Genomic DNA, 70042 nt, shown 5'->3' with positions numbered 1-70042 from the left:
CAGGAAGTGGAGTCGCAGAGATGCATTTTGAATAAACTGCCATTGTTTTGTATGTGTGTGTGTGTGTTTCGAAACAACTAATTAGTTTCTATATAAAAATCAGAATAACTTTGTTTTTTGGGCACACCGGGCCAAGATTCAAAATGTACCCTAGAAAAACTACCAGAGTTCATTAAACGTCAGTGTCTATGGAGGCACTGATGATGGAGGTCACAATGACCAAGATGTGCAGCAAAAGTGTAATAGAGTAGACATACGTATCCTTCGTTCTCCCTCCCGCCAGCTACCTCTCTAGACATCAGACACTGCTGTCATTAACATCATCTTCGTCATCATAAAGAGCAGCCACTCGAGGAAGAAAATGATGAGAGCCGAAAATAGGTCCTTTAATAAGCTTCTTTTGTATGTGTGTGCGCGCGACTTAATTAAGTGCGGTTGACAGAGAGTCGACGGCAAGAGGAGAAACACCCGAAAATAGTGTCAAGCAAACAACAAGAGAATGAGAAAGGGCTAAAGAAAACTACGATTAATTGGTGATTGTGTTTGGATGCATTAACGAGAAGAGGCACCACCTGTTCTTCTAGTCCTTCGGCAATCCAGAGGGGTGTTATTAGAGTGTTACGTAATGTCATGGATAAATCGAATTAAGCCGTCACTCTGTAAAATAAAATATTTGTTTGAATTAGCAAAAATATGAATATGTTTGCGGAAACATGTTCTTAGGCGTGTGGGATTCCAATTCACTGCACTTGGACCCCGACACAAGATACAGAGCCTTATTAGGTGGAAAATGTTGTGTACCCACATTATTTTAGGTAACGCTTCGAAACTAAACTTAAGGATGAATGACATTAAAGGTAGGATATACCCTCAATCGACATTTTTGGCATAACAGTTCTTAGATATTTCGTAGCACTTAATATCCCCATTTAAATTTCCAAAGTAAGTTTCACTTATGGTAGAGTTTATAAACAGTTCGCCTCAGCCTCCTGACTTGATTTAAGTATTTGAAGCTTTTGGACAACAAAAATTGTTGTTATGCTTATTTTACAGTTATAGCATCTGGCTTAATGGGCATTGCATACGAGATACATGTTTGCATATAACGGGTTCGTTTTCCAGCGAATTGCAGTCGTAAATAAGGATTATTGGGAAACAGAATATTACGCCGGACATTACAGTAAAGAAAAATCCTTGAAAGCCATCCACAGCATAAGAACGCTGATAACGGCACCTGAAATTAAATGTGTCTGAGGATTAAACAATGAATAAATTTGGAAGAACTGCTCGAAAAAAATTTCTTTTGTTGTTAATCTCTAATAGGTCTGACATAGAAAGATTTTAATGAACAACAGATGATTCAAATGCTACTTCATGTTTTCGTATTGCTCCCAAAAAATTACCAACATAATTCTACAAATCTAATTCAAAAGCTCTTTGAACAAATCTTAATAACGATCAAGGAAGGTGATGGACAAGAGTAATTCCACTGCAGTAACATACCCACCTATGTTTATTTTTTTTAAATTTCGGGTGAGCTTTAATTTCGGAAACTTTTCTTTTGGCACACTTAAAGTTGGAATAACGAACTGGTGGTGCCTTGCCATCGTCCCGTCATTCCACATCTCTCGCTGGGCCTTTGATAAGGGTGGTCGGTTTGCAACTCTTTATGACATTTTAATTAGCTACTACCGCCACCACAGACGCCAAGTTTTATGAATGTTTGAAATGAAAGAAAAAAAAAACAACAACTGAACAGAGCCATGCAAAAAAGTACAATTTGTTCAACTAATACGCTCTGTTGATTTCCGTTTAGCAAGGACAAATTGTGTACTCAACAAATCCCGGCAACAGCAACAACAACAACTAATTTATTCGTTATGTTTTTCTTTTCTATTTTGAGCGCGGAGTTTGTTACGGTTACGCATACATTAGCATAGAAGTGTAGTTGTTATTTTTGTTGTGTTTTTAATTACCACTTTGTGAGAGCATATAAGCGCACTGTGAGCTCATTTTCATTGGAAAAATTTGGAGGGAAAATAGCGAACGCGATTTCAAGCTCCGGCTGGAATACAAAACCTTTTTTATACATCCCATGTGTGTCAGATAAAGATTTGGACTCTTATATTTGCCACATTCCTCCCATTAAAACTAGATTGAAAACCAAAAGAAAATAGAATTTCATATTAAATTTTCAGAATTACTAGAGTTCCAACAATACAATTGTAATAGTAGGCAAAAAAAAAAAAACTGAAACGAAAATGCTTCGAGCTACAATGATTCATGTTTCGCATAACGGGAAACTGGGGTAACTGAAAAATGTGGTGCCCAAAATAAGTGCGTTGGGAGCTAGCATAGAGGGCAAGAAATCAACTACACTATTTAAACTGAAAACGAGTAGAAAAGGCACTAAGTTCGGCCGGAGTAAACTGCAGAAGCCCTCCACCACCAGCAAATGTAAACATTGGAAAATATTTCGGAATCAACTGGTCCAAGTTGTTATGCAAATCATTTTTCGATTGCTAAAAGTTCTCTTACACAATTTCCAGAAAACCACCTGATATGAGGAGGGGTTGTTTTATAAAATAAAGAAGAATGAAGTGATACTTATAAGAATGCCCAATATCGGTAGAGGTCTTAAAAATACCAGAACCGTATTTGAACAATTCCTTAAATAGCAAATTATAGCCAATCCCGTTGGAAAACATGGCAAAAACATACAAAATACCTGAGACTGGAGGTAGAGCACCGATATAAAGGCGATTCACTGAGATGTGACTGATCTCGATTTGTTTTTAGCGTGGTTATTAATGGCTGTGGTTATTAGGGAGCAATAATGAAATATATTCCTTCATTAGAACGCTTCTCGTGAATGTGCTGCAATTGTACAATTGTTGTTGATATATTATACTGCCGAAAAACTGCAGGCTCTTAGATCGCAGAAGCTACTGGTCGGCAGCGAAATAAAAATTATTATGAAATTTAATAAAATAGAATTTCTTAACAATATTTTTAGAATTTCAGAGCTATGGTCACAAATGTTAGCCCAAGAATGTCCTGAATGACTCTATGTCTGTTAATTGTAATTTTTGACTAACTGAAATTTTTAAATTCCTCGCGCTAAAATCTCCAAGCGCATATGAAAATTAGTGGCGCCCATAAATAGGCAATATTTAAATTTAGGTTTTGAAAACGAATCGTTCGTACAAACAAAACAAGTTACCTTCATGGGATATGATTACCATACCAAGCCCTAGTTAAAGATATCGGCAACAAATAAGGATATCTCTCGGTTTGTCATTAATTTGTTGGCTTTTGCTGCCAGTGCTTCTGCCGCTGTGCAACAAACAACAGTTTTAAGCGTGACACATTATAATTATGCTCTCTTCTTTGCTGGCTTCCATATATAACTCGCAAGTGAAAGCTTGAAATGTCATAGCTATTTTATACGGCAACAATTCATCATTATGTCGTCCTATGTGAGTCAAGCTGTTTTCCTTGTTTGTCTGAGCTACTTCACTATTCTGCTCACTTCGCACGGCAAATACCTCGAAGGAAGGATATTGTGTTACTTATGTGTATACGGAGGACATACTTTTGTCGAGGAATGGCTGTGTGTGTGTGTGTGTGTGTTTGAAAAAATATGAAGAACAACACAACTGTTTACCGAGTCCTCAAGAGTAACTTCTTAATATTTGCTGCTTAACTTTTGAGGATAATAAATGTGATTCTTGCTCGCAACTGTATAAAGACACGAAGTGCAAATTTATTCCATTTTCAAATCCAATAAATACATGTACTGTGCATTTAAACTCGACTGCTTCATGTTCCCCCTGATCCGCAGCACTGGACCCTTCATTCGTATTCGAATTGCAGCTGCACTTGAAACATTCACCATTTATCTCTCTCGCAAAAGTGTAAACACTTCACACAGCAATTTCGAAGCTGGCTGCCAAATTCGAGAAAAACAAAATAAAAAGCAGTGCCAATTGTAGAACGCAAAACACATCCGAATGGATGTGTGTACATATAACATACAAACAAAAGGCCGTACTAAAATTTCAATTATGCTATTCAAGTGGACATTTCTATAAATTTGCAATTTTTCCCCCGAAGCGAATTTTGACATGGTTCTTTTTAGTATTCAGTTATTTTGTGATTTTATTATGAATTCACAACTTCTCGAAACCATTTTTGTATCAAAGACGATCATTACAATTAGGATAAGCCGAACAACTTTATTTGAATACCACAAAACCTCTTTATGATTCTTTCGAATATTCCAAATGGCGCCCAACGGACAATCTATGGACTCTTCTATAAAATATGTGAAAATGTCCTAGGGTGGTGTTGCTGCAGCGAACTCATATTTCTATATTTCTCTTTGGTCCTTCCTTTTGAAAACGATCGTCAATGAAGCTTTAAATTCAGGTTGGAAATTTAAAAAATCGACCTCCCCTTGAATTGTGGAATGCCAGACTAATAGCAGATGTATTTGTTTTAGCTTTAGACTGTTCACACCTTTAGTTTGTCTTATCCTGGTCTTCACTCGAATACATTGAAGCGGGTGTATGTTTGGTCGTGTGTCGGGTGTTCGCCTGTAGTTCCACACGTACTCTATTACCCACATCACGCGTGTGTGCTTAAACATATTGAAAAGTTAACATAGCATAAAGCTTTTCATCAAATCCACCAACACACCAACACACTCGCACACATAGCCCCTTGCTGCAACACTCACTTTTGCATGACTAAGGAAGTTCGTCTCAGGGAATGATGGGAACGGCGTATCGGGGAAGCGGCAGTGGCAGTGGCAGTAGTTCGTTGTCGGTTGTCGCACACAGCTAAACACAACACAGGTGTGACATTACGAGTGCATGCCAGAGCAACAACTTTTCCTTTAATATAGAACTAGTTTTATTTCATTCTGCAGCTGCTATCCTGTAAGTGAGTGAGTGCGTTCTCGTGTGCGTGCGTGTGTGTGTTCGTTGCTGATAGAATGAATGAAGGGAAAATGCAAAGAACTTTATTAAATAAATTTGTCATATGCAAATTGAATAGTACGACAATTACACACACATGCACACAATGTCGTCACATGCAACGGCAACCTCCATCAAGCACAAAGCAAGCAAGTGGGAGAGACAAAAAAACACACAAACTTTTCTATAATAAAATCTAATTTGGCAAATAGAAAAATTTCGCTTAGAAGTGACGCTGCAGCATTCATTCGACCCTTGGCACCGGCGTAACATAAAAAAGCAAATGATCCGAGCTGACTGCCAGAGGACCGGCAGATGTGAAATAACATTTGCAAGTACCTATTTATTATTATTATGTTTCGGCAGGTCTCCCCGCATCTCTATTTATGTTGGCTGTATGTGAGTGAGTGTGTGTGTGTGTGAGAGAGAGAGAGCGAGAGAGGGAGGTTGTGTTCTTACTGTTGCTGTTGCCTATAATCCATGTTATTTAAAGTTCGTCCCTCGTTATTTGCCCTATTTGGCCGTATTTGCCAGCCATCATGGAGGTGACACTTGAATGTTTGGTATTCTTTGTCCGCCGCCTTGAAAAAGTCACGTCGTTGGCGTTGGCACACGGAAAAAGTTTGCAGACATACGTGTCACCTGAAAAGGGGAAGGTACTGCTGGAATGAAATGTAGTGCAGAGTGCAATCTTAGCTCATATTTGGCATGAATATCAAATTGAATGGAGTTATAGCTCCTCCACGACTGAATTGGTAAATGAAGATTCGATCACAAATGAGAGTAGTTTTTGGTGGATATGTGTGGCTGTGATTCCTCAGAAATGGTATATACAGAAATTCGCACTGTCTATACAAGGACATCATACCGTCAAACAACTGAAAACTTTTTTTAGTGAATTACTTTCTATTATTGTCCTCTGGTTTTTTACCAATTATAGGGTTAAGGGCATAAGTAACTACTCACAGAGCAGCCTACCTAGCACCATGTTGTTGTCAACGCAAAAATATTAGGCCCTTAAATTATTGCTGGGACAGTGAGACAACATGAGATGAGAAGCATGGTACCCATTTGTTATTCACAATTAACTTTAATGCGAATTTCGTTGTTATTTAAAAATAGAATGCATTTAAGTTTTTCCGACCCTATCTAGAACTTCCTCCGACGCCTGCCCTTTGTCACCCAAGCCCACTTCATTAGCGTAATTTAAAACAAGTCATAAATTCCAATTGTCTTCCTTGCGGCTTGTGCAGATAGAGGGGGAATTCATTTTTTCGTAAAATTGTTCCTCTCCGCCAGGATGCGGAAAGTTTTAGCAAAACCAGTTGGAAACACCTTAGTGGTTTGGGAAGGCGAGGAGAGGAAGCGAGCCATGCGAATATGTTAATGATGAGAAAGTTGGCCCTTTTTATTAATGCTTGTGCGATATATGAGTGTGTGTGTGTGTGTGTGTGTAGATGTGCGTGTGTGGTTGTCTTTAAAAGAAACTTCCGCATTTTAATTGACATCGTCACACACGCACACACACATATATATATGGAATGAAAACTCAACATAGGAACACTGGTGGCATTTGTCAGTTAATTAGAGAAAAGTTAGAACTTTTCCCATGATTATACTTCCTAAAGCATTGAAGGAGAGAGAGAAATTGGCCTTCTATTAATTTCGTGAATAAAAAATTAAATAAACAATAATTTATATCTATATTCATGTATTCAACAAAAACATACTGCCTCCAAATCCCTCAACCGGCCAGAAATAATTAAGTTTTCAAATAATCCAATTTCGATAAGGAATGGTCTCATTGAATAATGGGTCAAGTCGTGCCACGTACCTTCGAATGGTGAACTCCCAAGCGAAGTGAAAACAATCTTCTTATGACCAGCCAATGGGGCCATAGAAATTTGTGATATTTGCCATTACCTTTCTCAAAGCGCGTGTAAAATTTCAAACTGTCACAAACTTAAATTTTGTAAAAAAATTGCTCCACAAAAAAGTTTTAGTTTTGACATCTGACAAAGGAGACGAGTCACATTCTCGCATTCCCAAAATTATAAATGGGCACAAATCAGGGTAAATGTTCGACATGAGAGCAGTGCATGACCACATTTGTTTTGTAACGACCCTTCCCCCACTTGCTGACCCTTTGCCACTTCTTAAACATTTTCCAGTTGTATTTTTTTTTTCAATTTCTCCACCATGTGAAAACTGTTTTTTAGATTCCAAGTGGAAAAAAGTGTCATTGGCGACCACTTGACGCGATTCGTGAGCTATAAATACACAAAACACACGCACACACACTCATGCTGAGTAATATCTCATTGGTGTACTTCCACACTCGGTTGCAACTTTACGATTTATCGACATTGTTTTGCTTGCACTTTTGTGAGTGCGCTCTTTCCGGACATTTTTTCATTGGTGTTTAAGGATAAATTGGAAAAGTTAAACTTCACCAATTGGCTTCTAAAATTTTATTTTGTGTTTTGTTAATGATTTATTAAAAATTGATGCAAAATTTTGACTGCAATAAAATTCTAAGAAGCAGACGGATTTATTCCCCTTCGATCATTTGGTCGTTCGCTAAAGACGATGTGTGCAATTGGGGGGTACTATGAAAAATAGATGCTAGTGTAAAGAAAAAAAAAAAAACCAGGATAAATGGTATACTATAGCATGACAACTAGACTGACGATTTTTGGAGAAAGTAGACCCCTCTTCTCTTCAGTGGATTCTACTTTCCACAACCTATCCCAGAACAGGATAAAAATCTTTTCAGACCTTAACACATCTCTCATCCTTTAGGATAGAACGCAATGTTGCCCTCCTTGTGATTGGCGTACAAACATCAGATGATAACCTGACTCCTGGTGTAACATACTCCTGTCAGTCAAACGCGCACACACACACAATCGCACTTGAAAACGTGTAAAGGATTTTACACAACACAAACAACGAAATCAGCGCAATAATCATAAGCATTATGTTACAGTCGTGCATTCTCTGCGGGGTTGGAGCACTCCCCCCAAACACCTTATTATGAACAAATGAATCGCATGGCAAGCAGTTGAATGGTGTCAATGGCATGCCAGGTAGAGCTCTCTGTCAGTGATTTTGAGTGCTCGCGAGCCAGGCGTTTAAGTGGGTAAACTAACACAAGTTTTTATACACCTTATGCTCAGCAAGCTGTCAGATTATTGCAAAAGAATTTCATTTTCATTTTGATGAGAATGCACTCTAGTCCAACAATTGCTCGCTACTTGCTTAGCGATAAGTTCACGTTAAGATAAAGATATCAAAGAAGTACTCAATTGGACCAAATTCCGATAGAAGAGAAAGTAACATTTTTTGGATATGCGGCCCAACCGTTAAAATAAACATTTGGCAAACGTTCATTTTCGTACATCTATGGTAATTAAAAAAAAAACTCACCAGCGTGGTCGCATCTCAAAATTCCGGCTAAACAGACGGTGTAAAATGCTTGATACTAGTTTGAGTACTTCTCGTACCCTTTTAGCGCAGATTTCTTAGAAATACCGGTCTTAGTAATACTGATACCTGATTCTTCTCTTCTTCGGCACAGTTAACTAGTTTGGATTCCATCTACACCTGTCTTCCCCAACCTTAAAAAATTAATTATATTGTTTCTAATCGCAACCATTGATAAAGAGCCATATATCTTCAAATAGTTGCCTTAGCCGTAGAAAAATTCAAGATTTAATGTGGAGTAAACCCATTGGAGGTTAACAGTAGACTGCACACACGCACACCCTTTTCATGTGCAGCAGAAAATTTATTATCGCCCAACAGAAACGGTTGTATTAACATTTAATTGATTGAACCTCTGCTTATGTTTATTTGAATTGAAATAAGTCAAAGAGGGCAGGAAAATGATTTAATGAACGAATGATTGTTTTGAGAAAGAACTCAACAATGAAAGAATATTCTGGACACAAAAAGGATGGAGAAGCTAATGCCTTACAAAGTCACCTTTTAAAAGTATTCCATATTCCTCTCTTTTCGTCTTGTCCACAATTTAGTATATTCAAGCAAGTAAGGGTTTGTATCGAAAGTGCACTTCTTCGTTTTCCAGAACTACAAGAATGTAACCAATTTTACTACTATAACCGATATTTCCTTTATGATGTCGAAACAAATGGCAAAACTACTAGATTCTTGCAGGTTCTGAAATACTCTCGGCACTGTAGTGCGTATGAATACTGACAATACGAATACGCGATCAAAAGGTTTAACTATGATTATCAGACCTCCAAGAAGAGGAGGTCCTATCTGCTTGGAAGACACAAGATTTGGAAATGAATACATTTTCGTGTTTGGAAGATATTTTTATCATCTCTAAATGGGCTTTTTCGCATGGACGACCTTTTGAATTGTTGTTTTGTTTTGAATGTAGTACGGTTTGGTAGACTAGTGCGTATAAGTACTGACAATGCCTACGCACATATTAACGATTGTATATTTGCAATTACTTAAGGGAGAATTCTGTTCCTTTTCTTTGCGAAGGTTAATTGAGTCCTTTCGGAGACCATGGATGAAATTGAAGCTCGCCTCAGTGGCCGACGACAAGTTTTCCAAACTTTTGTTTTTTATCCCCTCTTTTTTTAACTGGGAATTTGTCTGTGGATACAAATCAAAATTGAATTTTCTGCAACGTCGCTCCCGTCACGACTTTGTTTTGCGTTTCGCCTTGCAGTTGTTGTTAGTCGTCTCAACGTGACGTTGTTGCTGTTCATGTGTGGAGCCGCAGTGGCATACTCTTCCTATTGTTTAGGACGTTAGGTACGGAAATTGAATTATTATCAAAGCGCCAACTTGCTTTCCTCCCACAATTCCGTCAGCATGTCGGGACATCTGTCCACCTATTCTCTTTTTCGTTTTCTGTTTGCCTTTATACAAAAACCTTACAAGCGGGCAGCACTCGGCTTTCTCGTGCGTGTGTGTGTCTGGCCAAAGAAAACAAAAGAGGATGTAATCCAAAAAAAAGAAGGAACAAAACAAAATGAAAAAGAATGGCCAGGAAATTACTCAGTGATGGTCACTTTCAGAAGATTGGAAAAGCAACAACTGTGGCCGCAGTATCAGCCAACAGTAACGCATAATTGAATTGCCAAGAAAGCAGATAAAAGCCAAGCCCTGTACCTTATGCTCCAATGATCCGGGAAGTTAATAATATTTGGTCTTCGTTTTTGATATTTGGTCTTAAGACTTGAAATATGGAAAATGTGTTCCATGATAGCCCCGCTCTGCCTTTAACATCTTGCATTGGTATTGTGATTGGAAGATATTTTAAATATGACATTCGGTGAAATGGCTGTGGATAGTGGAAACTGCAAGAGGAAATGTGTCGTACTTGTGGGTAGGAAATATATCAGAGATTTCTATTGCATATTTTAGGCCGGGATATAAAGGGCACCACTTAAAGTGCTTTCAATGTAGATTTGCTCTGAAATTGAAAAAATCATAGCATATGCAGTTGTTTGTGTGAGTGTGTTCGAAACAACAATGCAGTGGGCAGAGTATATTTGAGACACACCCGACTCTTGGTCGTAGTAATTAAAAACTTAATGGGGTTTGATTGACTTGACCCTACAAATGAAGCAATACAACAAAAATCTTAGCGCTTATATATTTTCCAGCCCCATCCACGAGAAGTATTTCCTTAACAAATGCAAATTACCAAATTGTGTTTGCCGGCAATTTCTGGACTGGGCAGGGAAAAGGGAGAATAATGAGTGCATTTTGGAAACCTCCTTGATTCAATGCCAGAAAACGAAATGTAGCTTCGACATCCGACGTTTGAAATTGCTCGCCCACCGTGCTGTCGGTCAAACAATGGCAGGAGATTTATGCGTTTGGAGGACCATTGAGGGACAATGTACTCCCGCGCTCACACATTAAGCCAGTAAATGCAGCTAGAAGGTACTCGAGCGTGTGAGCTTTTAGGTGAACTGTTTTGGCCAATAAGGGAAGAGAGAGACAATCCTGCAAGTGCTTCCATATTGTCGGCTGCAATTTGGTGATGTTTTCATTTGGAGCACATGGCATAATTTCGACCAAGTGAGGGAATAGGCAACAATAACAAACGCATAACAGTGCGTGCAGCTAACAAGAGGAACAGACAATAGACGATTGCTAAATTAATACTTCGACTAAGTGCCATAAGCTAGCATTATGCCGTCGCCATCATGTCCCAGCAAATATTTGAAATTTTTTTATTTCGCCTCAAATAGGGAAAATCAAAGAAGATATTTTAAGAATGTACCGAAACAACTCTTTTTGTTTACGCCGACTCGGCACTGCCGTTCAGTAAAATAATTGCAAGGCTATTCCCAAGCCAGACACTCTTGTTTTAGCTCAATATGTGGGAGAACGTGTTTAAAATATGATGAGTTACGAATGAACAATTAATGCGGTATAGGTAATTTTACTTTCATTACTCTGAAGTAGATCCGGGGGTTCCTTTAGCTTTTTCATATCGTTTGTAGCCCGGCGAAATGAGCATTTTCAGCTCAGAAAGTCTCAACGTAAAATTTTATGTCGATTTAACGTTGTCCGACTTTCTGTCCGTTCGTCCATCCATCCATCTCTCCATCTATTGTAATGACGCTATATTTAAAAAAATAGCGTTTTAAAGAAGTGCTGGTCCACTTTTCGGTGTAGCCCCCTATAAAATTTTGACTGGCATTTGCTCTTTAACATGGTATTCGCTCAATGAAAGAATAATCTCTACGTCATGGTGGCGAGCATTTAAAGTTTGGTCCGGTCGAAAAAAGTTCGCCAAACTCACTTGTTTATTTTTAACCATTTGTTATTTTTAACCAATAATAAAATTAGCGCTTTATGTTTTGAGGGAGTTGTTTTAAATAACTCCCACGGAGAAAGTGAAGTGGAAGGGTTGTTGTAAATATTGTAATTTCACAAAAAAGAAAAAAAAAACCAACAACCGACTATTTTGAAATCTAAAAATAACTGTGATATCAAAAAAAAAATTATGCCTGTTTGGTTTTATCAACGAAAAATTGTTTGCTGGGATACAACACGTGGAAGAGTGTCCAAAACATATTTCCGACTGAAATCAAAGAAGGTTGTGTTATGGAAAACACCATTCCAACAATTGATGAGAGTCGTGCAAACAAATGGTTTTCTTGTTTATCGTTAATTGACTAATCATAAATCTGCAATAAGTGAATGTACATTTAATGAGGGGAGAGTTCATTTTCAGTTTATAGTACAACCTTTATACCAGAGAGAAAGAGCAACGAGAGGATTTCATGAACAATAACTACAACATTTGAATTGAACGTAGCTATCGAAACTCTTCTGTCCAATTCGGAATTCAAGCAGGAATTTTTTGTTACATTTTAATTTAGCTTTTAAATTTGTGTGTGTTTTCTTTCCTTTTTAAGTATTTGAACATCCTTAACGTCCAACGAACGCTCCACTACAACAAAATGCAAGATAAGACAAAAGAATACAAGAAAAAAAGCAAACTATGAATGAGCAACTGAAAATACCACCACTAAGACCTTTATCTCATTAAATAACAAAGCGAAAATCCTAAAGGAAGCTCCTGAAAAAAGTCCCCTCCATTGTGCAGGAACTCTTCATAACAACTATTACGCAAAACAAAAGGATGAATGTGGAATTATGAAGGCCACAACTTTATATTAAAAGATAACGTACGCGAACGAGGACCAAACGCTGCTGAAATAACTTGTGTCTATTCAATAGGCAAGCAGCTTTCAAGTACAGTGCAACAGAAGCAACCCTAACTGGAAATCAAACTATTCAAATTGATAAAAAAACAAGTAAGCAAAGGCTACAGTCGAGCGGGGCCGACCGTTGAATACCCTACAACACTATAATAAACCATAGAGTTTATATAGGCGAGATACTCGAAAGAATTCCACAAGATATTGTGACAAATAATAAAAGAAAACCATCAGGTTTCGTTCTCTAATTTTCGAATAATAGCAACTTAAACTAATTTGCTCATTTCCAATTTATTGGTAGATGTTGCACGTAAATGGTCTTCCTAGATCTGGAACCAATATTTCCCAAAGACCTATAATCTCTCAGAAGTGGAAAAAAATTAACATTTATTATTGGTTTTTGACTGAAACGCATCTATATGAGATACAGACACTTGACTATATTCTTCAACGAAATCAGCGTTAACGAAATAGTCAGAAGTGCGTCTTTCCTGTATTTGTGAATTCTCCAAAAAGTCACTGGAATGGACATTTTCGTATTTTGTCTACAAAAGTTGGCAAACTACTTCACACATTGAATATTTTTGGATGGCCATCCAAAACTGCTTGGCTTTTGTAATGTCCGGTAACCCCCATTCAAATGTGCGTGAGGATCGGGCGATAATTACGACCTGCAGACAATTTTGCAGTTTTTTGGTCCATTTCAACCCCTAAATATATGGCGATCATCTCCAAAAAGAGTAGGCTTCTATTCTGACCCTCATCTTATCTCCATGCAAAATTTCGTAAGGATCGGGCCATAAATGCCATCTGTATATGATATCCTAACTACTTAGTTTTGTTAGCTGTAGAAATATTACCAAATGTTTAATTCAAAATGAAAATATGCCAAAAATATGACAAAATTGAAAAATTATGAGAAAATTTTACAAAATAAATATTTTCATCTTTAGAGAGATATTTTTATGCGATTTTTTAGACGTTTTTTCTTTCCTGCCAAGAGGCCATTCTGAATTAATGAGAACTGTCGAAATCAGTTCAGCCGTTCTCGACATATAAGAGATTTTTCAAGCATATCTTCTTTGATAAACATATATATCGCACATATTTTGCTATATATTCGATTTGTTGGATGTTAATATCAATGTAAAGATCAGAAGTAACCTTGTCATGGCTTTGTGATTTCGCCGGGATTTAATATATTCGCGGTTTAATAAAATTTTTTGAATTATTTCAACACAAAAGATATGGTCTATTTTACCCGCTAAATATTATCCTATGACCACCCAAATTGGTAGGCTTCTTCCCCGCCCTAAACTCTAGCTACATGCGAAATTCCGCGTCGATTGGTCTATAATTGCGACCAGTATAGCTACTGCAAAATCCGAAATTTTTTCAGTATTTGGTCCATTTCAACCCCTAAACATTTGACGATCATCTCCAAAAGAAATAGGGTTCTATTCTGGCCCCAGTCCCACCTCCATTCTAAATTTCGTGAAGATCGGGCCATAATTGCGACCTGTAGAGTGATTACAAATTAACATGGACAGACGGACAGACGGACGGACGGACATACATAGCTAGATCGACTCAGCTCGGCGAGCTAGGAAGATCCATATATACTTTCCTATGTGGGAAACCAATATTTCGAGGTGTTACATAATTTTTGGGCCAATCAAACTTATAATACCCCCAACACATAGTGTTGTAGGGTATAAAAATACTTCGTTCAATTCTAACGTTTGCTCCTCCAGTGCGAATGATGAAATTACAAAGTACCAGATCTCCAGGCGGGGTATTTGAGCCGACAACGTCAACACTTGGCTTGTTAAGGGGAGTTTGTGGGTAACCCCACCCCTCAACATCATGGCAAAATCAGCCACAAACATAAGCCTTTAGAAATAATAAATCCTGACTTTCACATCAGGCTTTTTAAATGTCGAATCCAGCTGGGATTAATTTAATCCCAATCCACTGTATGACTTGGAGTTCAACACAAAATGAGTTGTTTTAGTTGACATTTTAGCTAAACAGTTGTGCGAAAACAAAAAACAAGAAAAGGGAAACAGAAAACTAAAGTAGAACTATTTCAGTACTCAACTGGTACTTTCGCTTTTAGAAGAAAAAATTAAATGTAGTGATGCGGAAGGGAGGGTGTATGGCTGTGTGTGTGTGTGCGTATTGGATACTTGTTTGTTTCATTGCAACTGGGACAGAGTGGCTGATCCTCATAGTTACATACGTAGCTGTGGCGCGTTTGTTGTTCATACGACTGGTGTCACTTTTGTTCTTAGCTCATTACAGCTTGTAAACCTACGAAAATGAACACTCACTCACTCGCTTGCGAGGGAATGGCATCTTCAGGAGTAACAGAAAAAGGACGAACAACAAAGAAAAACAAAATAATAATAATAAAATTTACTTAGCACTTCGAAATGATTATTACAACAAAAACTAACACTTTAATGGAGGAAAACAATGACGAAAGACGGGATGATGTCATAGAGAATCAAAAGGTGCTAGACCTTTTTCTGTCTAGTCTTCCCTTTGAGTCTCGATTTTGTCTAGTCACTGATAAAAATTATCTTCAATTGTCGGATCTAGCTGTTTGTTTTGCAAGATAGCGGTTGAGAGCCTATGCGAATAAAAATCTGTGGCGGTACAAATCGTATTTTTAATACAGATAGATGTGGCTTCTATCCACTGCCATGCCATACGCTCAGCACTTTAGGTAGATCAAGTATTTACTATTGAAACCACATCCCATTTTGGTTATTTTGTGGAACAACCACATAATTGTGATTGTGTCCTTAAGCCAATTAATCACCTTTCTAAGTTCGGTCATTCGGTCGTATCATACAACATGTGAGTGAATGTGAGAACACATAGATCGATACGTTTGTATATATTGGCTCGGTGTCATTGAACATTAAAAACAAAGCCATTTGTAACCCCACTTTGAAGGACGTTCACAGATGGTACCACTCACCACTTCGCTTCCAAGTGGTTACAGGTTTCAATGGTGGTACCACCAGCGTGTCAGAAAACGATAGATATGAATTACCATTGATAGACGTGTGGATGTCTGCAAGCATGGGAAAGTAGTCGATGCGACTGCCGCCATCTAGGTTCAAGTGAATACAGAATATCCTTAAACGAAATACACGAAAACCCTTTTTACTCGTCAGAAGAGAAAAAAAACAAAAACAATAGAAAATTTGGATGCATCAGAAACGACTCTAATAAATGTTCAAACTAAATTGAAAGCAATGTATGTATATACATATCCTATGTAAGGATATGGGTGAGATGGATACAGGGTGAGATGGAAAAACTGCAACCAACTTCAGCCACTCGTCCAACAGCTGTTAAAATTATTACAGTGACAGCTCATTATATTGTTTACAAGCATACAGAATCATTTTGGTGAGAATTTTCCAGAAAAAAGTTATTCGTGATGGAATTCAAGCGTGATAGTGTGATCTCTTCATATTTGGCTGGAAAACCACAAGCGGCTATCGTTAGAGCACTCCAGCATTTAAATGTGAATAAATCTTTTCTGTCTCGTACCATCGCTCCTTACCGTGGTACCGATAGCGTAGCCCGACGTCAAAGAAATGGACGGAAGAAAACAGCAACATCAGCAGAAATGGTTCGAAAAGTAAATAAGCGACATGATCGAAACCCGCGTCGCAGTGGCCGAAAAATGGGTCGTGAGCTGAACATATCGCAATATTCCATCCGGCAAATATTGCAAAAAGAGCTCGGGGTAAAGCCATTGAAATTCCAAAAAGTGGAAGAACTGCAACGGAAAGAAAATAGACTCAAATGAGCTTAAGAGTTGCTTCGCTTGGCCGAAAGTGGGTCAGCTGCAAATGTGCACCTTCGGTGGGCCACCAGAACTCAAGCGCCGGCCATGGTGATGATGGGGGCCGCCATAACAGCCGATGGTCGCTCTCCGCTCGTATTTATCGACCGTGGCATCAGAATAACTGCCGAATATTATTGCCAAAATATTCTGGAGGATGTATTAAAACCTTGGGCACGCAAAGATATTGGCCGCAAATCTTGGACATTCCAACGGGACTCAGCACGCACTTCCCTAGAATGGTTACAAAATGAGGTTCCTCGCTTCATTTCCAGCGCACAATGGCCACCAAAATCTCCGGATAACAATCCGTTGGACTATTGTGGCTGGAGCATTTTGGAAAGCAAGGTTGGCACTAAAAAATACCAAAGTGTCGATCACCTCGAGCAAGCGCTTCGCCGGGAATGGGCCAAAATACCGCAGAGCAACATTCGGGCAGCGTGTGATTTGCAGAAATCGTGGTATAGCTTTTCACTCACTTAATTGTTTCTAGTAAAAGTTGGTGGGTTATCTTTGATTTTTGTCCACTTAACGGGATGTTTGAGTTTATAGCACGATCCCGACTCTCTCTCTTTCTCGCTACATATGCTGTTTTCCCGCGAATGAAACGATTTAAAATTTTAAAGCTCTCATCGTGATACATTCAATGTCGCCCATCCAATTTAGTTAAACGTATTGACAAACTATTTCAAATTCACGCCAGGTTAACTTCGATTTGCCGTGACTTGTTCTGGTTTGCCACCTAAGACACAGACAGAGGGCGGCCGCTCGAATGTGTGAGTGTGTGTGGCGTGAAACACTCATGCACCCATCTCCAGGTGAGGGCGGAATTGCCAGCATTCTTCAAACAAAAAATGAAAGCAAAGCCACGCCAAGCGAAACCAAACGAAACGAAAAGGTTGAATAGAAAATTCGTGTTTCTTTCTGTTGGCATAACAATATTAGCGACAGCATTCAATTGAGTTGTGTTGTCATACACAATTGGAAACGCACAATGGCGAACTGCAGACGAACATATGCCACTTGCAACGTCATGTTGCAATGGACCGGATGTGAAGACAACACACAGACACACACTACACCATTTCATATGCAATTTGTAGGATTCGTATTGAAAATTCCATTATATTCATTTCGATATCCTATTTGAGCTGGCATAGCGCTTTTAAATGTCAATGTCAGTTTCCGACAGTTTCTTTTCATCTTGGTTTCGATTTATATGCGTTCATTTGCTCATAAACATGCTGAGAGGCATAGGGTATCCTTAAAGACGATCTCGTCCGACATTGATTTTAAATTCGAATCTCAAACGTCGAATTACAAAAAAAAAAAACAGTTCAAAACATTAGTAATTTTAATGGCGACGGCAAAAAATGTCCCAAAATACCGCCACACGTCGGTCGGTTCAGATTCGATACAAGCTACATGCCTCTCAAGCGAGCAGGGTGCCAATTTCATAACCCTATACTTAGCCCATGTCAGTTACTTTCCATTTTTGTTTGGCCTGACTTGCGAATAACCGCAAGGATGCTTATCGCTGCTGATTTCCCGTTGTTTCTCACAGTGGAGAGTGCTTTACAAAAAGTTGAGATGTAATTAGCAAAGATAAAGCTAAAAATAACTATTTACTAGGTAGGTATTTGTATTAGAATCGGATAACGAAAGGATGAGAGAAAGAGGGAGAGCGCGCTGAAAAATCATGGGACAGACAAAAGCAAATGGTTGGATTTTATTGATGGCAAGGGCTGGTCACATTCCTAAATAATATGTATATCGATAAACAAGAACGGACAGCGATTAACAGAACATACCATAAGGACTGAAATGAGCGGCTGAGCTAGAACTATAAACCAAATAAAGAGCAAGTAAAAGAGAGACTGACAGACCGACTGAACTATGGAAACGAAATATTTCATTGAAAGAATCTAAAGTAAGAAAATATGACCTTAAAATTGAACTTACTCGCCTGTAAGGTCTAGGAAACATGTGTCTTGTTAATAATAGAAAAGTAAGCAAAAAATGGACTGATGAAGCATCAAATCCATTGGCAACAACGAAATTGTAATAAAGGTAACCTCGCACAGTTAATTGTTCAAATCTTTTCGAAATCACTTCGTTTAAATTTGAAAATATTGGAGCAAGTTTTCTGTGTATAAGGCTATTTCCAAAAAAAAAACTACACAATCTTATTCGAAATTAGGGCGCATTAAATAAGTGTACCATGCCCTCAACACTCTGAATAGCCAACCCTACCAAATGTGAATCTCTGAAAAAAGAGAGAAAACAAAGGATAATTACGACACAGTTTCTTTGTAATTTCACTGGTTGGCCGTTTTGTTAGCGGGACATAAAATACAGTGATAAACGTTAAAATAGTTGCACACATTTACACTCACATCTGCTTGCAACGTCACGAAATGCAGAGAACGATACAAATGAAAAGACACAGACTTCGCCGAAACAACAAAGAAAAAAAAATAGGAAATAGGAAACATAAAGTGGAACAAGTTGGTAATCCTATTGCCACTGTCCCACTTTTTAAGTCCGAGTATTTACTCAGCCACTTAATTGGTTAATTACAGCAACGACATCGACAAGAACCTTAGAAAAGAAATAAAACCCTTCATTCTGAAGTAAATGTGGAGCGTTGAAAAATTAACTTCTTTTGCTGGAAGCAGAGGAAGAAGATAATCACAAGATACCATCTTTCAAATCCAACGATTTTCCAATTTCATAGAAAAAGAAAAGAGCCAAACTTATGGGTACAGCAAAAGGACCAGCAGGGAAAACACAAAAGAGAAGCGGGGAACGTTCGTACCCATCATAAATATGACAATCGAATTTAAATTTAAACCGATATCAACTGATCTGCAATCGGATGGTACATATGTATTGGAGCTTTATTTTAATCTGAACCGATTTTGACAGACTCTTACTCTTAATTCAGTTGTGTGGAATCGTCGAAAGCTATAACCTAAACTGAATCGTTGATAACAATAATAAGCTACAGTGTGTTGTTTGTCGGGTTTAAAAAGCTGTATTGGCGCGACGAATAAAAGAAACACTCCGGCAACGGCAACAATTAAATCGAATGAAGTGCGGGGAGAATGAAGCAAGATGAGGGGATGGAATGCATAAAAAGTAAAACCCATGTACCCCTTTTTCTCGCTTTTCCATCAGTGGTCGCCAACATCAATCCAACGGTTATTAGAAAACCAAAGATACATTTTGAATCAGTAGTCATCCGGAAATGTACCTACAAATAGTCCAGAACTCAAGTAAGGAATCATGTCTTCGTTTTAGAACATCTTTTAAATGGTTGTATTTTTTTTTAGAAAAATGCATTACATCTCTTGGAACGCCAAACAGATACATGTCGCCCCGAAATGCTAACGATGGCAAAGAATTCAAAATTATATTTTCCCGTATGTATGTAGGTATGTGTTTTTGTGCAGTTTTCTCTTAAGTATTTTCGCATGTAAGGAAAAGGAGGGCAAGGATGTTTCCAGCAACTTTTCTCTCCGATTTTATATTTGACATTTGAATAAATTTTCAGCTCATTTAACAACGAATAGTAAAAGCGTTGATAGCGCCATCGTAGTACAATCCAAACTACAATCGTTGCCGTTGCCATTGCCATTTCCTAGACAACTGTACGTCCCTCCGCCCCTGCGCCAGTAGACATCGTCACCATTTCCTTCTGTTCAAAATATCTGTGTATGTAATTTCAGTGGCTTGCAGGCGAAAGCGAGTCTTGGTGCAAGAGCTGGGATAGAGGCACAGCACTTAAAAAGCAACTCTTAGATATTTAGCAATCATTTGCGCCAGCATATAGTGGGTTTGATTGCGGGTCTTGTTGCATGCGAACCAGCCAGCCAGTCAGCAAGCACCCACCCCCAAATGTGGAACCTTAAGAAGAGTAATGTTTCCAAATCTGATTTTTTTTCACCCCACTTTGGGTGGGTTCGTTTCGTTTTTTGGTGCTTCCAAAACATGCAATGATGTTTAATGCCCGTCGTAATGGGGAAATCCTCAGCTCCTCTTCCTCGTGGCAAAGCATGCCGATGCCTCCAGTAGATGCACTGCTGGTAGTGGTTGTTGAGTTTCTTGCTGTTCTCAGCTCTAAACGTTATAAATGTTAATGATGTTGTCAGTTTAATGAGCTCATCTGGGTCTGCTCCGGTGCCAACGCTGATGTCGTTGTTGCAAACAACAGCGGTGGCTGTGATTTCCGACATAAGTGAACTTTTAAATGCAGATAAATTGAGTTTTTCTCCTGCACAGCTTCAACGCGATTATTTTCCTTTCATGAATTCTAAAGTAAAAAAAAAAAAACATTTTTCCATGACGAGTTGGACAGGACTAATGTCTTCCTTGAATCTGTGTGCTGGTGTGATTTACATTCGAATGATGGAGTACCGAAAAGGAAGCTGAGGCAAAACGTAATCAATGACGACGCTTGAAGAAATACTCAGAACACAGCGTGACAAGATACGCGGTGTGACCCGTTGATATCCCATTATAAGGAGATCGATATATATGTACATATATATCGTAGTATCGTACATTCTCCCATTTTTCGGCAACACCAAGTCTGTTGTCCTTATCATTCAATGACGCACAAACTGTCACGCGCCATCTACAATTATAATTTTTGAAGAGCTAAATCCTAAAATAACTCTTTATTTATTTGTTTATTTACTTATTTGTTTCTGATACTTGAGTTTGATTTGTTTCGCTCCATGGAATGACAGAAACAGCTGCAAAAACTAGAAACAAAAGTACAAAACGAAACGAAATCAAAGCATAACGAATCGAAAACAAAACAGAGGAGCCTTATCATGATTTATGAGGTCACTCATCGTGATTTATGAGGTCACTTTTATTGATAAAGGCCGGGCGGTTGAACCTACAACTAGCTTTATGACCCACACAATTTTGGAGGCTCTCATGATCTTTTTCGTTGGTCTGGTTGTTTGTTACGATTCAAAATGGCTTAATTCTTAAAATATTTATAACTCCAAGTAGTTATCTACCTACTTAGTTTTGTTAATAAAATATTCCCATTTTGCAGTGCGAAAAGAATACAAACAATTCTTAAATGAAGAGAACATAAGTGTTTTTTATGACCTTCCCCAGTGCACTCTCACCGAAAACCCTTTAGCTAACTTTCATGACCAGGGACGTACACTGAAATATCCACGAGATATTTAAGGGGCAATGCTTTATGGCATATCAAAAGAAAAAAAACTGCAAATGTCTTTTCTATACAGAGATGGGCATAATGCACTGCATTTTTAGTGCACTAATAATTTCACTATCACTGTTCATTTAGTGGTAGTGCAGTTTTTAATTCCACTACCCCTAAGGGGTTAGTGGTAGTGAAAAATAAATTGCACTACCACTAACCCTTTAGTGATATTTAAAAAAAAATCGCACTACCACTAAATTTTAGTGGTAGTGAAATTTCAATAGCACTACCACTAAATTTAGTGGTATTTAAAGTGCACTAAAAATTTAGTGCAATATGCCCAACCCTGTTTCTATATTGGTCTATACTTTGTGAGAAATTTCTCCCAATAGGTGTTGGCATACTCTCAGTAACTTGGCTGTCAAAAGCGCTCTTTCCAGTTGCACTCTTTTACTGGACTTTCGGGTTATCGAAAACAGTTACATAAAAAGTACTACAAACCAAACCTGGTATTCGCACAAGGATATTCTTATAGAGAAGAAAAGAGCGTTGCCACATCAATGATGCAGTCTGTGGTTGTGTTCAATGGATCATTCGAGAATACAAAAGCACAGCAGACTTAGCAAGACAATGCACATAGCCCTTAGCTAATCCCCCATCCTACAAATGTCCAGACAATATTTTAGAAAAAATCCTACACAGAGAAGAATATTCTTAACCCTCACATTTCCCAACTATAAACTCCAATTCAGTATACTAAATTGGAATATAATGGTATTTTAGTCAACAAGAGGCTCTAACGCATCCACTAGTCGAACGACCTACTCTCTACAGATATAAACACTCATGGACTGGTGACAACATGGGCCATTAACTTCCTGAACATAGAAGTAGCTTGGGTAACTTTGACTTGGAACCGTCCCGGAAGAACTGGGTTACAGACAACATTTAGGTTGGTACGTCTACGTGGCCAAGTCAAATTATTATCAGATCGAGTCAAGTGCATAGACGAAGCAGTCAACATCGAGCTCAGAACTCAACTGTTAAAATGAAGTGATCTCCGTTCAGCCTTTGAATGTGCTTTTCCAAAATGAACGTAGCGGAAAAAATGGGTGTACGTACGACACTAACAGGTATACGCACGGCTCCAAAATGAGTTATGAGACAATTTGGATGATTTGTCAGAGAGGGAGGTGTGTGTGATTTAAAAAATATATTCGGGTGCAAATACTGTTTGGAAGATATATTCACTGGTTGATTTTTATTGATATGAAGCGGAGATAAAGATCTGATATGAAGTGCGCAGCGAGCGCCATGGCTCTTTAGAGGTTCGTATATAAGAGCAGCTGAATGGCGAACCATTATTAGTTGTGTTGATCGACAAGCATAGCAATGGTTTCGAAAACTTTATTTGGTCTCTTGGCCGTCCTCTTCTGTGCCCAAGCCGCATTGGGACTCACCATTATCTCGAAATCCGAATGGGGTGGTGCTGCTGCCACTAGTAAAACGTCCCTGGCCAATGGCTTGTCATATGTGGTCATCCATCATACTGCTGGCAACTATTGCAGTACCAAGGCCGCTTGCAGCCAAGAATTGAGGAACATTCAGAGCTACCACCAGAAGACTTTGGGATGGGCTGATATTGGTTACAACTTCTTGATCGGCGGTGATGGCAATGTCTATGAGGGTCGTGGCTGGAATGTTATGGGTGCTCATGCTACTAATTGGAACTCCAATTCCATTGGCATCTCCTTCTTGGGTAACTACAACAACAGCAAACCCACTGCTGCCCAAATCGCTGCTGCCAAGAGTCTTTTGGCCACTGCTGTCTCTCGCGGTCAAATCAAATCCGGATACATTTTGTACGGCCATCGTCAAGTCGGATCCACCGAATGTCCCGGCACCAACTTGTGGAATGAAATTAGAACCTGGGCCAACTGGAAGGCTTAAGTAGTTGTTTAATAATTGTAAACCTATTAAAAATAAACATGTTCTTTCAAGCGTAGTGAAGTTTGACTTTTTGTGTCTGTGATAGTTTTTATAACTTTCAGAGGAGGCTTTGCAGATTTTGTTGGTTCCTTAATAACACTGTGATGACATGGCATTAACTACGAAAATCAGTGCGGCGATATAGACATCTTCATCTGCGGCCATCTGGTTGGGGCCCACAATATTTTAAAAGTTAAACTTTAAATGAGCCGCTTCCTCGGAGCTTGGTTTGCTCTCCATTTAATTACGAAATAATTACTCATATTCACACACAAAATTTTCTTCATTCGATTCCTTCTCAGAACAACGATGGAATTGCTAGCTACCATTCCGAGCAAGTGATGGCATTTAAAATGATTCAAAGCATAAATATGTAATAAAATTCTGTAATTTCTCGGAGCAAATGCGATCTTGAATGAATAGTATAATTTTGTTTGCTCTGTGATCCAAGCATCGCTTCTTGTCTGTCCACAAATTCGAATCTGGATACAAAACTAGTAACGAGCTTCTCAAAATTATTTTGTTATTATTCCTAGTTCGTGTGAGTGGGTTGATTGCTTGAATTTTCACAACCAGTAATATTGAAATAATGGGTATTGGTTGCGAGACATTTTGGTTAAGGAATTGTTAGAGCTTTCTAAGGAGGAATATCAAATATCGTATACATATTCAATACACATAGAACACTTGGCAGTCATGCCCCAAACGACTTCCCACAAGCGGGATAATTGGACAGAGATACTCAAGATTCAATTAAATATTCGTTGTGGTATTGGTTCAAAATCTTCCATGCTGCAGAGGTAGAAGGAGTAGATGTTTGTTACAGGCTTGAATTTAAACGTCAATTAAATGGCTATCACAAGAAGTAAAAAAAATAATATTTTTAAAATCCCCACCATTGGGTAAAAAACTACAAATACCAGAAAGACCGTTTGGATAATGCTGTTAAACTTTTCAAAAAACCATAAAGTGGGTGAGGCCGTTGTATGGGGGCCATACCAAAACGGGAAACTCTATCGACAAATTTATACTTAAAACCATGTGATCTACCAAATCTTATTAAATACCAAATTTGTAACAATTTCGTGAGTAAATGTGACTAGGATTATCAAAAAAGCGAATATCGGTGGGTATCGTTATATGTGCCCTATAGGAAAACGTGGACCAAAATATTCAATGTCCTGTCACCGGAGCTACATCCCATTATGAACTGCAAATACCAATTTTAAGACAAACCCGTGGGAAAATGTGGCAAAAATCATCAAAATACTGATTGTCTGGAGGTACCATTATGTGGGGGCTATACGAAAACGTTGACCTACACATACATTGTTCCGCCACCGGAGTTAGAACCCATTACAAACCACAAATACATATTTTTAGACAAATCCGTGGAAAAATGTGGCAAAAATAATCAAAATACCGAACATCGGGAAGTACCGTTATAACAAAAACCTGGACCGATATATCTCATTTTCAATTCCAACTGTTCTAGACACAATACAAATTGTTGTGCCAAATTTTGAAGCTCTACGTCAAATAATGCGGGCTGTATCGTGATTTCAACAGACAGAGGGACAGACAGCCAGACATCGTTAAATTGATTTAGATATTTAAGGATGCTACAAACGGAATGACAACGTACCGTTATATACCTTCCTTTTCAAGGTGGGGGGTAAAAAAATGAAAACACATGACGGGGGTATTTGTCAAGTTCTATAGCGACCATTCAAAAAGCTAAACGGTCATGGAGTCCAAAGTGAGAGCTAAACGTCCACAATTTCTATGGACATGAAGATTTTAGTTTTGGCGGACAGATAGAGGAGACATCGCCCGTATTTTATTGTACACAATTCTGTGTTAATACGGATTTCAGACTTTTCCGCCGACGAACTACCTCCTTTACGCATTCTTACTGTCTTTAGTGTCAATTTGCTTCGATAGGATCTTAGAACTTTTAATCCTACGTCAATTAAAGTCCCTTCGGAACTGATGTCGTCAGACACAATTTTTTTCTGGGATTCGTGTCATCCTGTCCCCTTGTTACTCGTTCAAGGAGGGATAGTAATAAATTTGTCGTTCGGCAGGTTGAAACATTAAATTAAATGGTTTCGGGTGCAATCTTTTGATTAAGAGATATATGTATTCACTAATATTATTTATTAACAGCGGGCGGAGATAAAAATCTGATAGTGTGCGGTATCACCACATTCTTATTGGGCTAACAACTTCAGTAGCCATGTCAGAGTTTCGTATATAAATGCCGTGGAACGGCGAACCATCATCAGTTGTGTTGATCGACAAGCATAGCAATGGTTTCGAAAACTTTATTTGGTCTCTTGGCCGTCCTCTTCTGTGCCCAAGCCGCATTGGGACTCACCATTATCTCGAAATCCGAATGGGGTGGTGCTGCTGCCACTAGTAAAACGTCCCTGGCCAATGGCTTGTCATATGTGGTCATCCATCATACTGCTGGCAACTATTGCAGTACCAAGGCCGCTTGCAGCCAAGAATTGAGGAACATTCAGAGCTACCACCAGAAGACTTTGGGATGGGCTGATATTGGTTACAACTTCTTGATCGGCGGTGATGGCAATGTCTATGAGGGTCGTGGCTGGAATGTTATGGGTGCTCATGCTACTAATTGGAACTCCAATTCCATTGGCATCTCCTTCTTGGGTAACTACAACAACAGCAAACCCACTGCTGCCCAAATCGCTGCTGCCAAGAGTCTTTTGGCCACTGCTGTCTCTCGCGGTCAAATCAAATCCGGATACATTTTGTACGGCCATCGTCAAGTCGGATCCACCGAATGTCCCGGCACCAACTTGTGGAATGAAATTAGAACCTGGGCCAACTGGAAGGCTTAAGTAGTTGTTTAATAATTGTAAACCTATTAAAAATAAACATGTTCTTTCAAGCGTAGTGAAGTTTGACTTTTTGTGTCTGTGATAGTTTTTATAACTTTCAGAGGAGGCTTTGCAGATTTTGTTGGTTCCTTAATAACACTGTGATGACATGGCATTAACTACGAAAATCAGTGCGGCGATATAGACATCTTCATCTGCGGCCATCTGGTTGGGGCCCACAATATTTTAAAAGTTAAACTTTAAATGAGCCGCTTCCTCGGAGCTTGGTTTGCTCTCCATTTAATTACGAAATAATTACTCATATTCACACACAAAATTTTCTTCATTCGATTCCTTCTCAGAACAACGATGGAATTGCTAGCTACCATTCCGAGCAAGTGATGGCATTTAAAATGATTCAAAGCATAAATATGTAATAAAATTCTGTAATTTCTCGGAGCAAATGCGATCTTGAATGAATAGTATAATTTTGTTTGCTCTGTGATCCAAGCATCGCTTCTTGTCTGTCCACAAATTCGAATCTGGATACAAAACTAGTAACGAGCTTCTCAAAATTATTTTGTTATTATTCCTAGTTCGTGTGAGTGGGTTGATTGCTTGAATTTTCACAACCAGTAATATTGAAATAATGGGTATTGGTTGCGAGACATTTTGGTTAAGGAATTGTTAGAGCTTTCTAAGGAGGAATATCAAATATCGTATACATATTCAATACACATAGAACACTTGGCAGTCATGCCCCAAACGACTTCCCACAAGCGGGATAATTGGACAGAGATACTCAAGATTCAATTAAATATTCGTTGTGGTATTGGTTCAAAATCTTCCATGCTGCAGAGGTAGAAGGAGTAGATGTTTGTTACAGGCTTGAATTTAAACGTCAATTAAATGGCTATCACAAGAAGTAAAAAAAATAATATTTTTAAAATCCCCACCATTGGGTAAAAAACTACAAATACCAGAAAGACCGTATATAAATGCCGTGGAACGGCGAACCATCATCAATGTATGTATATACACATCTATGTAAGGATATGGGTGAGATGGATACAGGGTGAGATGGAAAAACTGCAACCAACTTCAGCCACTCGTTCAACAGCTGTTAAAATTATTACAGTGACAGCTCATTATATTGTTTACAAGCGTACAGAATCATTTTGGTGAGAATTTTCCAGAAAAAAGTTATTCGTGATGAAATTCAAGCGTGATAGAGTGATCTCTTCATATTTGGCTGGAAAACCACAAGCGGCTATCGTTAGAGCACTCCAGCATTTAAATGTGAATAAATCTTTTCTGTCTCGTACCATCGCTCCTTACCGTGGTACCGATAGCGTAGCCCGACGTCAAAGAAATGGACGGAAGAAAACAGCAACATCAGCAGAAATGGTTCGACATGATCGAAACCCGCGTCGCAGTGGCCGAAAAATGGGTCGTGAGCTGAACATATCGCAATATTCCATCCGGCAAACATTGCAAAAAGAGCTCGGGGTAAAGCCATTGAAATTCCAAAAAGTGGAAGAACTGCAACGGAAAGAAAATAGACTCAAATGAGCTTAAGAGATGCTTCGCTTGGCCGAAAGTGGGTCAGCTGCAAATGTGCACCTTCGGTGGGCCACTAAAAGTCAAGCGCCGGCCATGGTGATGGTGGGAGTCGCCATAACAGCCGATGGTCGCTCTCCGCTCGTATTTATCGACCGTGGCATCAGAATAAATGCCGAATATTATCGCCAAAATATTCTGGAGGATGTATTAAAACTAGAATGGTTACAAAATGAGGTTCCTCGCTTCATTTCCAGCGCACAATGGCCACCAAAATCTCCGGATAACAATCCGTTGGACTATTGTGGCTGGAGCATTTTGGAAAGCAAGGTTGGCACTAAAAAATACCAAAGTGTCGATCACCTCGAGCAAGCGCTTCGCCGGGAATGGGCCAAAATACCGCAGAGCAACATTCGGGCAGCGTGTGATTTGCAGAAATCGTGGTATAGCTTTTCACTCACTTAATTGTTTCTAGTAAAAGTTGGTGGGTTATCTTTGATTTTTGTCCACTTAACGGGATGTTTGAGTTTATAGCACGATCCCGACTCTCTCTCTTTCTCGCTACATATGCTGTTTTCCCGCGAATGAAACGATTTAAAATTTTAAAGCTCTCATCGTGATACATTCAATGTCGCCCATCCAATTTAGTTAAACGTATTGACAAACTATTTCAAATTCACGCCAGGTTAACTTCGATTTGCCGTGACTTGTTCTGGTTTGCCACCTAAGACACAGACAGAGGGCGGCCGCTCGAATGTGTGAGTGTGTGTGGCGTGAAACACTCATGCACCCATCTCCAGGTGAGGGCGGAATTGCCAGCATTCTTCAAACAAAAAATGAAAGCAAAGCCACGCCAAGCGAAACCAAACGAAACGAAAAGGTTGAATAGAAAATTCGTGTTTCTTTCTGTTGGCATAACAATATTAGCGACAGCATTCAATTGAGTTGTGTTGTCATACACAATTGGAAACGCACAATGGCGAACTGCAGACGAACATATGCCACTTGCAACGTCATGTTGCAATGGACCGGATGTGAAGACAACACACAGACACACACTACACCATTTCATATGCAATTTGTAGGATTCGTATTGAAAATTCCATTATATTCATTTCGATATCCTATTTGAGCTGGCATAGCGCTTTTAAATGTCAATGTCAGTTTCCGACAGTTTCTTTTCATCTTGGTTTCGATTTATATGCGTTCATTTGCTCATAAACATGCTGAGAGGCATAGGGTATCCTTAAAGACGATCTCGTCCGACATTGATTTTAAATTCGAATCTCAAACGTCGAATTACAAAAAAAAAAACAGTTCAAAACATTAGTAATTTTAATGGCGACGGCAAAAAATGTCCCAAAATACCGCCACACGTCGGTCGGTTCAGATTCGATACAAGCTACATGCCTCTCAAGCGAGCAGGGTGCCAATTTCATAACCCTATACTTAGCCCATGTCAGTTACTTTCCATTTTTGTTTGGCCTGACTTGCGAATAACCGCAAGGATGCTTATCGCTGCTGATTTCCCGTTGTTTCTCACAGTGGAGAGTGCTTTACAAAAAGTTGAGATGTAATTAGCAAAGATAAAGCTAAAAATAACTATTTACTAGGTAGGTATTTGTATTAGAATCGGATAACGAAAGGATGAGAGAAAGAGGGAGAGCGCGCTGAAAAATCATGGGACAGACAAAAGCAAATGGTTGGATTTTATTGATGGCAAGGGCTGGTCACATTCCTAAATAATATGTATATCGATAAACAAGAACGGACAGCGATTAACAGAACATACCATAAGGACTGAAATGAGCGGCTGAGCTAGAACTATAAACCAAATAAAGAGCAAGTAAAAGAGAGACTGACAGACCGACTGAACTATGGAAACGAAATATTTCATTGAAAGAATCTAAAGTAAGAAAATATGACCTTAAAATTGAACTTACTCGCCTGTAAGGTCTAGGAAACATGTGTCTTGTTAATAATAGAAAAGTAAGCAAAAAATGGACTGATGAAGCATCAAATCCATTGGCAACAACGAAATTGTAATAAAGGTAACCTCGCACAGTTAATTGTTCAAATCTTTTCGAAATCACTTCGTTTAAATTTGAAAATATTGGAGCAAGTTTTCTGTGTATAAGGCTATTTCCAAAAAAAAAACTACACAATCTTATTCGAAATTAGGGCGCATTAAATAAGTGTACCATGCCCTCAACACTCTGAATAGCCAACCCTACCAAATGTGAATCTCTGAAAAAAGAGAGAAAACAAAGGATAATTACGACACAGTTTCTTTGTAATTTCACTGGTTGGCCGTTTTGTTAGCGGGACATAAAATACAGTGATAAACGTTAAAATAGTTGCACACATTTACACTCACATCTGCTTGCAACGTCACGAAATGCAGAGAACGATACAAATGAAAAGACACAGACTTCGCCGAAACAACAAAGAAAAAAAAATAGGAAATAGGAAACATAAAGTGGAACAAGTTGGTAATCCTATTGCCACTGTCCCACTTTTTAAGTCCGAGTATTTACTCAGCCACTTAATTGGTTAATTACAGCAACGACATCGACAAGAACCTTAGAAAAGAAATAAAACCCTTCATTCTGAAGTAAATGTGGAGCGTTGAAAAATTAACTTCTTTTGCTGGAAGCAGAGGAAGAAGATAATCACAAGATACCATCTTTCAAATCCAACGATTTTCCAATTTCATAGAAAAAGAAAAGAGCCAAACTTATGGGTACAGCAAAAGGACCAGCAGGGAAAACACAAAAGAGAAGCGGGGAACGTTCGTACCCATCATAAATATGACAATCGAATTTAAATTTAAACCGATATCAACTGATCTGCAATCGGATGGTACATATGTATTGGAGCTTTATTTTAATCTGAACCGATTTTGACAGACTCTTACTCTTAATTCAGTTGTGTGGAATCGTCGAAAGCTATAACCTAAACTGAATCGTTGATAACAATAATAAGCTACAGTGTGTTGTTTGTCGGGTTTAAAAAGCTGTATTGGCGCGACGAATAAAAGAAACACTCCGGCAACGGCAACAATTAAATCGAATGAAGTGCGGGGAGAATGAAGCAAGATGAGGGGATGGAATGCATAAAAAGTAAAACCCATGTACCCCTTTTTCTCGCTTTTCCATCAGTGGTCGCCAACATCAATCCAACGGTTATTAGAAAACCAAAGATACATTTTGAATCAGTAGTCATCCGGAAATGTACCTACAAATAGTCCAGAACTCAAGTAAGGAATCATGTCTTCGTTTTAGAACATCTTTTAAATGGTTGTATTTTTTTTTAGAAAAATGCATTACATCTCTTGGAACGCCAAACAGATACATGTCGCCCCGAAATGCTAACGATGGCAAAGAATTCAAAATTATATTTTCCCGTATGTATGTAGGTATGTGTTTTTGTGCAGTTTTCTCTTAAGTATTTTCGCATGTAAGGAAAAGGAGGGCAAGGATGTTTCCAGCAACTTTTCTCTCCGATTTTATATTTGACATTTGAATAAATTTTCAGCTCATTTAACAACGAATAGTAAAAGCGTTGATAGCGCCATCGTAGTACAATCCAAACTACAATCGTTGCCGTTGCCATTGCCATTTCCTAGACAACTGTACGTCCCTCCGCCCCTGCGCCAGTAGACATCGTCACCATTTCCTTCTGTTCAAAATATCTGTGTATGTAATTTCAGTGGCTTGCAGGCGAAAGCGAGTCTTGGTGCAAGAGCTGGGATAGAGGCACAGCACTTAAAAAGCAACTCTTAGATATTTAGCAATCATTTGCGCCAGCATATAGTGGGTTTGATTGCGGGTCTTGTTGCATGCGAACCAGCCAGCCAGTCAGCAAGCACCCACCCCCAAATGTGGAACCTTAAGAAGAGTAATGTTTCCAAATCTGATTTTTTTTCACCCCACTTTGGGTGGGTTCGTTTCGTTTTTTGGTGCTTCCAAAACATGCAATGATGTTTAATGCCCGTCGTAATGGGGAAATCCTCAGCTCCTCTTCCTCGTGGCAAAGCATGCCGATGCCTCCAGTAGATGCACTGCTGGTAGTGGTTGTTGAGTTTCTTGCTGTTCTCAGCTCTAAACGTTATAAATGTTAATGATGTTGTCAGTTTAATGAGCTCATCTGGGTCTGCTCCGGTGCCAACGCTGATGTCGTTGTTGCAAACAACAGCGGTGGCTGTGATTTCCGACATAAGTGAACTTTTAAATGCAGATAAATTGAGTTTTTCTCCTGCACAGCTTCAACGCGATTATTTTCCTTTCATGAATTCTAAAGTAAAAAAAAAAAAACATTTTTCCATGACGAGTTGGACAGGACTAATGTCTTCCTTGAATCTGTGTGCTGGTGTGATTTACATTCGAATGATGGAGTACCGAAAAGGAAGCTGAGGCAAAACGTAATCAATGACGACGCTTGAAGAAATACTCAGAACACAGCGTGACAAGATACGCGGTGTGACCCGTTGATATCCCATTATAAGGAGATCGATATATATGTACATATATATCGTAGTATCGTACATTCTCCCATTTTTCGGCAACACCAAGTCTGTTGTCCTTATCATTCAATGACGCACAAACTGTCACGCGCCATCTACAATTATAATTTTTGAAGAGCTAAATCCTAAAATAACTCTTTATTTATTTGTTTATTTACTTATTTGTTTCTGATACTTGAGTTTGATTTGTTTCGCTCCATGGAATGACAGAAACAGCTGCAAAAACTAGAAACAAAAGTACAAAACGAAACGAAATCAAAGCATAACGAATCGAAAACAAAACAGAGGAGCCTTATCATGATTTATGAGGTCACTCATCGTGATTTATGAGGTCACTTTTATTGATAAAGGCCGGGCGGTTGAACCTACAACTAGCTTTATGACCCACACAATTTTGGAGGCTCTCATGATCTTTTTCGTTGGTCTGGTTGTTTGTTACGATTCAAAATGGCTTAATTCTTAAAATATTTATAACTCCAAGTAGTTATCTACCTACTTAGTTTTGTTAATAAAATATTCCCATTTTGCAGTGCGAAAAGAATACAAACAATTCTTAAATGAAGAGAACATAAGTGTTTTTTATGACCTTCCCCAGTGCACTCTCACCGAAAACCCTTTAGCTAACTTTCATGACCAGGGACGTACACTGAAATATCCACGAGATATTTAAGGGGCAATGCTTTATGGCATATCAAAAGAAAAAAAACTGCAAATGTCTTTTCTATACAGAGATGGGCATAATGCACTGCATTTTTAGTGCACTAATAATTTCACTATCACTGTTCATTTAGTGGTAGTGCAGTTTTTAATTCCACTACCCCTAAGGGGTTAGTGGTAGTGAAAAATAAATTGCACTACCACTAACCCTTTAGTGATATTTAAAAAAAAATCGCACTACCACTAAATTTTAGTGGTAGTGAAATTTCAATAGCACTACCACTAAATTTAGTGGTATTTAAAGTGCACTAAAAATTTAGTGCAATATGCCCAACCCTGTTTCTATATTGGTCTATACTTTGTGAGAAATTTCTCCCAATAGGTGTTGGCATACTCTCAGTAACTTGGCTGTCAAAAGCGCTCTTTCCAGTTGCACTCTTTTACTGGACTTTCGGGTTATCGAAAACAGTTACATAAAAAGTACTACAAACCAAACCTGGTATTCGCACAAGGATATTCTTATAGAGAAGAAAAGAGCGTTGCCACATCAATGATGCAGTCTGTGGTTGTGTTCAATGGATCATTCGAGAATACAAAAGCACAGCAGACTTAGCAAGACAATGCACATAGCCCTTAGCTAATCCCCCATCCTACAAATGTCCAGACAATATTTTAGAAAAAATCCTACACAGAGAAGAATATTCTTAACCCTCACATTTCCCAACTATAAACTCCAATTCAGTATACTAAATTGGAATATAATGGTATTTTAGTCAACAAGAGGCTCTAACGCATCCACTAGTCGAACGACCTACTCTCTACAGATATAAACACTCATGGACTGGTGACAACATGGGCCATTAACTTCCTGAACATAGAAGTAGCTTGGGTAACTTTGACTTGGAACCGTCCCGGAAGAACTGGGTTACAGACAACATTTAGGTTGGTACGTCTACGTGGCCAAGTCAAATTATTATCAGATCGAGTCAAGTGCATAGACGAAGCAGTCAACATCGAGCTCAGAACTCAACTGTTAAAATGAAGTGATCTCCGTTCAGCCTTTGAATGTGCTTTTCCAAAATGAACGTAGCGGAAAAAATGGGTGTACGTACGACACTAACAGGTATACGCACGGCTCCAAAATGAGTTATGAGACAATTTGGATGATTTGTCAGAGAGGGAGGTGTGTGTGATTTAAAAAATATATTCGGGTGCAAATACTGTTTGGAAGATATATTCACTGGTTGATTTTTATTGATATGAAGCGGAGATAAAGATCTGATATGAAGTGCGCAGCGAGCGCCATGGCTCTTTAGAGGTTCGTATATAAGAGCAGCTGAATGGCGAACCATTATTAGTTGTGTTGATCGACAAGCATAGCAATGGTTTCGAAAACTTTATTTGGTCTCTTGGCCGTCCTCTTCTGTGCCCAAGCCGCATTGGGACTCACCATTATCTCGAAATCCGAATGGGGTGGTGCTGCTGCCACTAGTAAAACGTCCCTGGCCAATGGCTTGTCATATGTGGTCATCCATCATACTGCTGGCAACTATTGCAGTACCAAGGCCGCTTGCAGCCAAGAATTGAGGAACATTCAGAGCTACCACCAGAAGACTTTGGGATGGGCTGATATTGGTTACAACTTCTTGATCGGCGGTGATGGCAATGTCTATGAGGGTCGTGGCTGGAATGTTATGGGTGCTCATGCTACTAATTGGAACTCCAATTCCATTGGCATCTCCTTCTTGGGTAACTACAACAACAGCAAACCCACTGCTGCCCAAATCGCTGCTGCCAAGAGTCTTTTGGCCACTGCTGTCTCTCGCGGTCAAATCAAATCCGGATACATTTTGTACGGCCATCGTCAAGTCGGATCCACCGAATGTCCCGGCACCAACTTGTGGAATGAAATTAGAACCTGGGCCAACTGGAAGGCTTAAGTAGTTGTTTAATAATTGTAAACCTATTAAAAATAAACATGTTCTTTCAAGCGTAGTGAAGTTTGACTTTTTGTGTCTGTGATAGTTTTTATAACTTTCAGAGGAGGCTTTGCAGATTTTGTTGGTTCCTTAATAACACTGTGATGACATGGCATTAACTACGAAAATCAGTGCGGCGATATAGACATCTTCATCTGCGGCCATCTGGTTGGGGCCCACAATATTTTAAAAGTTAAACTTTAAATGAGCCGCTTCCTCGGAGCTTGGTTTGCTCTCCATTTAATTACGAAATAATTACTCATATTCACACACAAAATTTTCTTCATTCGATTCCTTCTCAGAACAACGATGGAATTGCTAGCTACCATTCCGAGCAAGTGATGGCATTTAAAATGATTCAAAGCATAAATATGTAATAAAATTCTGTAATTTCTCGGAGCAAATGCGATCTTGAATGAATAGTATAATTTTGTTTGCTCTGTGATCCAAGCATCGCTTCTTGTCTGTCCACAAATTCGAATCTGGATACAAAACTAGTAACGAGCTTCTCAAAATTATTTTGTTATTATTCCTAGTTCGTGTGAGTGGGTTGATTGCTTGAATTTTCACAACCAGTAATATTGAAATAATGGGTATTGGTTGCGAGACATTTTGGTTAAGGAATTGTTAGAGCTTTCTAAGGAGGAATATCAAATATCGTATACATATTCAATACACATAGAACACTTGGCAGTCATGCCCCAAACGACTTCCCACAAGCGGGATAATTGGACAGAGATACTCAAGATTCAATTAAATATTCGTTGTGGTATTGGTTCAAAATCTTCCATGCTGCAGAGGTAGAAGGAGTAGATGTTTGTTACAGGCTTGAATTTAAACGTCAATTAAATGGCTATCACAAGAAGTAAAAAAAATAATATTTTTAAAATCCCCACCATTGGGTAAAAAACTACAAATACCAGAAAGACCGTTTGGATAATGCTGTTAAACTTTTCAAAAAACCATAAAGTGGGTGAGGCCGTTGTATGGGGGCCATACCAAAACGGGAAACTCTATCGACAAATTTATACTTAAAACCATGTGATCTACCAAATCTTATTAAATACCAAATTTGTAACAATTTCGTGAGTAAATGTGACTAGGATTATCAAAAAAGCGAATATCGGTGGGTATCGTTATATGTGCCCTATAGGAAAACGTGGACCAAAATATTCAATGTCCTGTCACCGGAGCTACATCCCATTATGAACTGCAAATACCAATTTTAAGACAAACCCGTGGGAAAATGTGGCAAAAATCATCAAAATACTGATTGTCTGGAGGTACCATTATGTGGGGGCTATACGAAAACGTTGACCTACACATACATTGTTCCGCCACCGGAGTTAGAACCCATTACAAACCACAAATACATATTTTTAGACAAATCCGTGGAAAAATGTGGCAAAAATAATCAAAATACCGAACATCGGGAAGTACCGTTATAACAAAAACCTGGACCGATATATCTCATTTTCAATTCCAACTGTTCTAGACACAATACAAATTGTTGTGCCAAATTTTGAAGCTCTACGTCAAATAATGCGGGCTGTATCGTGATTTCAACAGACAGAGGGACAGACAGCCAGACATCGTTAAATTGATTTAGATATTTAAGGATGCTACAAACGGAATGACAACGTACCGTTATATACCTTCCTTTTCAAGGTGGGGGGTAAAAAAATGAAAACACATGACGGGGGTATTTGTCAAGTTCTATAGCGACCATTCAAAAAGCTAAACGGTCATGGAGTCCAAAGTGAGAGCTAAACGTCCACAATTTCTATGGACATGAAGATTTTAGTTTTGGCGGACAGATAGAGGAGACATCGCCCGTATTTTATTGTACACAATTCTGTGTTAATACGGATTTCAGACTTTTCCGCCGACGAACTACCTCCTTTACGCATTCTTACTGTCTTTAGTGTCAATTTGCTTCGATAGGATCTTAGAACTTTTAATCCTACGTCAATTAAAGTCCCTTCGGAACTGATGTCGTCAGACACAATTTTTTTCTGGGATTCGTGTCATCCTGTCCCCTTGTTACTCGTTCAAGGAGGGATAGTAATAAATTTGTCGTTCGGCAGGTTGAAACATTAAATTAAATGGTTTCGGGTGCAATCTTTTGATTAAGAGATATATGTATTCACTAATATTATTTATTAACAGCGGGCGGAGATAAAAATCTGATAGTGTGCGGTATCACCACATTCTTATTGGGCTAACAACTTCAGTAGCCATGTCAGAGTTTCGTATATAAATGCCGTGGAACGGCGAACCATCATCAGTTGTGTTAATCGACAAGCATAGCAATGGTTTCGAAAACTTTGTTTGGTCTCTTGGCCGTCCTCTTCTGTGCCCAAGCCGCATTGGGACTCACCATTATCTCGAAATCCGAATGGGGTGGTGCTGCTGCCACTAGTAAAACGTCCTTGGCCAATGGCTTGTCATATGTGGTCATCCATCACACTGCTGGCAACTATTGCAGTACCAAGGCCGCTTGCAGCCAAGAATTGAGGAACATTCAGAGCTACCACCAGAAGACTTTGGGATGGGCTGATATTGGTTACAACTTCTTGATCGGCGGTGATGGCAATGTCTATGAGGGTCGTGGCTGGAATGTTATGGGTGCTCATGCTACTAATTGGAACTCCAATTCCATTGGCATCTCCTTCTTGGGTAACTACAACAACAGCAAACCCACTGCTGCCCAAATCGCTGCTGCCAAGAGTCTTTTGGCCACTGCTGTCTCTCGCGGTCAAATCAAATCCGGCTACATTTTGTACGGCCATCGTCAAGTCGGATCCACCGAATGTCCCGGCACCAACTTGTGGAATGAAATTAGAACCTGGGCCAACTGGAAGGCTTAATTTGTCCATAAATGTTTGTTATACATTAAAAAAAAAAATCAATAAAATTTTCTGAGCTATAAAGAGTATGTCTGTATTGTAGTTTGAAACACAGAACCTATTTAAGGACTATATGTATGTAATGTCCTTTTCTCGTGTTTTCCAACGTGTGATCTTCTCCATTGCCAGACAAATTCTTGCATTGTATAGGGACCCACTAACCCCACTAACTCGTTTTGGTCCAAGCGTTGCCAATTTCAATTTGTTGCAATGAAAACGGAGGTAAAATGTTGTCGTCCCCAATTGGGAACGCGAGACATATTTGGGCGAGGAATTTATGTTTTGATTGAAAGAAATGCATGTCGATACAAAAGTTTTCCACACGATTTGCTTGTTTTTGGTTAAATCGACAAATTTCTGATTTTTTTTCCTTTATAAAAGATTTCATTCCACTGTTCCCTAGTGCTAGAATTGAGCCTCTGGTTTGATCCTCGCAGCGACATATCTTCGCTACAGGGCCTTGTAAAATATTATCAATGCTACTTAAAATCCCATCCTGTACCTTTGGCGCGAAAGTTCAGTGGTGGAGGGTCATCTTAGGTAATGTCGAGAAAAAAGTAGATCCTTGAAACGACTTTGTGTCTGACTTACTGACAGGTAAAGAGAATTCAGAGAATTTTCGGCAGACGATAAGTTTTAGGGTGGGGAGAAGTCAGCCGATGACTTAAGCCAGTCGAATAAGCGCTTTATGTATTCCCACCTTTAAAACTTGAAAGCGTCATAAGCCTGCGTGAAACGACATAAACTCTAAAAATATTTTTAGAACAAAGTTTGGAATGTTTAAAGGACGATGTTTAAACATTTTTCCCAAATCAACAGCAAAAGATCTAATGGATCTTCGTCTCAGCGATTCCGCTTGAGTTGAATATTTTTCATTTCTGCTCTTTTTGAATCTCTACAACTGATGATTTTAAGTACATCCTATACAAATCCTCCCACACCTCGCATCTTTGATTATATTAATCTAAAATCTGATTCTGAAAATTACCCTTAAAATAAAAAAAGTTTTCCAATTTATGATCAAAATCCGAATATTTTTATTGTTTCAAATGATTGCAATAACAAAGCGAACCACTTAAGCCTTCCAGTTGGCCCAGGTTCTAATTTCATTCCACAAGTTGGTGCCGGGACATTCGGTGGATCCGACTTGACGATGGCCGTACAAAATGTATCCGGATTTGATTTGACCGCGAGAGACAGCAGTGGCCAAAAGACTCTTGGCAGCAGCGATTTGGGCAGCAGTGGGTTTGCTGTTGTTGTAGTTACCCAAGAAGGAGATGCCAATGGAATTGGAGTTCCAATTAGTAGCATGAGCACCCATAACATTCCAGCCACGACCCTCATAGACATTGCCATCACCGCCGATCAAGAAGTTGTAACCAATATCAGCCCATCCCAAAGTCTTCTGGTGGTAGCTCTGAATGTTCCTCAATTCTTGGCTGCAAGCGGCCTTGGTACTGCAATAGTTGCCAGCAGTGTGATGGATGACCACATATGACAAGCCATTGGCCAAGGACGTTTTACTAGTGGCAGCAGCACCACCCCATTCGGATTTCGAGATGATGGTGAGACCCAATGCGGCTTGGGCACAGAAGAGGACGGCCAAGAGATCAAACAAAGTTTTCGAAACCATTGCTATGCTTGTCGATTAACACAACTGATGATGGTTCGCCGTTCCACGGCATTTATATACGAAACTCTGACATGGCTACTGAAGTTGTTAGCCCAATAAGAATGTGGTGATACCGCACACTATCAGATTTTTATCTCCGCCCGCTGTTAATAAATAATATTAGTGAATACATATATCTCTTAATCAAAAGATTGCACCCGAAACCATTTAATTTAATGTTTCAACCTGCCGAACGACAAATTTATTACTATCCCTCCTTGAACGAGTAACAAGGGGACAGGATGACACGAATCCCAGAAAAAAATTGTGTCTGACGACATCAGTTCCGAAGGGACTTTAATTGACGTAGGATTAAAAGTTCTAAGATCCTATCGAAGCAAATTGACACTAAAGACAGTAAGAATGCGTAAAGGAGGTAGTTCGTCGGCGGAAAAGTCTGAAATCCGTATTAACACAGAATTGTGTACAATAAAATACGGGCGATGTCTCCTCTATCTGTCCGCCAAAACTAAAATCTTCATGTCCATAGAAATTGTGGACGTTTAGCTCTCACTTTGGACTCCATGACCGTTTAGCTTTTTGAATGGTCGCTATAGAACTTGACAAATACCCCCGTCATGTGTTTTCATTTTTTTACCCCCCACCTTGAAAAGGAAGGTATATAACGGTACGTTGTCATTCCGTTTGTAGCATCCTTAAATATCTAAATCAATTTAACGATGTCTGGCTGTCTGTCCCTCTGTCTGTTGAAATCACGATACAGCCCGCATTATTTGACGTAGAGCTTCAAAATTTGGCACAACAATTTGTATTGTGTCTAGAACAGTTGGAATTGAAAATGAGATATATCGGTCCAGGTTTTTGTTATAACGGTACTTCCCGATGTTCGGTATTTTGATTATTTTTGCCACATTTTTCCACGGATTTGTCTAAAAATATGTATTTGTGGTTTGTAATGGGTTCTAACTCCGGTGGCGGAACAATGTATGTGTAGGTCAACGTTTTCGTATAGCCCCCACATAATGGTACCTCCAGACAATCAGTATTTTGATGATTTTTGCCACATTTTCCCACGGGTTTGTCTTAAAATTGGTATTTGCAGTTCATAATGGGATGTAGCTCCGGTGACAGGACATTGAATATTTTGGTCCACGTTTTCCTATAGGGCACATATAACGATACCCACCGATATTCGCTTTTTTGATAATCCTAGTCACATTTACTCACGAAATTGTTACAAATTTGGTATTTAATAAGATTTGGTAGATCACATGGTTTTAAGTATAAATTTGTCGATAGAGTTTCCCGTTTTGGTATGGCCCCCATACAACGGCCTCACCCACTTTATGGTTTTTTGAAAAGTTTAACAGCATTATCCAAACGGTCTTTCTGGTATTTGTAGTTTTTTACCCAATGGTGGGGATTTTAAAAATATTATTTTTTTTACTTCTTGTGATAGCCATTTAATTGACGTTTAAATTCAAGCCTGTAACAAACATCTACTCCTTCTACCTCTGCAGCATGGAAGATTTTGAACCAATACCACAACGAATATTTAATTGAATCTTGAGTATCTCTGTCCAATTATCCCGCTTGTGGGAAGTCGTTTGGGGCATGACTGCCAAGTGTTCTATGTGTATTGAATATGTATACGATATTTGATATTCCTCCTTAGAAAGCTCTAACAATTCCTTAACCAAAATGTCTCGCAACCAATACCCATTATTTCAATATTACTGGTTGTGAAAATTCAAGCAATCAACCCACTCACACGAACTAGGAATAATAACAAAATAATTTTGAGAAGCTCGTTACTAGTTTTGTATCCAGATTCGAATTTGTGGACAGACAAGAAGCGATGCTTGGATCACAGAGCAAACAAAATTATACTATTCATTCAAGATCGCATTTGCTCCGAGAAATTACAGAATTTTATTACATATTTATGCTTTGAATCATTTTAAATGCCATCACTTGCTCGGAATGGTAGCTAGCAATTCCATCGTTGTTCTGAGAAGGAATCGAATGAAGAAAATTTTGTGTGTGAATATGAGTAATTATTTCGTAATTAAATGGAGAGCAAACCAAGCTCCGAGGAAGCGGCTCATTTAAAGTTTAACTTTTAAAATATTGTGGGCCCCAACCAGATGGCCGCAGATGAAGATATAGCGCACTGATTTTCGTAGTTAATGCCATGTCATCACAGTGTTATTAAGGAACCAACAAAATCTGCAAAGCCTCCTCTGAAAGTTATAAAAACTATCACAGACACAAAAAGTCAAACTTCACTACGCTTGAAAGAACATGTTTATTTTTAATAGGTTTACAATTATTAAACAACTACTTAAGCCTTCCAGTTGGCCCAGGTTCTAATTTCATTCCACAAGTTGGTGCCGGGACATTCGGTGGATCCGACTTGACGATGGCCGTACAAAATGTATCCGGATTTGATTTGACCGCGAGAGACAGCAGTGGCCAAAAGACTCTTGGCAGCAGCGATTTGGGCAGCAGTGGGTTTGCTGTTGTTGTAGTTACCCAAGAAGGAGATGCCAATGGAATTGGAGTTCCAATTAGTAGCATGAGCACCCATAACATTCCAGCCACGACCCTCATAGACATTGCCATCACCGCCGATCAAGAAGTTGTAACCAATATCAGCCCATCCCAAAGTCTTCTGGTGGTAGCTCTGAATGTTCCTCAATTCTTGGCTGCAAGCGGCCTTGGTACTGCAATAGTTGCCAGCAGTGTGATGGATGACCACATATGACAAGCCATTGGCCAAGGACGTTTTACTAGTGGCAGCAGCACCACCCCATTCGGATTTCGAGATAATGGTGAGTCCCAATGCGGCTTGGGCACAGAAGAGGACGGCCAAGAGACCAAATAAAGTTTTCGAAACCATTGTCAAATTCTTTGCTGAAAATCAACTAACAACCATGAGCAAACGGGGCACCAGTTTTATACTCCTAGAAAGACCTTCCTCAATTGTATTCTGCAAATGCTTATCATGACTGGACGATAAGATCTACAAGAATTATGACCCCCCAGCTCTGATTTATTCCGAATCAATTGGTATCAGCACTGGTTGGAAGACAGCGCAAATCTTCCAAATGACCGAACCAAAACATTCTTATCTTTGCGGAATATGGAGATAAAGAAAATTTGGTGTCTTCCATACATTTATTTGTAAGGTGTATCTATTTGGTGACGCAATAGCCTGTAACAAATTGTTACGAGATTCTCTTCGAAAACTAAAATGTCCAGTGAGTGCGAGCGACACCATAAGTACTGTTTTCTTTAAAGTGTAAGAGTGAAAAGTGGATGTGAAAAGGAACGCAACGGAACCGAGAGGAGATAATTTCAAAATAAGTCGAATAGTTAGTAAACATGTTTATATTCAAACTGGCTTTAAAATAATTGTTTGTTTTGGGAAATCAGTTTTTAAACCACTTGAAATTTGGTTTGTCGATGTTCCTAGTATTTTCCTATAACACTGTCTGTCATTTGCAAAAATGAAAAATTCCCTGATTATTAATTTTCTTGGTCCAGGTAGGTTTATTGATTTGGGTTCTATTAAGCTTATAGACCTAAGTTTTGTAAATAAAAATTCCTCTTTATTTCATTTTTCCCGACGTTTCGTCAATGTTTGTTGACATCTTCAGGGGATACGTAATAAAATTGGATTAAGTTTACATGAAGTATTTCGTCAAGTTCAACAACACAAAACCTTAATAACTAATATCACAGATTACTATATTGCAATGCGATAGCTAACACTTATGTTGTTTGTGTCCTCTTTGAGGTTCATCGTCCTTTCTATTTTCTGTTGTATTCGTAAACTTTCTATCGTGTATCTTTTATCGTCTTTGCTTTCTTTGTCTAATATTTTGACATTTTCAAAATTTGCTTTGTGTCCCGTTTTTGAAATATGTTGCGCCAATGCTGTTTTTTGTGTTCCCTTTTCAATGTCAGTTTTATGTTCCCCCATTCTCGTTTCCCTTTTTTCCTGTTATTCAGCGAGTTTGTTAAACGCAAAAATACTAAGCATTTTGCTCGCACAAAGATTCGTATCGAAGGATTTTGTGAAAAAAACGTAGCAAAGTTACAATGGTTGTTGCACAAAATAAATGGTTGGTTGACAAGGAAAAATTGCCGAGTTTCTCTCCTGATAGATGTCTCCCTTCAAGTTTGCACACGTATTTTCGTAGTCTCAAAAAATACATCGAATGCAAATTCAAAATATACCAAATCATTAATTTTTTTTTAACTGACGCTTGCATGGCGGGAAAAATTGGGATCTCTGCGTTGCCAAATATGATATGGACAAAGGAATGCCCCCACTGAGTGTGTTCGAATTGAGTTAGCCGATCCAGTTAGTATTTCACTAAGAAAAGATTAGTTTAAATCGAGAACGACATCCTTCGACAGAAATATGCAACAAAATCTTAAACATTTTCCAGAAAATTGTGAAATATTTCGAGCCGCTGCATTTTTCTATGATATTTTATAAAAATCAGGCATAGTCACTTTGTCGTGCTTTGGTTCATTTTTAATTCGATACCATAATACAAAGTAATAGTGATTCATCCGATTCAACTTTAACCACCTTCCCTATTGGAAATTAATGAATACAAGTGTTTTTTTTTTTTTAGAACCACAGATAGCTTTATCTTCGAGCCTTTCAGAAAAGCTGGAATATATTCTACCTCATTGTGGCATTGATTTTTATTAATTAAAACTATAATATTCGAATAACTTTGCTGGATGTGTACATATGCGTGTGTATTGTGTATTTTACAACATCCGTTTGTATTTTTTATATATATTTTGCACAGATTAATGAGGGTACATTAGTCTATCAGTAATCTTCATTCATAAAAGTCTTCATAGTTAATATTTTTTTAAATATATATTATATATATGTATGTAAAAGAATAATGTAAAATAAACAAAGAGCCAATTTGTTTGCAATTTTGTGAAACAACTACAGCAGCAGATTGCAATTGATACTGATTAAGAATTGGACAGCATACTACGGCTAAAGGAATTTCATGGTTTATTGATTGAAATTATACGAGAGTTTAAACGTAGAAAATTGTCTGCGTTTCGGATTAATACATAACGTGAGGTGTATGTCTTTTTTTATTTTGAGTAACTAATATTGGCGTTATCCTTTATAACATATCATAATTTGTGTAGTAATTTAAATGTATTGGGGTGCGCGTTCTTGTCACAATTACAAGACTAAGTGATAAAAATAGAGAAAAAACATGTTCCAAAAAAGGGGTTTGCATTCGACTAAAACAACGTTTCAAACATGTCAAGTAACAAGTTCGGTAACATGTTTCGTGTTAAAAATGAGATGCCAATAGAATTGATTGACTTCTCATCAACGACTGCACAGCTACCAAACCGAAGACTATCTTAGAAAAATTCAACCACAACCCATAACTAAAACAACTGCTTAAACCCCTGTCACTGTCACGAACTTGAATTATGCGTGACTTTCATTGCTATTAGGCTGAACGTTAGTAGAGCTGGATGGATTTAAATGTTGGATACTTCCTCCAGTTGTTGGACCATTGTTTGTGGGCAATTCTGGTTCGATAATAACTTCATTGTACGAAGGTGGCGGCGATAAATCGTTATTTGAGTCTCCAACGATGGCCACTGCACTGTCACCCGAAACGTTATTGTTGCGCCTCATGGTTGGCGTATTGTTATTAATGTGTACAGTGTTGTTGTTGTTTGAAGTGTCATTATTGTTGTCTTCGTCAGCTCCAGCAGCTACATTTATTTCGGGGCCATTATTGGGTTCCTCCCTGGGCAAATTAGACATGGCTACTTGATAAGATGGGGGTGGGGCTTGCTTCATATATGCTGCAACTGCTTCATCGTAATTAGGCAATAGAGTTGAATATGCCCGTTCCTCGGAACCCACGCTGCTTCCAGCCAAGTCAGAGATGCCCATAGGCAACAATGTGCGCATACTTTGTTGCCTCAAAGTTAAATACTTATAGCAACGCCAGACAATGCCGATGGCATAAGCTTTCAGGAAAACAATGCAAACAAAAACAATCAGGACCACAATGACAAGTTCTTCAGGGGACAGCTCCAAGAGCTTCTCACGCCACGGCAAACGATGAGATTCGTCTATTAGACGATGGATAGCTTGAAGGTAACACAAATAACCAGCAGCGGTCAAGCTTAATAAAAGGAATAAATTAAATAATTTTATGGGAAAGCGGTCCTACACCAAATGCGAGACACTTACGTGGTTATGGCAAAGTCGAATAACTGGAGACAGAAGAAGGGCAGCAGGTGTGATGGTTTTCCTTTTATAGCTCCATAAATCATCATCATTGTAATGGCAATCATGCAAGTACAGACTAGACCGCCCATGTCATAGCTCTCTGGAAATGCAAAAAGCCCTTGGATATAGATGATAGATATTTAATTTTGCTAGCGCATAACTTACGGTATTGTTTGCGGTAGATAAGCGAGTGATCGCGATAGGCAAAGGGGGGATCAACTTTACTCAGGGGTGTTGGCAAAGCTGGGGCATTCATGTCGACATTGTAATCGTAACTGTTTTCCAGTTCTTCCATCATGTGAGGGTTACGCATAATAACCGCCAATAGGCTTAGAGCGAGGATATTCAAAAACTAGATAGTCAAAATGGCTTAAATTTAGTCTATTGTTTTTTTGTTTAAATTTTTCGTATGTGATTAAAAATTATTGAACATAACATTAAAAAAGTGGGATGAACAAGTTAAAAAGTATTAAATTTTTACACACATTGCCTTATATCGGATGTCCAAAGTAAAATGTTTCTATTCTACTGCATTGTTTGTAACAATCAAATAGAGTTATTATGAATTCGTTTAATGAGACATAGAAAAGATGTGCAAAATATGTACAGAGTAAAATGTCGAACGATTTTCTCCGGATTCACATACACCAGTAATCCCATAAACAAATTTGACATTAAACATTTTGCTGAGTAAATATTCTGTATTAAGGTAATAACAACATACGTATGCAATACAACAACTCCACTCCATCGTGACCCTGAATTGGGGTACGTGAAACAAAACCAAGAACAAACCAGAAAAAAATGAAAACGCCATACCCCCACACCGAAGCCCGTTAATGAAATATTGATTATTTACAAATTTGAAGACTTACCAAATGCCAGAGTCCAATCATTATAGTTGCTGTTAGGACATGGAGATTGAAACAACATATCCATTCCTTGTTGTTATTCGGTGTCAGTGGTTGATGAGGACCCATCTTCCTCCGGATTCTTATCATTTGTTTTGCGTTCTATTAAATTCCTTAGGAGATTTTTGTTGGTCTATTTTTCGAATAGAAAAAAAAACACAAAAACATTCAAATGGGAGAACAGACAATTGGAAAATACACGAAGACTGTCGTCAACGCTTTGCAAAATTATTACTTTACTGCGCACTATACACAAGTTTTTCTATTTGAACTTATTACTTCACATGGAATATTTTATTCAGAACATCCGATTATTCGGATTAAACACTTGTTTTTAAATATCCAAATAGTTTACAAATTCTATATTTCCAATCAAATCTATTTTATATGCAAAAATGCAATGTATACCATCAAAGCTAGGGATAACAAGTCGATTTTCATTCATCAAAATAAGAATGGCGATCAAAACGGAACTTGAGAAATTAATGGGAACGAAATATAAAGGGAAATCAAAAAGTTCAAAATTGGAGGTGATACCACATAAGCACATTAACTAGTTAGGGAACCGTGTTACAGAAGAAAATATTTATTATTTTAGTAGAACAAGAATCATCCAGCCACTGCCAAGTCGCATGCAATTTTATGATGCTGTCAAATGTAAAATGTGTGAAAACATCTATCAAAAAGTCAAACAAATAGATTAATAATCTCTTTGAGGCTACGTTTAGATTTGGGCTAATTGGTAGAGCACTTTACCGTGAGAACGACAATTTCGATCTTCAGATCTCTGTTGTTTTTCTTTTGATTTCTATCTTTATCTTCTTTATCTTGCCATTGTCTCACAACGCATACACAAATGAATCCATTGAAGGATTCTCTGATTTTATTTATAAATAAAATAAATAAATATAATTAAATTAATATTTTTGGAAAATCATCGTTGGATTGATTCAGTAATTGTGAGCGAGCCACAGACTCCCGTTCGTCACCATGGCAAAGTAAGAACAAATTGGTATTATTAGTCCTGTTTATTTGCCACTCCCCACTATATGCACCTCCCTTTTTTGTTTAATCATTATTTTTATTTGCAGATAATTTATTTTGCACAATGCCTTTCTTTGATTCTTTTTATCAGGAAATTTTAAGTTTATTGGGCAGCGTATTGCTGACGGATGATGAGAAGAGGTTAATTGATATCATATATTTTTATTCCTCTTTATTTTTGTGATTTTAACAACCAGATCAATGCACGCTTCCCGAAAGATTTTATTAGTTTTAACGATTTTTTATATTGATAATTGGAGAGGAAGAGTTCCTCTTAATCTGCCTGCCCATACACAGGTCTTGAAGGACAATATGTGCAAATGGGAACTGTTCCCCTCAGTCAGTATTGAATAATAATTCAAAAGTGAACTCGGAAGAAGACTCATTCCATGAACATTTTTCAAATTAGATAAAAATTAAAAATTTGATTGAACATACGATGAATGTGTGGTTTCCTTTGAGTTCACTTTAGAATCGTCATTCAAAAACAGGCCATAATACAATTAAAATATTCTACAAAATTGGCGTTACAAATTGCCGGCTCAAAATGTTGTTTACCCGACCACAGTATATCCAAAATTTATGTTAACTCCTTAATTTGGAATGCAAATATATTAGAGTTGTATGAGGATGTTTTGAAGAGAAATGTTCCGTCTTTTGTCTACATGCTTTAGTTCGTTGACTTACTACTCTAGTTAACTAATTTAAGTTGCTTTCAAATTCAAGCATGCTAAATGCTAAACAATGCGTTTAAAACAGTCAATTCATGCATATTATGACAGTTATGAATTTGTTGATTCTTGATCACTTTCACTGTAACGTGGCAAGGTATACTTTATTATCTTAAAAACAAAAAATAACCTGCCATACAAAACCAGAACGCAAAGATAACACACAAAAAGAAAAATAAACAAACATTCGATTGTATTTTATAACGAAAAAATATGTTGAGATGGAGAAGAGAAAAATCCAAAAGATGGTCTGCCACGGAAAATACATTGAATATTAATAGTATACAGGATAAGCAGAGGTTGTTGGTCCAAAGTATATTACGTGTAGCATAAGGTTTTGCAAATAAAATATTTTAGTAATGTCACCTATGTATGTAAATATCAACTTGTGTGTAGGGAAACAATGATCGTGTTTGTCTATGACACCGAATGCTTGAAGGAAGAAGCCGATGATCCTGTAAAAGCAGTATTGTACTTTCATCCCAGTTGGGTTTCTGATACTCAAAAGGTAGCTTTATGCGGTCAGCTAATGGGCTCATCGTATTTTCTAAAAGACTGTTTATTTAAACCACGGATTATCGCCTTGCAGAATGGGAAATTTGTTTTTAAGGAGTTCGGACGATTTATCTTGGTACGTATTTTTTTGTTCCACATTTTGCCGCATTATGAACATATTTTTCGGCTTTTCAGGCCGTGGGTACCGATCGAAATATTTCAGATTATCTTCTACAACATCGTGCCGATTTGCTGTCGTCTCTCGTGAAATTTTATCACCGCGATTTGCAGCTCATTTACGATCAATTTGCACTGCAATCACAAAATAAGAACTTATCGGAGAAGTTGTACCACATATTCGAAACATATCTTCCGATTCTCCAATACAGTGGAAACGTCTTCCAAAATATACCCAAGCTGCGCATACCGAAAACAGCCAGTAATATATTCTTGGAAGCAATACAAACACTACAGTGCTGCCAAGAAACAAAGGGAGTGTTGGGTGGTGCCATTCTGTACCATAATAAGTAAGTATATCGTACAGCTGCTACATGAGCATTATAATACTTAGTTCACGATTCCGTCATTTAGGGTTGTAGCATCTCAACTCAGCGATTCACTCACCAAAAACATAATTCTTACCGATCCACTGCACATACGAACAACTGCGGAACAGTTAACATCTACGGAATTTCACATACCTAATGGAGTCGCAATGCTAGTAATTTATATAGAAAACCAACAATATCGAAAACTGCAGGCAGAGGCTCAACGGGCCCAAAATTTGCAAACAACCCAACTTGGGCAGGGCGCGTTGCCATTCCAATATAGCAAGCGAAAAATGAAACGGGACAAGTCACTTATTTTTACGCACATACCTGAGGAAAATACTACGCTGTCTCTGGCTGAAAATGTAAATGAGGAAGTGATCTGTCAACCAACTCCCAGGTCGAAGCCAATTGTGAACCGACCCACACACCTACCGCTGCGTGTGAAAAATTATTCCAACAAAGAATTACCAGAGTCGGGTATATCATCGATTAACTTTGACGAAAATGACTCTTACCCGGAATACATTGGTCGAACAAGCGTGTGTTCCACTCCCATGGCCGAGAACAAGATATTGGCTGTGGGCAATATAATGTCAATTTGTGCGAATCCCGAAGATGAGTGCAATTCCAACGGCAAAACAGAGCACACCAACAGCACGGTACAACATATCAATCAGAGAAACTCGCTCAAGAAGGATTTTGAAAAGTTTTTCCATAACTTCATTTCCAATCCGAATAAAATAGAAAGAAGAAGTTCCCTCACGGATATTCACGATTCGTTGAAAACATTTTCGAAAAAGATTTCTCTAAAACAAATATCACAAAGTTTCAAGACTGATGTTAATCGGAACGGCGGCGACGCCTCTCCAGATTTCATCGAGAACGGTGACGAAGATGACGATAGTTCCGAAAATTCCGATGATAATAAGACATCTAAAACAATAACAGATCCAACTAATCCGGTTTTCAATGTAAACGGACAACCCATTTCCCGGAGTTTGTTCCAGGAGTTTTTAGAAAAGTATTACAAGTTATGGGGCGAGGCCAGCGAGGATGCTAAACAGGATGCAGAAATTGTCCAGTTAATAGAAGAGTTCAAGGAATTCGACAATGAATTAAAAAAACTAGACGAATCGCTGAAGAAACCGACTCAAAATATCATACCCGATCGAAATCTAAATCTAGAGCGAGATCCCTCTGTGGATTGTAGCGTCAAAACGCCACTCGATAAGAAAGCTTTAAGCCTGCCATTGAAGTCTTTTTCGGAAAATACGGCATCAGTTCCGCCACGCAGGCAATTGGGTGCCGTACCCTTGACCCCACTAATGGCCAAACTTTCTGTTTTAGCCTTGAACGATGAACGTCCAGCATGGGATGCTACTCCGGGTGCCAATATTGAAATCCAAACTCCATTAAACACATCTAAATGCATTGGCCGGCGTAGTTCCTTGAAATGTGATGATGCTGTTGACGCCCTGGATAGTATTTCTTCTAACGCCATCACTCAGGGTGACGGTCTTCAAAAAGCCGAACTATACATATGCGGCCAGCAAAATATGACTCTCGTATTGGTAATGGAAGAGGGATGTTCGCAGCAATCTAAGCTCATACATAAATTGGTTAGTATAACCCTGTCCGTAATTACTTGTCTTTCTGTTGATACGTTTTCCATGTCTAACCTCTGTGCAAAACATTTCAGTTTGACATTTGTGTGTCCAAATTCCCCCATATGGAGTCTCATCTCAGCCAGACACTGAATATAAATGTTGAATGCGAAAAACGTGATGGTAGCTATAGTTTTATGTGCATCGATTCTAAATGGGACGCACTGCAGCGTAACGGTCCGTGGAATCCTGTTGAAATCAGCACCCTTGAATCTATGCACAGTGATATGATAAATCACGAAGAGATAACCGATTTGGTTTTGCGGTCGTACGATACGGTGTTCTATGGTTACAAGTCGGGACGAACGGAAATTTTTTACAAAGAACCAGCTCGTGAAATAAATGGAATTCCTCCGCCCTCCGATCCGATGGGAAATGTGGCAATGAGAGCCAAATTACGCCTGGAACGGGAACATTCATATATACTATTTTAGACGCGCTAATAGTACAGCCCCTTCAACGTTCTCTTACGAAAATTACATTTCAAGTCGATTTTAACTAATAACTCTAAGATCAGATTTTATAAAGAAGAAGATGAAGACGACGACGGAATCTAAAGACCATACCACTAGAATATTATTTGTAGTTAGTGTTTACCATACATTCCGTTTTTTGAAAAACTATATTTTGTGTTAAATTGTTTATTGTTACTGTATTATTGTTATAATTTCTGCTTAATATCCTGCCTTGAATGGCCCTTATGTATTTCGAACCATAATGTACTCGACTAAGTGTTGCAATACATACGTTAATATTTGTCTCCCGGAGATCTCTAACATCGGTAACAAATATTGGTTTCGGTTAAAAAAAAAAAAAAAACGTCGAATTTCCTCATTCTTAACAGTAGAAAAATTATTCCCCTTTAAAATGATTAGAAAAATGTACAATTTAAAACTTAATTTTACAACTATGCTCTCAATGGATAAGTTGCTACGTAGCTATTTATAATTTAATATTATATCTCGCTCTACTTGTCACTTTAGTGAGTAATGGTCGCAACATTTTTTATCACACGATGACATCTCTCCATGCAAAACCTGTAAACGGTCTAATCTAATTAGTATTAGCAAGTACACAACAAGAAGCTGCATGCTAAACAGCCAAGATATTTGATAACCAAGTGTGTGTTTTTGTAGAACAAGCCCAACAAATAAAAATATTAACAATCGTTTGAAAAGTTGTTTTGTTTTCTTCAGCTTTGATCGCATCGAATGGGGTTTCTTCTTCAGCCGGCTGCCAGAAGGGCGACGGAGGTATTTGAACAGAAAATTAACACTTCATTGTCCCAAAAAAAGCTCCTCACATTGTTAATAAAAGCTTTTCGTTCAAATCTCAACTGTTAAGCGGTCAGAAGTCTGATAAAATCGTCCAGAGAAACGCGAACGTGAAGATAGTTTGCCAACGGCAGGCAACTTTGAATTACCTATTTAAAATGATTGTGGATTTGTGAGACATTTCAACGAAGGACAACAACTAATTGGGACAATAATAGCAACCTGAAACGCGTTGACGTAAAATGCCAAGGAATCCATATGTGATTGTCTTTCTAGCGATCGTATATTCAGTGACAAAGTGCGTAAGATCAGATTAAACCTCAACATTTTAATGGGTTGGGACACGGAAATATCTTAAGCGAAAATTCGTCTCCCCTCCCGGTTTAATATAAATAAACAAATATGGATATGTAACAAAAATAAAACATATGTGTTTGTGCAAAACGTCACAAGTTTTTAAACGCCCAGAAATGTTTACCGTTTTCTGATGAGTTTATTGTCTTCCTAATTACTTGGATCAAACGTCGTCATTAATGTACACAATACAAGTCGACTCGAACGCTTCTGCGTCTAGTGTTGGTATAAATTACTATTTGCTTAGACTCTGAAGATAAGCGGGGTTGGCATTTGTGAACATTGCGAAAATTCAAAATATTTATTTCATTTGGAGGACTAAGAAGGCTTCTTCTGACGCAGATTTTCTTCACATTTCAATTCAATTTTGAAATTTCAAAAATACAACACTTTAGTACAATACAAAAAACCTCATATGTTTTTTCCGATGTGGCCACTGGGGGCATTAAACTATAGTTTGCAAATTTCCAATACACACTGAGAACGTTTTTCAAGGGCACCTTTTCTATTAATAACAAATCCAGAATGGACCGAATTAACACATCAAATGTGGCATTGATTTTCCGTTTATTAGAACAATGTGTAAGGCAAGAGAAAACAAACCATAAAACTGCCGAATTTATAAAACCCATCGTTTTCCGGAATAAAAATTATGTTCTTTTTTTGGTATGTATGTATCTCATCATCATTAAAATTCCAAAATTGTTTGATGTTCGGTACCATTAAAAGTTTGTTGTTTCTTGCGCAAAATGTTACTTCAGCATCGCCATAAAAAAAAAGAAAACTCATCTATTGTGTTTTTTTTTTTTCAAATCCCTAAACTCATAAATGTTCCAATACGTTTTTTTTGGTCAACAAAAGAAGTACGTAGCTTCATCGTGCAGCTTTTGTGCTCATCAAATATACATGTGTACGTAGGTACATGATTTCTTAAAGAACAACATAATGTAGCACTTGGTAATAAACTGTCGACGAGTGGCAAACGAAATCTGAAAACTTGTCAAGAAAGTCGTAAAGATTAGGATCGTGAACTCGGAGTGTTTATGTTTACTTGTTATTTTTAGTAGATAAATTAGCACTTTTATTTCCAGTCCATTTTGTTTACAGAAAAATAAGTGTACACATTGCAATGCTGAACGCTTTGCATTATCAAAATAGATTTTTATATGGACATTACAAAGAGGAGTAGTTGATTCAATTAGAATCCTATCGGAAGTATTATGTCCAGACCACTCTAATTGAAGAACAGTTGATAAGGGAAAAGAAGCCCTAACACAAATGAAACTACCCCACATCTGAAAAAATGTCAAATTTCTGGTATTAATACAGAGAACAACAATTTAGGCCTTGTCCTCAATCAAATTACTAACTATTTTTAACATGTCCATGTCCGTATAGACTTTGCTATGGAGATTATCAGCCACACTATCAGCAACACAACATTTCCTGCCTCGATTGGAAACAATCCCCTGAATTGGTTTCTGGAAACTGTACAAAATACAAATATGGAGCATTGAGGTAGATTCTAGTAAAGACCCTCTCTTCATGTACTTAATTGCAATCCTGATTCTTTACAGGTGCTTCGGTAACTGGAAAAATTTGCAGTCGATAAAGTGAGTAGTATAACATTTCTGGGATAATGTGTAGTGTTCTTTAAGAAAAATCCGCTCCTGCTTAATAGCGATCAGAAATATCGGGGCAGACTGGAAGACATAATATTTTGTGGTTGGCCGGAGCGAGATTTTAATCCAGTTGTCGATTTACAGGCATTCCCACGCATTAAGTCGTTGACCATTGAGTACAGTCGCATGGCACACATTATCGATTTCCCCGAAATGTTTCATTTGCAGGTAGATAGTTTGTTTAGATGGAATTAAAAATAATAAACCCCGATGAGGACACGTCTTTCACTTCAGATGATAAATATTTCCTGGACGAATTTATCGCACATCGGACAAAGGACTTTTAAGAAAATACACCCCTTAAGAATTGTCGACTTAAGGTGGAATAAATTGATACAACTCGATACACCGCTGTTACTACCAAGGGCATTCGAAAGCCTATATCTGTCCGGTAAGTATGTACATGGCGAAAGGCAATGGATAATTTTCAAATTGCCAATATCATGCTTTAAAGGTAACCCATGGAACTGTACAAGGAATTTGAAGTGGCTTCTAATACCCGAGAGGGCAAGTTATGTAGCTGATCGTCAAATATTAACGTGTGGCGATCGCAAATTCAAAGACAGAAATGTAATGACAGTTATGCACTATAAAGTGGTAAGGGTTTTGTAACATCCGATTAGCAATTATAGCATTATGCACTGCATCACCTTCATCTCTTTCGAAGACGTTAAAGAATGCATGCCAGTCCCACGAAGACCTGAAAAATTGTTCGTGTATTATGCATCACATAATTCCAAAAACGCATATGCCTTTGTACACAGTAAATTGTTCGCATTTAGGATTTAATCGATTACCAGCTTATCTGCCGGCCAACACAACCATGTTCTTTGCAAACAATAATAAGGTAAGGTGTTAGAAATAGCAGACCTAATCTTCTACCATTCAGGGTTTGTATTAGATTTCAGATGTCTCGCCGTTGCGGAATAACATTCACTATCGCTATGTTGTCGATGTGCATTTAGATAATAATAGAATCGAGAGCATAGATGTTTTGGAAGGGGGCTATTGGTTGGAACATTTTCGCCTGCTCAGTTTAAGAAATAATAAAATGAGGAAGGTAAGTATCGAATCGGATTTTAGGAATATTAGAATCCGTGGAATGACATTATTCTAATTTCCAGATACCAGTGTACGCCCTGGATAATGCCCTGGAAGATAATGCGAATGCCAATCTCTTATTGTTGAGTATGAACCCTTGGCATTGTTCCTGTAAATTTGCTATGCGCTTTAGAGAGATTGTTATAAAATACGGTGATATAATGAGGGACTCGGGGAATATTACCTGCAAATACATACAAGATGGGGAAGAGAAGAAGTCCAGACTGATGACTCTTACTCGCGAAGATGTTTGCAAGCCAAAAGACGAATCAAAAATTCATATCCTGGATTGGGTCAATGGATTATTGGCCGCATTGATATTACTAATATTAGGCAAGTTGGGTTACGATTACTATTACTACAAAAATTATGGTCGAGTACCTTGGATTGTGATGAAATTGCCATAATGTACAGTCGCCAATCATATTTTAAAGACAGGAAAAGTTCCTGGGACACACAGCGGTGTGAAAACATTGAAACTATTTATACAGATAACAGTAACGAAATACATCTCTAGGTATCAATAAATACATTTTATTTAAGTAAATTTGTGCATTGTATACGCTATGCATTTTTCTTAACTGACATACACATATTTAATCTCTAAGCGGCGTAATGTAGAAGGGCAGTTGAATTAGGATTTTGAGCTGCATTTTTAAGAAGGCTCATTACTTACAACACAGACTACAATTATTCTACGTCAATAGGTATTTTTTCATTTCCTGAGTACATTGAATCTAAAAAAAATATTCTTTGGGTGTAATAAAGTTTCATGTTTCATATGCTAGGAATATATCTTCTTCGTTTGTTTTTTTACACGCTATCTTTACTTTCTTCCCTGTGTTCTTCTTTTTTGTCTTCATCTAATTCATGCTCGTTCGTTTCCTCTGCCGGCGCTTCATCTTGACCATTGCTTTGCCGGAGTTTTCTATTTGTTTCCTCTTGAATTTTACGTTCATATTCGCGGACATCTTCCAGAGTCATGCCAAACCATTCGTCTATCCAGGCAAAGGCTTGCCTGTGTCCCAGCAGCAATACGTCGCGAATGGATCGCTGAATGAAGTCTTCCACTTTTGTCTGTAGTCCCCATACCTCGAAGGAAGCATCAACTAATTTATAGGAACACATTATAGGTTTGTCCGTTTCACGCCATCCTTCCACCAAACCGCCTCGATCTGTGTGATATAGTTAAGGGAACATAATCATTATAACGAATTGTATAATTTGTAACAGATTACTGTAATGTACTTGTCTTTACTGATTTGAAAAACTTGGGGTCCTCTTCCTTTTTATAATGTTTGTTGTTTGGCAATTCATCGAAGGCAATGTCCACATTATCAATAACTCGTCTCTTTAAGTCTTCTTCGGATAAATTTAGACACTGGAATACAGCAAAAAGTTTAAGTGTTAATTACGCTGTTGCTGCAATGGTTATTGTGATGCTACATACATTTTCAGAAGTTCCATTGTTGTCCTCATATTTGGTTTTAATAAAAACATTTAGCTTAGGTATAAAGGAACACTAAAACACAAAGATAATATTAAGAATAACTGCAGAAGATTTTTAACCAATAACACTCACCGTATATTCTGTACTCCGTAAAATTGGTAATAAATTGACAGTAGATTTAAGAAAAAAATTAAAATAAAAATAAGTTAGTGTTATTATTTATTGAATAGGTACATTAATTATAGGTATATATTCCTTACGAGTTTATGCGACTATGTTTCATTCATGTATGCAGACACAAGTCTCGATTAATATGTTTGCAATATGCTGACCGTTATATACATGTCGGCCAATTTGAAATTATAGTTTATTTTTTACATTAACAATTCAATTATACCATACTTTCTAATTGCCATGTCAATAATATGTACACAAATAATTGTCTATGTGCGCAGAAAAAATGAAATAACTTTGTAAGACTAGGTACAGTTTAGGACTATATTTGGTTCAATAGTTATATTGTGCTAAATGTTTACTTGGTGCTTTATTTTGCGTCAGAGGTCCAAGTCCAAGGTCCATTTAACAGGTCGTATACGCACAGTGAAAAACTAAAATTGTGTCACTGTCAACATTTTTGTTTATGTTTTTTTTTTTTATGTGTTTAATTTGCAATTGACCTTTTAAGTCAGTTATATTTTCTGTGTTTGCAAACATCTAGATGATACACTGTTAGTTATCAGTATAAATCAATATATTATAAGTAACAATTGGTAACTCAAAACTACACTCACCTGTCTTTGTGAATGGAAAGAAGTTCCACGACTTTTCTGTGACATAGAAAACTCGGGGGCATATAGCTTGTATCCAGTATGGCAAACGACTAAAAAAGAAAAAAAAAATACCGTCACTCACACGCACAGGGGTAAGGAAAAACCAGTCAAACCTTGATAAGTGTATCCTCTTTTCAGTGTATTGTCCCTTTCCATATTCAGCATCCTCACACGCTTCATTCGTGATAATTTCTACTCCTTCGCCATCGCCAGACTGCTCCAAACTGTGCCGCGCTATCATATATAGTTGTCCAATTTGATACTTAACAAATAAAGGTAAATAAACGTTAATGTCTTAGAGTTGTTGGAACTGCTGTGGATATTAGGATTTATACCTCTTCACACGACAGCGGCATAGCAATTCTGTATTCCTTCAACACCATTTCGCTTTAAGTCTGTTATATTTGGTTAAAAAATCTTAAATTACTGAAATATTAAATATTACGAAACGGAAACCACTCAGATGAAACTTCTTCACCAAAAACGAGATGATTAGAGTTGGGTAGTTCCGGAACGAACTAGTTCAAAGGAACTATTCCGAGAGTGGAACGATCGGAACGAAATCCGCTTCGTTCGATAAACTCGTTCCGCAGTTCCCTGAGTTCATCTCGACTATGAACTTTCTTATTTGTTTAGATTCTGCTACAGTGGTAAACAGTTTAAAAACAGCTTAGCGTCATGGTAGAAGAATATAGGTAGACGCATCGACACAGCTGCTGGGACAATGAACTGTCATACCAATTTTGGAATTGGAAATGTTGAATGAAAAATTATTTAAATTTGTAAAAATGGTTAAAAACACGAATTATAATAACATCCGAATGACGTCGTATAAAAAAACATATAAAAAACTAATTATATTTGAAAAGACATTTGAACATTTTTGACATATCAATGTTCCTAAGCGTTGATGCATCTACCTGTATTCTTCTGCCATGGCTTAGCGTACAAGAAGCATTACGTTAACAGAGCAACCGTTAACGTAATGATTTTTGTTCGCGAAATGATATGCTATTTAATATATCTATTTTGAGAATTGACTTATGTTTACAAGATAACAAGTTATTAGCTCTGTTTACAGGAATGTAGAATACGTAAAACGAAATAAAATATATTGAATGAATGAACTTCAAGCAGTTTAAAAATCATAAAATCATTATTCTTTTTTTAATTAGAAATTTAAATTCTCAAAATTTGCCATTTTGAACCATTAAACATGGGTGGAAATGGCAAATTTTAAGATTTTTTGCACTGACAAGGATCAGAAGCAAAAGCTGTATCTTGGTACAGTAAAATTTGTAACAGTTTGTTACAGAAAACTTTCTGTTAACACAGCTTTTCGACAGTTCATTGAGAACTTACAATATTTGGCAGGGGATCTTTGTGCTTGTAAGAACTTGTGAGCCAAATGTTGACGTAAAATTCCCAGAATTAGAGAGAGTGAGAGTGCTACAGTGCGAGAAAAATTACCAAAAGCGACTTATGTTGGAAACTCTACACATAATGAATACTCTATCACATGGTAGAAAAATACAGGTAGATGCATCAACGCTTGGGAGCATTGATATGTCACAAAATTTGAAATTTCTTTTCTAATATAAGTATATTTTTATATGTTTTTTTATACGACGTCATTCGGAGGATATTATAATACGCGTTTTCCAACAATTTTTACAAATTTAGATAACTTTTCATTCAACATTTTCAATTCTAAATTTGGTTTGACAGTTCATTGTCCCAGCAGCTGTTTGTATGCGTCTACCTATATTCTTCTACCATGCTCCATCACAACGAATAAATTACAAAACAGACACAGAGAATCTAGCACACAGTTACAGACATCTGATCAGAAAAATAAACAAAATACAATAAGAGAATGCTGCAGTGACAAAACAGATGGCAACAACACAAGGTCGGCGTCGAAGCTTGGCGATATTTTGTAAAATTTTGTTATATGTTTACACAGTATTGTTCCTGATGATGTCTTTCGTTGGAGGATGAAATATCGAAAATAATAAATAATTAAGCAACAAAAAAGACATCGAGCTCGTTTTTTATTAAATTTACAATTGTAACAATATATAATAAAGGTCGAATTAAATATCTAAAAATCAAATAATCCCAAAAAAAGATTTTAAAACGTTTTCCTTTGCTCTGTTCCAGAACTGCAAGAATCTGTACATTTTTACTATTTCCCTCGATAACATAAAGGGAAAATTGTTATCGGAGTAAAAAATTGTAGACACTTGCAGGTTCTTGGACAGAGCAATTTAGTTTAATGAAAGGGGGAGATGTCATATTACAGCTAGACGCCACAACAGGCGCCGAAGGCACAACGAAACGTTAGAATCTTTTCGGCTTAATGGCCCCTATTCGTTATTTTTTCAAATATTTGTATTACTGGTGAATTCAAAAGGGCATAGTATTATATTTTTGTTCAAAAAGTGAATCGAACGTATTTGCTACATTTAACACTAAAACCATCGGTAATTACATACAAATTGTTTCTGAAAAGCCTAATATAACGCATTTTATAAATACTTACAGATTTGTACAAAATAAAATGTCGAGTATAATATTATGTACAAATTTGGCAGTTTAAAAAAAAAAAAATAAAATCCGCTAAAAATTCTTTTAAAATCATAGGATGTAGTATCCATTACGAACTTCAAATGCGAAACTTGAAACAATTCCGGTGAATAATCTCGCTAAAATCAACAAAGTACCGAATATCGGGAGGTACCGTTATATGGGTGCTATTGGCAAAATACACATAGTATGGTGGAGGGTATAAAAACTGCAACCAACATTAGACTGCTGTCATTTCTAAGCCACTCGTCCAACAGCTGTTAAAATTATTAAATTATTCCTGCAAAGATTTATTTTATCATTCACTGAACAATTTTCATTCATGAATGATTTACGACTTAGTCGTATTGGGCTTTAAGGTCTGCCATTTAGGTCATTCTTGTTTTGAACTTTGTGTACAAATGTTTTCTGTTTTAAAATCCAGTTGGAGAGTCACTTGTCAAAACATTTTTTGTCGATACAAAAATTTTGAAAATATTACCTTTTTTGTGTCCAGTTTTCTGTCGAAATTAACTCGTGGTCAAAAAGCGTACTTCGGATAAGAGAAAAAATAAAATTGACTTTTGAAAATATCATTAATTTTTCTATTTTGAAATGTCATAATTTATTTTTTCGATAAATGCTCTCATTTGTTAGGGATGGCACACATTTCATCGTAGTTCTGAGAGTGGTTTGAATGGGAATCAAGTACATAATTAAATATTATTGGAAGAATCTGCTATTTTTGCAATTTTCTTCGATATCATAAAGGGAAAATTGGTTATAGTAGTAAAAACTTTTACATTCTTGCAGTTCTGGAACAGACCAAAATAAAGAATAAGGTTTTATTGTGTCGTTGTTGTGTTATCGATAATAACTAAGCCGTCGAATTGATAAACGCTGGCAACATAGTTGTTCGTCTTGTCTAATTTCATAAATTTTTATTTTATGTCCGTCTTCTTTCCACTCGAAGAGTTGTTGTTGAGAATTGCCAAAAAAGATGGAAAAGATATAATTCCTTCTTCTTCCCACTCGATGAATAGTAGGTCTGTCCAGATCGAAAAAGGGTGAAGTAACGAAGAAAGAGACAAATTTTTACTTCCTTCTCCTTTCCACTCGAAGAATAGTAGGTCTCTCCAGATCGATGACAAAATCTTCTTATACATAAAAATCTGTGTTGTGTGTTTGAGTTTCTAAGTTTCTACGAATGAAATTGATTTTATTTTTAACAAATTTAAACAATTTTGTTGATTAAGGTAAAAAATATAAAAGTGATTAAACAAAATTTGTTATGTGACGAAAAAGTAAACAATAATTGAAGGTGTTTTTAGTTTTCTAAATAAATTGTAAAAGTTTGAAACATACATAAAATCAAGGAGGTATTATTGAAGCAGCTCACTACATAAATAAAATATGTTTTGTAAATGTGTGTGGCCGTGTGAATGTGAGATGCATTTTCTTTTCTACGACGTTTTGAGTGTGACGAACTGGTTTTGAGAAGAGCTTGACGAAAAAATACGAGGTATAAGTCTCTCTCAAGAGTCCGTCCAAACAAAAAGAAACAAAGATCACCGATAAAACCTAGATTCAGTTTCAAGCTACTTTATATCGTAGTTCGTAGTGGTAATAGCTTGTGTTGGCGGCGTGTGTATATTGGAACGATCGCGCATACGTATACTGTGTTGGTTGTTGTTAATTTATGCAAAAAAAAAAAAAAAAAAAAATAAATAAAGCAGTAAAAACTTGAAATTCAACGTCAAGTCAACATTATACAACGTAAAGGCAGCCACCACTTTAGCTAAGCAAACTTCAAACATTCAAGCCATTGGTGTTTTTGTTGGTAAGGCACTAGGGAGGGTGAGAAACAGGTCCACTTGAACAATGAATACAACTGGTCTGGTCAAAACAGACAGTAGCTACAGGTGCATTAGAAGAACAGTGTATTTTCTTTTTAAACCCAGTACAAATGCATCAAAATGTGGAAATGTGTGCAAAGAGAAATCTAAGCTGAATGGTGACAAAAATACAAGAAATTCTCTACCACCGCTAGCTCTAACATAAAATAAATAATCCAAAGAAGAAATACTTATTACCCCCCTCGATCTTGTGGAGTAATGCTAACAGCATGTACCAAATAGAAGTATTGTAAATTGTTCTGTGTGTCATATCTTAAAGTATGTATGTATGTTGGTACTTCAAGTGTTCTTTTGTAATTAGTTCGGTCGGTGTTGTGTTGTGTTGTGTATGGTGTTTCAAAATCTCTTTAAAATTGTGTGCAATCAATAATTTAAACAAGAGCATTTGAGTGTGTGTTCTGTGTGTGTGAGTTGGATCTAAACAAAAATCTTCAATCGGAATAATAGAAAAAAGTACATACGCAAAATACACAATACATAATGGATTTTTCTGAATTTCGAATTATTGATTTTGGAATTGAAAATGTGATCAAGGATCATACCACTTACCAAAAGAATTGTTGTAAGTAAAACAAAAACAAGCAATAGGAAAAAAATAAAGGTAACAAGGCATTTTTTAAGTAAATAGATAAAAACGAGACTGTATTGCTTAGTAGAGCAAAATAATAAATTAAAAGTAATAATTATAACTAAAACTTCTTGAAGACTACCTATAGGAAATAAATGCTTGTTGCAAATTAAGAATACATACCTGTATTAGTTAGTTTCCCTCAACAGATCGTACATAAGTAATAACATCGTTTTTTTTCAAGTTTCATGTGCCTGTGGCTGAGGGACTTTTTAGTCAAAAAGAAAAATATTACTCATTCACTTCCCTTATCACTTTGCAAAAAAAAAAAAAAACTGTGCATTGCATGAATCACTGAACAACTAGGAACTTAGCACGAAAGTTTCTGAAAGGATAACACTCCTGATCACCTCTAATGGGGGATGCACATAGCTACTTTGGTGATACAATTATAAAGGTACAAGGTAAGGGGGTTAATCAAATTAATTTAAAAGAATATCGAAAAAATTAATGAAGCATGAAGTTATTTTTATAACTTAGAGTTTCTAATGTTACTAAAATGTGGTTTTATTCCAAAACTCAAAAAAACTATTCAATAAAATTTGAGAACATTAAAAATACAACTTCAGTAAAAACACAAGATCTGCTTGGGAGATTGAGAAAGGTTTACACAAAAATATATCAAAATTGATTTACATAGTCGCATGTTTACTACTGCAAAAAACACTAACTATATATAACAAGTAATATAAATCTTATAAAGGGGTAGTTCCATCCATCGAAAATGTAGTTGAGGATCAACTCTACATAACAAAGCTTTTAACGGAACAGAACTACTGCTCATGTTGTCATTCTGAATTCCTATAAGAATTGTCATGAAGTATTTCTCATTTTATTTCGTACGAATTATTAGCCTACCTTGTAATTGCGACCACTGAAATATAAGCATCAATGTAACTTTACTTCCCAACCTGCCCTCGTTAGTATATCAGAAACAGAACATTTTTTATAAGACACAATGGTTATACGCACAACTTCCGTTGATCAACTTTTCTCCTCATTCCACGACACACACACTCTTGATAGTCGTCTTCAGCTTTACCATGGCCTCCTTCACCCTCCATTGCCGTTAAGAGTATTTATCCCGGACAGAAATCATTAAGCTGCCTTTAGCATTTGTGAACACTGCAGCAGCGAGTAGCAGCACAACACCATTTTGAAGATTTCTCAACCATTTCTCATACAATCTTTGAGTTGTGTTGGTGTTCGAGATGATGGCGATGGCGGGTGTGTGCATTTGTTTGTAACCCAATTAGTACCCTGCAAGCATTTGGATGTGAGTTTCTAACTCCATCGTCTAATATTACACTACTTTGTCGCTTCCTGCTTGTGAAACGTCGATAGTTGGTCGATTTGCAATAACAATTCTATTGTCCCACTACAGTCATCTAATTTTCATCTCCAAAAGTAACTTCTTTGGCACTTCCCGTAGATTAAAGAATGATTGTTTTGTTCTACTCCCAAAACGGAGAACAAAATTGAACGAGTTCATTTTATCGGAGATCGGCATTGAGCACGGGTACGCAAGTGAAAATCATATTAAATGGAAAAAACATATTAAATTTATTTCGTGAAAAATAATTGTGTCTTTTTATCAGTATTTTTTTAGTATGTATTCAAATAATTTATAATAAATAAAAAGTAAAATACAAAAATAAAAAATATCATTTTTGTTTAGAGTTATAGCATATTTTTATTTGGTGAAAAAATAAAATTAATTTTTTTGTTAGTTTTATTTAGGTTTTTTGTGTGCGTTTTACCAATTGTTTATTTACGATTATTTATTTGAAATAATATTAATAAATTTTATTCCAATAATAATTTTATTTTAAAGAGTTTTTAAAGCTCTTTTTTTACTTTCTGATGGCATTGCATATCGCATACAAATCAATAAAGTCACAAACAGGCGATGAAAACTCTCGCCATCGATCTCGACTCTTTCACCAAAAAGATAAACCGTTCGGGAATAAATGAACCACGCTCTCGTTACTTCTTTAAGTCACTAAAAAGTCAATGATAGGAAGTAACAAGTGCGTGGTTCATTTCTTCCCGAACGGTTTAACTTTTTGGATAAAGATTCGAGATCGCCGGCGAGGGTTTTCATCGTCTGTTGGTGACTTTTTAGTTATGTCAGCGACAAAAAATGCTTGCTGGGTATCGTTGTATAAAGCTTATCACAATTCACTACTTCTTTTCTCCTTACAACACATATGCACGCACACACACACACAGATAATATTAAGATTTGTAATATTTGTTTATTTAGGGAAACTGATGGGAGCGCGACAGCCATTGGGGTATCGAATGAACAACAAAACCTTACAAGTTTTCTTCATGAATGTGTGAATGGGGTGCCCAGAAACCCGTACTGTGACATCTATTTGAAAACAAACACTGATTTGACCCTATTACAAAATGAGAGTTTAAATCACACCAGACAAGTCTGGTTATATGTTTTTAATTGTTTTGTGGGTAACGTCAAAACCTTTTTTTTTTTTTGCTTTAAAAGGAATCTATTTTTATTATTTATATAAAACAAAAGGTAAAAATCACATTTCTCTCTATTCCAACAACCTATACGGATAAACCCACAGTTAAGGTGTGTAATTCCCTTCTACTCTTAAACAAATGCATCAGAGGCATTTCTAAGATAATAAGGCTGATTGTCAACAATTCAACCCTAGTATATTATACATTTTATATACTAAGATTGAATCGTTGACAATCAGCCTTATTTCAATGGAACCAATACCGACAGACTTAAGACTCATCGAGATTCTTGTTTAAATTCAGTGTAGTCTTCTTTTCCGTAATTTGATCAAGAATGTAGGACCTCCTATTTTAATACGATTGTAATTGATTGTGAATTATTAATGGAATTAGAAATAAAAATATGGACTATATGAAAAATTTCCATTCGAAAAATATCAAATAAATGAAAGCTGTAAGTTTTTACAGACAAAATATTAATAGTTTTCAAACAAAATGTTCAGAACATATTTAAAAAAGTTACCGTTACGGCCGTACGCTTTAATTAACAAGTACGAAAGGCTCATATCTCCTAGCCGACTAGAATGACCATTTCAAATAAGGTCAAAGTGTCCTATCCTTATTGAGAACAAAAGGTGAACCACTTATTCCTCGTAGTGGCAGATAAGAATTCATAAACCTTTTCCGAGAACCAAATTATAAACAGTCATGTTATCACACGCAATGTGAAACACCTTTTTAAATAGAAATCTATTTTTTAAGTTAAATGAATAAATAAACGGTCTATGTCGGAGATAAAGCATATGAATGGGGTGTTTTGTGTACTTTTCATAAAAACTGAGGTGTTTTGTGGACCTTATTAAAAAAATATCATTGGAGACACTTAGCTCTTTGTCGCGTAAGAATCTCAAAAAAAAAAAAAACAAAAAAAAACAAGATCAATTTATTGCCTCTTATAAATCAGTTATCATTTGTTTTTAAGCTTATTAAAGTTTGGAGAAAGCGGTATGCGTTTTTAGGCACTTAACCGGTATGCAACTGTATACCAACTTTTTTCTTTTGATTGTTTATGCTGGCATTTTTCTGAAAGTCTACACCGTTATTGAAAATTTATGAGCGAATGCGAGAATTAGAATTACCATAATCGAATAGAATAAGTTTAAGACGCAAAAATGATAGATAAGGTGGTCGATGATTAAACATTGACAGGTTTGGCTGCCTTACCAATAATAAACATTATTAATATTCTGTCCGCGTATATGCACAGACAAATGTTGAATTTCATATAAAGAAACGAAAGTTTTGATTGACTTGTCATCTGTGTTCGTTCTATGAAGACAAATAAGTAGTTACACTGGTCACAATATACACTGCTGTACAGGTTGAAAAAAGATTATAGTTATCTACACTGCAGTTTAATATCCGATGCTGAGACACATAATTGTCTGAGGTTATTTTGAGAATACTGCGGAGGAGAAAGGGGAGGAACTGGATATTTAACGTAGTTGGGTAAAGTTTAGTAAAAAAAAGAATTTGTTTTATTTGCTTTTATTGATCCATAGGCTTGCAAATATTAAAGGCACATCACACTGAGTTCCAAGAAATTGTTAAAAGTGTGATATTTTCCATAAAAGCCAACCTGTTGGTATCTTTTGAACGCATGTGTCAGGCATTCGCATAATTAGTTTACGTGTTTTTGAACAATAGGAAGTTCTCAACATGATAAACATCAAAAGTGACTTTGTCACGTACTTGAAACAGTCTACGTCGAGCCCTGCGATATATTAGAACATTTTCCGCACGTGATTTCCGATCAAATTTTCCAATGTATCATTCCGAGTAGTTACGGGAAAATCCTGTGACAACTATTTTCAGTTCATTATGTGTTTTTTTTTGTCCACACACACGCACACACACCTATTTTCATTGTCACCGCTCTCTGACTGACTCATTTCTCTTCGCGTTCGAGTAGACTCGTTTACCTCACATATTACAATACCTTTTATGCTAATAGCAGTTGTTGTTCCCACTAAACAGCTTTGTTTTTGTAATCATGTAGACACAATCTAGCTAAACCAACTGGCTCGCCACAATCTCCATTGCTCGCCTGTACTTACCTGTCTTAAGGCGTTCGAGAGACAGACAGTTGGTCGTTTGATATGTTTCAGCTCATACATATATACATTTTCCACAACCTAAGTTACCACCACGATAAGCGAAAGAGTCAGCAAGAGCAGTAGAAGAAGGGCACACAACACCGCAGCAGCCCTCGTTCTATTTGGCAAAATAGCCATAAAAGTTTACGTTGAAAATTATGATGAGTTGACAAAATGTAAACAACCTCAAAGCAGTTGTTTTAAGACCCTGGTGCTATAAGGAAGTCAAATGAGCAGAGCTCAGAATAATGCGAAAAACATAAGCGCGGTAACAAGAATATAATTATAATAAAAAGAAAACGTTCTTATATATAACATCATTGGGGTACAATTATTTGATCTGCTTCTGATGGACTGTGATACTTGCTTCTTCAAAGCGCCGTCATAAAACCAAGCACCAAATCTATGTAAGAGGAAATTACAGAGCCATAACTTATTAATATTAAATACCAAATTCCAGTGGAAATGATCAGTGCTCCAATTTATCGAATAAGTTAAATAAAAATAACTTTTACAATTCTTTGCAGATTGAACGTTTAATATTCCTCGGATCTGTGTAATGTTCAGTTGAAGTACCTTCTACAGACATTTAAATATCTGTCAATACACATACCTGCATTGCTGCTGCGAAAAGCACCAACAAGAAGGCGAAACTGGAAAACAGGGAGACTTCTACGTTTTCCGGCACAATGGATTATATTAACTAAACTACCCCTTTAATTGTTTAACGGTCGAGGGGCTTTGACAAACACCCACAAGCCAACACCCCACCACTTGAATCAAACAACACCCCCATCAGTAAGGAAAGGACAGACATTGCCACAGCCACCACGGAATAACGACCACCAATGTACTTGAGTTCTGTTACGGGTTTTTGTTGTCTTGTTAATCGATTTAATTGTGGAGAAATTCTGTCCGTGAGTTGCATACCCTAGAACATGTTAAAACTGCAGCCTCTATTTAGCATAAGTAGCAATAGATTTAACAAAAATATGCCCGGCGCACAATGGCCGCTGATAAAGGGTAGGCGGACGTGTATAACATTACTGTTGCTAATTTGTGTAGCAGATTTGATTAATTTCTCGTCAGCATGGATGCCTGATGTCAGACCTGATCTGCAAACTAGTAAGTACATTTAATTAGCTGAAGAACGTCACTGACGCAGCCTCAAGGAAATCGGATGATGTTCACTTGATTTTTTTTTGCTTACTTTCAGAGCAAGATAAGATACTGGCAAAAATAGTAGGAAACACTACGGACTACTTCAAAATACTAGATCATGACGACAAAACTATTTTAGTCGGTGCTAGGTAAGTTGATATTTACATCTGTTATCTTCTATTGTTGGTTGACTAAACTAAATTGTCTCTTACATAGGGATGTCATTTACAACATAAGCATAAATGGATTACGTGAAAACAACCGCATTGAATGGTCGTCATCTGCGGCCGATAGGGAATTGTGTGCCCTTAAGGGCAAACGTGAATCGGATTGTCACAATTACATAAGAGTTTTCGCCCGTTTACCAAATGACATGATCATGGTCTGCGGCACCAACTCGTACAAGCCTCGATGTCGTAATTATGAACCGGTCGTGGACGAGGTCCATCCCAATGCTCCAATAACATACGCCGTTGTTGACGACGTTGAAGCTCAAGGAAAATGTCCATACAGTCCCGTACACAACAGTACCTACGCGTATGCGGACGGGAGCCTATATAGTGCCACGGTTGCCGATTTCTCGGGTGGTGATCCACTGATTTATAGGGATCGCGAAAATCTACGGACTGAACAGTACGACTTGAAACAACTTAATCAACCTGATTTTGTCGGCGCCATCGAACGCAACGGATACGTTATGTTCTTCTTCCGGGAAATTGCTATGGAATTTATGAACTTTGGCAAAACTATATATTCCAGAGTTGGTCGAGTTTGTAAGAATGACCGCGGAGGTCGTAACACTTTAAGTAAAACCTGGACGTCCTTTTTGAAGGCGCGACTCAACTGCTCTG

At 37.5% G+C, this 70042-nt stretch overlaps 11 protein-coding genes across 19 annotated transcripts in view; 7 read left to right on the top strand and 4 right to left on the bottom strand.

Moving 5' to 3' along the window:
- The first annotated feature begins 23127 nt into the window (after positions 1-23127).
- On the top strand, positions 23128-23776 carry LOC131802930 (peptidoglycan-recognition protein SC2-like). The gene has a single exon (XM_059123716.1). The coding sequence runs from the start codon at positions 23164-23166 to the stop codon at positions 23719-23721; it is 558 nt and encodes a 185-aa protein (XP_058979699.1). The 5' UTR covers positions 23128-23163; the 3' UTR covers positions 23722-23776.
- A 2261-nt stretch (positions 23777-26037) lies between these two features.
- LOC131802929 (peptidoglycan-recognition protein SC2-like) lies at positions 26038-26685 on the top strand. Its single transcript, XM_059123715.1, has one exon. The coding sequence runs from the start codon at positions 26073-26075 to the stop codon at positions 26628-26630; it is 558 nt and encodes a 185-aa protein (XP_058979698.1). The 5' UTR covers positions 26038-26072; the 3' UTR covers positions 26631-26685.
- Positions 26686-34697: 8012 nt separating this feature from the next.
- Positions 34698-35346, top strand: LOC131800321 (peptidoglycan-recognition protein SC2-like). Its single transcript, XM_059123713.1, has one exon. The coding sequence runs from the start codon at positions 34734-34736 to the stop codon at positions 35289-35291; it is 558 nt and encodes a 185-aa protein (XP_058979696.1). The 5' UTR covers positions 34698-34733; the 3' UTR covers positions 35292-35346.
- A 2281-nt stretch (positions 35347-37627) lies between these two features.
- Positions 37628-38268, top strand: LOC131802928 (peptidoglycan-recognition protein SC2-like). Its single transcript, XM_059123714.1, has one exon. It carries the CDS (start codon positions 37643-37645, stop codon positions 38198-38200), a length of 558 nt encoding a protein of 185 aa, XP_058979697.1. The 5' UTR covers positions 37628-37642; the 3' UTR covers positions 38201-38268.
- Positions 38269-39252: 984 nt separating this feature from the next.
- On the bottom strand, positions 39253-39910 carry LOC131802925 (peptidoglycan-recognition protein SC2-like). The gene has a single exon (XM_059123709.1). The coding sequence runs from the start codon at positions 39870-39872 to the stop codon at positions 39315-39317; it is 558 nt and encodes a 185-aa protein (XP_058979692.1). The 5' UTR covers positions 39873-39910; the 3' UTR covers positions 39253-39314.
- Positions 39911-42161: 2251 nt separating this feature from the next.
- On the bottom strand, positions 42162-42806 carry LOC101896892 (peptidoglycan-recognition protein SC2). Its single transcript, XM_059123708.1, has one exon. It carries the CDS (start codon positions 42772-42774, stop codon positions 42217-42219), a length of 558 nt encoding a protein of 185 aa, XP_058979691.1. The 5' UTR covers positions 42775-42806; the 3' UTR covers positions 42162-42216.
- Positions 42807-44762: 1956 nt separating this feature from the next.
- LOC131802924 (lysosomal-associated transmembrane protein 4A-like) lies at positions 44763-47527 on the bottom strand. Of its 3 annotated transcripts, none has more exons than XM_059123707.1 (5): positions 47505-47527; positions 47061-47229; positions 46351-46537; positions 46147-46285; positions 44763-46078 (listed from the first exon to the last, which is right to left on the bottom strand). In XM_059123707.1, the coding sequence occupies exons 2-5, from the start codon at positions 47184-47186 to the stop codon at positions 45367-45369; spliced, it is 1164 nt and encodes a 387-aa protein (XP_058979690.1). In that variant the 5' UTR covers positions 47187-47229; positions 47505-47527; the 3' UTR covers positions 44763-45366. The 3 variants fall into 3 exon arrangements, with proteins under 3 accessions (XP_058979690.1, XP_058979689.1, XP_058979688.1); XM_059123706.1 differs by having other exon boundaries at positions 47376-47516; XM_059123705.1 differs by lacking the exon at positions 47505-47527 and adding an exon at positions 47332-47498.
- Positions 47528-47912: 385 nt separating this feature from the next.
- LOC131802923 (uncharacterized) lies at positions 47913-52758 on the top strand. Of its 4 annotated transcripts, XM_059123701.1 has the most exons (6): positions 47913-48094; positions 48188-48281; positions 49268-49502; positions 49562-49893; positions 49958-51536; positions 51617-52758. In XM_059123701.1, exons 2-6 carry the CDS (start codon positions 48205-48207, stop codon positions 52013-52015), a joined length of 2622 nt encoding a protein of 873 aa, XP_058979684.1. In that variant the 5' UTR covers positions 47913-48094; positions 48188-48204; the 3' UTR covers positions 52016-52758. The 4 variants fall into 4 exon arrangements, with proteins under 4 accessions (XP_058979684.1, XP_058979685.1, XP_058979683.1 ...); XM_059123702.1 differs by lacking the exon at positions 48188-48281; XM_059123700.1 differs by lacking the exons at positions 47913-48094; positions 48188-48281 and adding an exon at positions 48776-49170.
- A 120-nt stretch (positions 52759-52878) lies between these two features.
- Positions 52879-56399, top strand: LOC101895674 (protein singed wings 2). Its single transcript, XM_005186519.4, has 9 exons — positions 52879-53153; positions 54608-54727; positions 54787-54822; positions 54891-55059; positions 55126-55282; positions 55346-55488; positions 55559-55738; positions 55793-55951; positions 56016-56399. Exons 1-9 carry the CDS (start codon positions 53098-53100, stop codon positions 56397-56399), a joined length of 1404 nt encoding a protein of 467 aa, XP_005186576.2. The 5' UTR covers positions 52879-53097.
- A 99-nt stretch (positions 56400-56498) lies between these two features.
- LOC131802926 (cytoplasmic phosphatidylinositol transfer protein 1-like) lies at positions 56499-58861 on the bottom strand. Its single transcript, XM_059123710.1, has 7 exons — positions 58608-58861; positions 58386-58534; positions 58234-58322; positions 57575-57582; positions 57443-57514; positions 57241-57373; positions 56499-57167 (listed from the first exon to the last, which is right to left on the bottom strand). Exons 1-7 carry the CDS (start codon positions 58653-58655, stop codon positions 56806-56808), a joined length of 861 nt encoding a protein of 286 aa, XP_058979693.1. The 5' UTR covers positions 58656-58861; the 3' UTR covers positions 56499-56805.
- A 3078-nt stretch (positions 58862-61939) lies between these two features.
- The window catches only part of LOC131802852 (semaphorin-1A-like), an 11782-nt gene continuing 3679 nt past the window's right edge, over positions 61940-70042 (top strand). For 2 of the 4 annotated variants that reach the window (XR_009342404.1, XM_059123537.1), the window contains exons 1-4: positions 61940-62096; positions 68558-69155; positions 69247-69340; positions 69408-70042. The exon at positions 69408-70042 is cut by the window's right edge and continues 36 nt beyond it. Coding sequence is in view for 3 of the 4 variants with exons in the window: in XM_059123537.1 (XP_058979520.1) it covers positions 68969-69155; positions 69247-69340; positions 69408-70042 (916 nt within the window). In the remaining variant the exon portion in view is untranslated. Of the gene's footprint in view, positions 62097-62400; positions 62681-68308; positions 68438-68557; positions 69156-69246; positions 69341-69407 lie in introns of those variants that run through there. The other 2 variants (XM_059123539.1, XM_059123538.1) reach the window with 2 other exon arrangements.

The sequence above is a fragment of the Musca domestica genome, unplaced genomic scaffold (genome assembly GCF_030504385.1).
Source record: "Musca domestica strain aabys unplaced genomic scaffold, Musca_domestica.polishedcontigs.V.1.1 25, whole genome shotgun sequence".
NCBI lineage: Eukaryota > Metazoa > Arthropoda > Insecta > Diptera > Muscidae > Musca > Musca domestica.
Note: the sequence above shows the minus strand (reverse complement) of the source record. Positions and strands in the feature narration are given on the sequence as shown.

Bases quoted from the DNA above. Each gene is read 5' to 3' on its own strand.
- LOC101896892 (XM_059123708.1), bottom strand. From the start codon at position 42,774: ATGGTTTCGAAAACTTTATTTGGTCTCTTGGCCGTCCTCTTCTGTGCC.
- LOC131802928 (XM_059123714.1), top strand. From the start codon at position 37,643: ATGGTTTCGAAAACTTTGTTTGGTCTCTTGGCCGTCCTCTTCTGTGCC.
- LOC131802924 (XM_059123707.1), bottom strand. From the start codon at position 47,186: ATGATAAGAATCCGGAGGAAGATGGGTCCTCATCAACCACTGACACCG. The intron at 46,286-46,350 runs GTAAGTTATGCG...TTGCATTTCCAG, and splicing joins TATCTACCGCAAACAATACC to AGAGCTATGACATGGGCGGT. The intron at 46,079-46,146 runs GTAAGTGTCTCG...CCTTTTATTAAG, and splicing joins TTCGACTTTGCCATAACCAC to CTTGACCGCTGCTGGTTATT.
- LOC101895674 (XM_005186519.4), top strand. From the start codon at position 53,098: ATGCCAAGGAATCCATATGTGATTGTCTTTCTAGCGATCGTATATTCA. The intron at 53,154-54,607 runs GTGCGTAAGATC...ATGTCCGTATAG, and splicing joins ATCGTATATTCAGTGACAAA to ACTTTGCTATGGAGATTATC. The intron at 55,952-56,015 runs GTAAGTATCGAA...TCTAATTTCCAG, and splicing joins GAAATAATAAAATGAGGAAG to ATACCAGTGTACGCCCTGGA.
- LOC131802929 (XM_059123715.1), top strand. From the start codon at position 26,073: ATGGTTTCGAAAACTTTATTTGGTCTCTTGGCCGTCCTCTTCTGTGCC.
- LOC131800321 (XM_059123713.1), top strand. From the start codon at position 34,734: ATGGTTTCGAAAACTTTATTTGGTCTCTTGGCCGTCCTCTTCTGTGCC.
- LOC131802925 (XM_059123709.1), bottom strand. From the start codon at position 39,872: ATGGTTTCGAAAACTTTGTTTGATCTCTTGGCCGTCCTCTTCTGTGCC.
- LOC131802923 (XM_059123700.1), top strand. From the start codon at position 49,085: ATGTTGAGATGGAGAAGAGAAAAATCCAAAAGATGGTCTGCCACGGAA. The intron at 49,503-49,561 runs GTACGTATTTTT...TCGGCTTTTCAG, and splicing joins AGTTCGGACGATTTATCTTG to GCCGTGGGTACCGATCGAAA. The intron at 51,537-51,616 runs GTTAGTATAACC...AAAACATTTCAG, and splicing joins CTAAGCTCATACATAAATTG to TTTGACATTTGTGTGTCCAA.
- LOC131802926 (XM_059123710.1), bottom strand. From the start codon at position 58,655: ATGGTGTTGAAGGAATACAGAATTGCTATGCCGCTGTCGTGTGAAGAG. The intron at 58,323-58,385 runs GTTTGACTGGTT...TTTCTTTTTTAG, and splicing joins AAGAGGATACACTTATCAAG to TCGTTTGCCATACTGGATAC. The intron at 57,374-57,442 runs GTATGTAGCATC...GCTGTATTCCAG, and splicing joins ACAATGGAACTTCTGAAAAT to TGTCTAAATTTATCCGAAGA.
- LOC131802930 (XM_059123716.1), top strand. From the start codon at position 23,164: ATGGTTTCGAAAACTTTATTTGGTCTCTTGGCCGTCCTCTTCTGTGCC.